At 36.6% G+C, this 72,089-nt stretch overlaps 2 protein-coding genes, 1 long non-coding RNA gene and 1 other non-coding gene across 4 annotated transcripts; all 4 read left to right on the top strand.

The window, feature by feature from the left end:
- Window positions 1-15,238: 15,238 nt before the first annotated feature.
- fam120c (family with sequence similarity 120 member C) lies at window positions 15,239-44,059 on the top strand. The gene is made up of 16 exons (XM_680985.9): window positions 15,239-16,537; window positions 21,643-21,889; window positions 21,973-22,055; window positions 22,222-22,350; window positions 23,508-23,610; window positions 24,187-24,260; window positions 24,365-24,651; window positions 25,183-25,429; window positions 26,018-26,189; window positions 29,686-29,935; window positions 30,051-30,165; window positions 35,997-36,206; window positions 36,509-36,737; window positions 36,825-36,957; window positions 38,694-38,757; window positions 38,847-44,059. The coding sequence occupies exons 1-16, from the start codon at window positions 16,019-16,021 to the stop codon at window positions 39,126-39,128; spliced, it is 3,144 nt and encodes a 1,047-aa protein (XP_686077.3). The 5' UTR covers window positions 15,239-16,018; the 3' UTR covers window positions 39,129-44,059.
- Window positions 44,060-45,849: 1,790 nt separating this feature from the next.
- On the top strand, window positions 45,850-48,753 carry LOC141380479 (uncharacterized). Its single transcript, XR_012398449.1, has 2 exons — window positions 45,850-45,908; window positions 48,484-48,753. It is a non-coding gene; the product is annotated as an uncharacterized lncRNA (long non-coding RNA).
- mirlet7g-1 (microRNA let7g-1) lies at window positions 48,497-48,592 on the top strand. The gene has a single exon (NR_029988.1). It is a non-coding gene; the product is annotated as a microRNA let7g-1 (primary transcript).
- A 934-nt stretch (window positions 48,754-49,687) lies between the features above and the next one.
- Window positions 49,688-59,062, top strand: hsd17b10 (hydroxysteroid (17-beta) dehydrogenase 10). The gene is given in 6 exon segments (NM_001006098.1): window positions 49,688-49,786; window positions 51,124-51,288; window positions 55,105-55,269; window positions 56,328-56,456; window positions 58,288-58,396; window positions 58,477-59,062. Coding segments are annotated over 6 exon segments (783 nt in total). The 5' UTR covers window positions 49,688-49,762; the 3' UTR covers window positions 58,668-59,062.
- Window positions 59,063-72,089: the final 13,027 nt, after the last annotated feature.

Below are 72,089 nucleotides of genomic sequence, written 5' to 3'. Positions count from 1 at the left end.
GACCTGAGAGGCCATAAAACGTGTTGATCCCATGTCTTTAAAATCTAAATAGAAGTTATGTGGCTTAGGTTAGTGCAAAAACATCTCCAGAATTAATTTTACAGGTCCATTACCAACCCTAGACATTGCCCTCAGATATGGTTGGTTTTGACCATATTTGGAAGGGTTTTGAATATTAATGAGCTGTACTCCCACAGCTCATGTTAATGCCTGACATTCAGACTCACACATTGTTTAAAGAATTTTTTTTTAACTAATGTCATGGAGAGGTTGAGTAATTTTAAGAATATAAAGGGCTGACAGGGGTGTATTCGAGTTGTATTGTGAGGTTTTGATGCATTTGAAAATACACGTAGGAATTATTATCAACCACATAAACAGATGAGCCTAGTAAAGTTTATTGAGGTTCTTTCACTGCAGAAAAGTCATAGTAAAGCCTGATGTATACTTGACACGTTCACTAGTTTACGCAGCGAATGTGACGTCATCGTGGAGTTTGCAGAGGTTTATGATTTCAGCTGGCAGAATGCACATATTTTTTTGAGACTCGAGCAAACAGTTTGTGCAGTGCCGCATTTCATTTGAATTGAATTGAGTTGAATATAAAACACTTTGAAGAGATTGTACAGACATCTTTATGATCCGTCCATGCATGATCATTGGGATAACCATATGACCAATAATTCTTGGCTAAAAAATTGCAACAGCCTTGGGAAAGTAGGAAAGTTTTTGTTAAAAAGTTTGGAAAAACTTGAAACCAAAAAAAATAGGCCATGGCACAGGTGGTTTTAATACACAATTAAAGATAATGTTCCACCATTCATAGGTTTTACACTGATGTATATATTAGAATTTTGAGATTTAAATAATTTAATTGTTACAAAAACCAATGAAGTAATAAAATTATTTCTTTGTAAACTGGAAAAGAATATTTGAACCTATCAGTTTACAATATACTGATGCCTGATTTTTCTAGACTTTTTTGATGATAACAGTCAAGAATGTTGGACCATTTTTGTAGAGGACACAGAGGAGTGGGCTAAATCTTTTTAAAAAGTCAGTATTTTTAGTAAGTGTACTTTTGGCTTTTATTCTTGCCATAATAAAAATATATATATATTTGTAAAGCAACCCATGTTCTGTTGTCATTGATATTTAACTTTATTAGGTAGAACTGTCCGAGATATAAACAAAAGCAAGTGATGTTTCAAAGTTTGATTTAAAAAATCTTGAATGGTTATAAAAATCTTTTTTAATCATTCAAATTAATAACAAAAAATAAAAAGTAAAATAAAATAAAAGTGATTTGTTTAAAAATTTAAAATCCGAAAACGTTCTTCGTACTTCTCTGTTTATGCATCTAACTTTACGGTGCCCCCCCCCGCTCCTCTCCCCTGTCGTTTTAAAGAATATCGCTACAGCAAACGTGTTTAGCATAAATGCTTCGTCCGTTTCATGAAGTGCGCGCAGTCAGCGGAGGTCCACGATGTGGCGCCAGGCGAAAGTATAAATCAGCCTTAGGAGCTGAATGACATGACACCATAAACAAACATGCATTAAGCTCTTATATTCAGCACATTTGTTGCCTTATTACAAACATACACTGCAAATTTTTAAACTATATATTTAAACAGACCTTATGCCTAATAAGTGATGAGCAGAGTGCTGAAAGAATTGTAGTCTATAGACGCATTTACTATTCTGATGAGCTACAAACACTTGAGATGTTTCGTGGTCATGCATGATTGAGAGAGAGGCTGCAAGTCAGAGCATAGCTCATTCATATTCATGACCATTCCAAATATGGTCAATATGGACCTTCTAATTCTGTTTCTGGATGTTTTTTAAACTTACCTAAGTCCTATACCTACTTTGTAGATACTTTTCTTCTAAAATGAGCATTTTTATAAGGCTCCTGAATGTTGGATCAGTAATATCACTTTTATAGCAAAGAATAATTGCCTTTTATGGTCTTTGAAGGGAAATAACTCATAACACAACATAAACAAAGGAGGCTGAGAAAAATGTTAATTTTTCAATGGAAATTTTACCTGATTGGTTTTTGCATCTGAACTCTTCAGTTTTACTTATTTAATTAATGCTGTATATGGCACCTTTAATAAAAAGACTGTAAATTAAATGTGAATACATGTACTGTGCATAAGTCTTAGGCCACCAGAGCTGCTGTTTTCACCATATGTGTGAAACAGAGCTTGCTGTGAGATTGGAACGCTCTCACTCGCCCTCTGAAGTTACCATGGAAATGAGCAGTGGCCCTTGTATGTTCCTGCTGGGGAATTGAGCACCTCCTGCTGCTGTTTCCATCATGGCTGGATGTGTTGCTCTCTGTGGCTGATGCTGATCTGGGACGACTGAAGGTCTGGAGGAGGGCAGCGGGTGTCTACACTAATTACTACAGTCTGCTAGAACCTGCTCGAGCAGCGTGATGGACAGACTGAGTGTATGAATGCATGTGTGGAAGAATGAGAGCGTGTTACGTGAGCTGCTGCTGGACGGCTCCATCACTGGCTCCACTGGGCTTCAACTGCCCTGCATTTCAGCAGCATTTAGGCCAAGATGTAGTCCATTTTTGATCACATTATGTAGCTGCTTCTATGCAAATATAAGGGTATAAAAGATGATAAAGCAAGCAGTAGAAAGTACAGGGTATAAAAATACTTATACAGGCTCATTGGAAATGTGTGCTTCAGCTTACAAACATTAGTCAATGCCTCCAACTCATGTGAATGGCGTTGTACTCGTTTATGATGCAGAGTGCTCAGATTCAAGTCGGATGAAACATATTTACACAAAAAATAAAAAAAAGCTATGTAAAATCAATGATGTGTATCTAAAACGTATGACAAAATGTATTCTATATAATGTATTTCAGATTCTCAACAATGTAGACAACACCCTCTAGTGGATTTATCATCTGAAAAGGGAGCAAGTACATTAGTGCAAGTTAGCAAAGATTTACCAACAGTACCAAAATCGGTATTACTATAGATGTTAAAGGGCCATGAAATCCCCCGTCTCAGCATGGTGTTTTCATACCTCTAGTTTGAAAAAAGTCAGGAAAGAGTCCAGCTTTGTTTAGGTGGGAGGGTCGAGTAGCAAAAGAGGGAAAGGGTTTGCATGAAAAGGGGAGTTTCATTACGTGCGCTATAGCGGCAACACAAACACTATGGAGTCTGATCAGTCTCAAAAATGATATATTTACAAAATATAATTCATACATGCACAGCACAATTCACATTTACAAAATCCAATTTAATTCAAAACACAATTAATAAATAAAACAAACAATTCATGAATTCACAAGTAAAAATCTGAAATATTTTCACCAAATTACTGATTTTGTGTACACTATGATTTGTGTATTTATTGTGTATTATATGTGTATTTTTGAATTTACGAATTTAATTTGTATATTTTTGAATTGTGTTTTGAATTTCAAATTGGATTTGTATATTTTTTAATTGTGTTTTGAATTTACAAATTGGATTTGTGTATTCACGAATAATTTCTTTGAATTTACAAATTGGAATTGTGTATTTATATATTGTTTTTTAATTTATGAATTGTATTTGTCTATTTATGAATCGTGTTTTGAATTTATGAATTTGATTTGTGCATTTTTGAATCATGTTTTGAATGTCTGAATCGAATTTGAGTATTTTTAATTGTGTTTTTAATTTACGAAATGGAATTGTCTATTTTTTTATCGTGTTTTGAGTTTACAAATTGAATTTGTGTATTTTTGAATTGTGTTTTTAAAATATGAATTGTGTTGTTGATGTATGAATTATACTTTGTGAATAGTTTTTGAGACCTCATCTCGCTCCATTAAAACACAGACACAGGGGAAATAGACAGTGATTCGGAGAGCAGCATTTACAGCACATCTGAAAGCTGTGTGGAATTTTTAGTTCTTAATATTTTAGTGAATTTACTGTAAACTGAGTTACTAAATCAATTTGAATAATGTATATCTTTAAGAACTGAAAGAGTGCTGACGATACTAACTAACTTTACCACCTGAATAAACATAAACAAAGAACACTGATCACACACACGTAACAAATTCGTAGAGAAAGGACAATAAACACCAACTTGAGCTACGTCTTTTTTTAATAGAAGACGAACTGCAAATCCGGATTTCACCTCTTCCAAATGTATAAAACATATTTTTATCGCTTGTTAGCAGACCACTGTAATCCACACACGTGGATCAAAACGCTAGCTGTGCACAAATTCCTGTAAAATGGAAAAAAACCTTCATTGCGCCACATTTAAAAACGCAACACTAACAACGCATGTCTCTGAACAATTCTTCTTCTTCTACGTGTTTAAATTATGGTTGGGAACACAAAGTGGCATCTCGCTGAACACTGTCACAGGTGAAAGGAGTCTTCAAAGCTATATCATGCATATTAAAGAAGTTGTATCTCCTTTACAATAGAGTGTGTTGATTAGTTCAAACCTAGTCTTTCTCAAGAATTAATGAAAGGTGTGCTCAATGATATTACTTTGTACCGGCCAGTATAGACATCCAATCCCTATGCTGGAATGTACATAATGACCTCATAGCCATGACATTAATTCAAATTTTCTTTTCAAACCAGAATGAATTTGCTTCAAACAACGCAAAAACAACCAATTTTCACTTCTTAGTGAAATATATGTGTCCTAATAGTGTTTTTAGCAACGTGGGAGATTTCAAGAGTTCACACTTAGCTGATGATTGATTATAAAGCTTGTTTGGCATGCTGTCCTGGGAGAGAGCCCTGAGCTCATTAGATCCTTGAGCCCGGGGCTCCCTCCCGAGAGTGGAGTTTGAGCTCAGGCAGATCTCGAGAACTCCCCTGCTATAGTAACTAATGAACAGACAGTGATTGCTCTTAAGAGATAACTATTAAATAGGAGCATGTCTATGGTACCGATTTGGATTAGTCAATTAACTTAGGTTGCATGTTTTTTGACGGAGGGAGGAAGCCGGAGAACACAGAGCACAGGGAGAACGTGTAAATTTCGCACAGAAACATTGGCTGGCTTGGTAAGGACTAGAAGCAGTGATGTTCTTGCTGTGAAGCAACAGTGCTAACCACTGGGCCACCGTGCCACACATCTAGGAAAGTGGGAGGAGTATGGGCGGAATTCTTTAAAATGAAGATGGCTGTCATATGGAACTTAGGGTATTTATGGTGCTTAGGAATCGTCTGATTGGTAAATCATAAACTGAATAATGCGGGGCCGGCTGCAAGCAATCGTAAGCAAGTGATCCTCTCGAAATTAGCTTATAAATAAACTTTACTTATTTAATTATCAACATAAAAAAAGTGTTTTGGTGTTTTGTGAGCTTTTAAAATCGATCCACCCACCCCTACCTGTGACAGTATACATCCATGATTAAAGAAAGGAGAAGTACAGAATATTTCTGAGGGGTTTCCTTTGGGAAAGTGTCGAAATTGCGTCGTCGACCACTCCAAAAGTGAAAGGCAGACTGTTTAAGAGAATCCTTTTTAGCTGGAATAAGTCTTATTTTTGAAAGCACAGACAGCAAAATGACTTTTGGCTCTTTTCTGTCTGATTCGTGAGCTGTTTTTCTCTGCATTGCTGGAGTAGAGGTGCTGAAGCTGTTTTTCTCATTGTAGCTCAGGGTGCTTTAGTACTCTATTGTATATTACTGGCAAAGCCACCCGTGACTCTCCATCCCTCCCTCCTGCCGCAAGCAAAGGCGGCCAATTATTTTATTTGCCAATAATTTAAATCATGTGAGAGGATCTGTGTGATCAACAAAATAACGTGATCAATAGGACCCTGCAAAAGACTTTGTTCTTCATTTTGGCATCGTTTTTTCCTTCCTTTTCTGACATTCAATCACTTTCCGTTTCATCGCTCTGTCACTAGCAATGGCAAAATGTCTTTTTTCCACTCAATTGCTCCCTCATCAAGAGAGCGCGCTTACATTGATTTAATAACCGCAGGGTGACATTAGTTCCTTTGAAGATGTGCTCTCCTTTGATGGATCATTTTAATCACCTGACCTTTTTATTTCTGCTTTGTACAATTATTGGGACTCCTGCAGGTCAAAAACAAGTGTTGCTGCTTGTCAAAGCTCACTAGTTCAGCCAAAAATCTGAATGATTTCTCTTTTTTGTATGTTTCATAAAAAAAAAAGTCAGATGAACCTAATAAATAAGTAAACCTTAAAAGAATGGCTAGCATTAATCTTAATCGTGGAGCAACGACTGCCAAAATTCTTGAACAGAGATCTTTTATAGGCATGTGTTTTGGGCAAGCGTCTTAGCCTCTTAACTTTCATATTTCCAATTCACTCCTGACAGATTTATTTTGTTTCCCATAATGCTCAAAAATCCTCCAGGATTTGTGATGCAAAATATCTCATTGATGAAGAACTGCTTTTCCAAAAAAAAAAAAAACTCATTTGTTTGTTCACCCAAACTATCCTTAAAGGAATAGTTCACACAGAAATAACAATTCTGTCATCCAAACCTTTATGACCTCTATATTTTGAAGACTGTTGGTAGCCAGAGAATAGGTTATATGCTGAAGCATGCTGATAGGACTTTTAATTTGCCAGTAACCTGGGTTAACCGCTTCCGGTGAACTGTATGCCAATGCAAAATCGGCGCATTTAAAAAAAATTTTCTTTAAAAAAAGGTATATCCGATATAAAGTGGGTCTCAGATAGTACAAGAAGCACTGCATTAAATTAGATTTTCCCCGCCATGTCTTTATAATATGAGCATTTATTTTACTCCAGTATTCAATGGAGCTTCTGCGCTAGCCTGCTGATTCTGACGGGTGCGTGCGAGTAAGCGTTTTTTTGTCTCGTTTTATGCTTGAGCAACTGAACGAATGCCAAAGTCTGTTTAACTGATTGTATTTTAAAAACATTACAACATTGATGCTGTATAAGATGGAAAAAAGCTCACAATAACAGATCCCCGGAAGTTTATCACTATGGGAACAACACTAGCTTGGCATATACCCTATTGATGGTACCCACTGGGTGAGTAAACAGGAAGTTACATTTTTGGATAAAACATCTCTTGAATTTATTCACTAATTAGAAACACCAGTCACAGGTCAAGCAAATATCATTGATCTTCTCCCTACACATCCGCACCTTCAAGGCAAACCTTGTTTTCTTGGTGTCTTGCTGATTTACAGTAGTAAATGCATCTGGATGTCCATTAATTCCAAAACACCATACAGTGGCCAAATCACCACCATTTTAGATGCTGATAAATGTCTTCCTTGATGCAGCTTTGACCACACTGAGAAGAGTTATGGACAGATTCTACCTGACATTCATTCAATACAAATGGCATGACAAAATTGGAGACTCCAATATTTTAGGGTGACTTAGAGGCTTTGATGCACTGAACGCAGGAGAAATGAGCAGGAATAAATATCCGAGGGACACTGACAAGCCAAGTAATGGCAAGTTGAATGGGTCAAAGTAGCTCTGAAACAACTAAGTTGTGAGTTGATCCTGGTCAGCAGTGGTGAGCATTTACCATCAGTGATCTGAAGAGGACAAACAACAAATTGGTGACAGGGTGTTGGGGTCACTGAAGCACAAGGGCAACAATGCTATCCTGCCAGATCAATAGGAGGTGTACTGAGCTGCGTGATAAATCAAAATGAAATACAAAGTGCTAACTGCAAATACACCACAAAATAGAGATGGGATATCAAACCTGAACTGCAGTTACTGATTCACAGAGTACCCACGGGGTTTCAAAAGCATGGAAAAAGTCTCAAATTTAATATTCTCAAATTAAGACCCTAATAGCCTTGAATCTGGTATACAAAGTCTTGGATTTCGTTACAAAGGTCTTGTTTTATTTATGTTTGCCTGGATTAAAGTTCATACCATAACAAAATTAACTGTGACTAATGTAGGCTAATAAAAAAAATTCATGCAGCGTAACGTTGAGTGCATCTCGCGCTCCACGTCATAGCAGAAAGTGCACAAGCATGCGCACCCGTTAATATGGTTACAAGGCAAGTGAAGTACAGAACAAGATAGCCTAGCCTAGTTTGTCAGCTAAAATGAGAAAGTGTTGGTTTAATCTTCTGTGGCCAAAGAATCCGAATTACGTTTAGGTCAAGCCTGTGGCAAGAAAATGACCGCGAGGTCTACTGCTGTTGGTGCCGGAATTTTTTTAAGCTAGAGACAATAGGTGTTACGACCCTGAACTCCCATATGAAGGGTGCTAAACACAATGCGTGGAGTACTGCTCGCCACCGCCAACCACCTATTGTGCAGTTCTGTGCACTGGAGACCTCTTCGTTTACTGAAGCTTTGGCTTTCAGTAATGAAGAAATTTTTTTTTCTACATTAGAAGAATTGCCACCAGGAACATCCTATCTGGCTCAACACCAACTCTATGGCAAACGCGTTAAGAAAAAGCCACAAGCAGAAGTTGACAGGACTTGAGAGTCTGGGCGAAAAAAATCGCAGCCAAGACAGCAGAGCTGCGAAGGCTATAGTGTTCAACACCAAGTTCAAATTTATTTGTCTAATAAAAAATCAAATGTGTGTTATGCTGTTGCGTATGTATTAAATATAATTGATAGTTTAAATAAAATGTTTTATTCAATTCAAGTAGTCACTTGTACATAAATATTTTCTAGGGTTCAAAATTTATACTGATTATACATTTTTCCCTCATACTTCTGTCGGGATGGGTACAAAATTGGCATTGAATTTCATTTGAAATGGTATTAAAAAGATCTTAAAAAACCAGCATGACTCATGAACACACTAGTATGAAGGAGTTATTTCAAACACTTGACTGAAGGTACGAGACATTTGATGTCAGCCATTAAATTAAGGCAACAGTATTAATTGTGGTATTTTCATGTACTTCAGATCTGCAGCAACACTGATACCTGATTCACATGGGATGTCAGTCTCAACACTTGACAGAGGTCGTGTCTGAAGCTTGGTGCTAAAGGAATCATCATAGCAGTGTCAGCCAATTAAATTAGACTGCAATTGGCTACTTTTATACCACAATTGGTATTGACTGACGCTTCCAATGGCGCTTGAAATGCTGCAGCAGTGCTGACAGATCCACAATTCAGTTCAGCAATGCTTGACGTCACCAATTCAAAGTGAATAGAAATCGTTGACGCTGATGTCCCATGGGCTTGAGAACTGACGCAAACACCTGTCGATTGATTATCTTTGAATTCATAATTGTACCAATTAAATTGTGCATAGTTTAAAGCTATGGCTCTGATTTGTGCAGTAAATGCACATGAATATTGCCGTGCTGTCATACAAAAATGTAATAATGGTTATGTAAGGAATATGTCTCTGCTGCATCATTATGACTCATCCAAAGTGATGATCCAAATGAGTGCGCACTTGAGTGTCACAACTTGTTCTACCAGTCACATTTTCTTTCATATCACATAAAGAGTTATGTTTCTGTATGAACAGCGAGATGAAAACAAGTTGGTAGAGTTGATGTTCTTGCCAATGTTTTTCTGGAAAAGTTTGTTACATACCTAGCCATGCAAACCAGGTACACATCTTCATGATTTTTATTTATTTTTCCTGGTGGAGGTACACTGCTTAAGATATATTAATTTGAACATGATACAGCCTTAATTCATAAAATGTTGCGCAGAAACTATTCTTATTTTGATCTAAGATCATTTTGCAAATTCAGATGTTACTTTTATAAATAGCAAATGACTTTGAAATTGTGTGCAGCTTACTGCTGTCAGATCTCCACCTTGCAGAGTACTTCTAATTAATATTATTACTATATAAAAGAGCACTCGTCATATCCAATCTGAAATCAAGGTCCTGCTGGTGGTAAAATTTGATTTCTCGTATCGTTAAAAAAAAATATATTATTTGATTATGATATCATTTGATTATGGTTGCTGGTCTGAAAAAAAAAACATGCGATTTAGCAATTCTTCATATTTACAGTTTACTACTGCTGCTTAAACGTGCGATTAATATACTGACACAAAAAAAAAATAATTTTGTACAAATATAACAGATGTTAATGACAAAAACAAAGCCTGTGTCTGATGTATCGGTTCATTTTCACACTAGCAGCAGATGTTTATTTACACTGCACATATCATCTCTAACAATTCACCTTTACTGTTTGTGATCAATTCATGTGCACCCTCAGATGTTCAAACAGCTGCAGAAATACCACTTTAAAAAACTAAGAAAAAGTACACTCGCCTGCTCAGACTTAACGTAACAGTAAGTACTTTTCCACATTAAAGAGTTATTATTATAGATTTGAACATTGGCATGGATGTAAGAGTACACACACTTTATAAATGAGGCCTTTTCCTTTAAATTCCCCAGATATCAATAGAACTACAGTAAGCATTAGTGGGATGTGCTGGACCAACAAGTTTGAAACTTCCACCTCAGTAAATCCACCTTGATCGATCTGTTGCTAACTTTATGAAGCCAGATACCACGGGAGACGTCCAGGGGTCCTGTAGAGGCCATGCCTCAGTGGGTTGGCACTGTTTTGGCAACACGCAGAGGACCGGGAGCATATAAGACAGGTAGTCATAATGTATCCATGACAAAAACACTAAGTACAATCTTTAAACTCACTCAGCTGCACAAAACCTCCTCCACTGAAATATAGATTTCCATTTCCTGCTCTTAAAAACAAAGTCATAACTTTTTAGATTTCTCATAAATAATTTAAACGTATTCAATTTTGAGGAAGATAAAGTGGAGTGTTTTAGTGCCACCTGCTGGAAAATGTTGGATAATCAAACCTTTTTTTTACTGACTGAAAAAACTTGACATGCAAACTTGAAAAAACTTGAAATATGAAAAGTAAAGATGAAAGATGAAAAACTTGAAGCATGAATTATGTTTAAAGGCATGGACAAATATTTGATAAGGCAGTACTTATAAATGTATCGAAAATGTTTCATGACTGATCATCTAACAAAAGGTAGAACATATCAATACATTTCTTTTTCATTTTCTTTTTTTGTGTGTGTGTGTGAAAAAAAATAAACACACACACACACACGCACACACATACACACACACACACGCATACATACATATATACACACACACGCACACACATATACATACATATACATATATATATATATATATATATATATATATATATATATATATATATATATATATATATATATATATATATATATATAWTTTTTTTTTTTTTTTTTTTTTTTTTTTCAGAATGTTGAAAGCATTCTAGCTTTGATTTCCACAGTATTTTTGTTCCTACTGGATGTCAATGTCTGTGGATGTCAATGTCTGCAAAAAACAAGTTCAGATGAGGGCTTTTAACATACAGTAACTTGAACATAACAGATAAATAACATCAGTTTCAGCAATTTTTAAAGGTAAATTCACACTGAATGTTAAAGAAAACAACTGAAAACATTATTAAAAAAATTATGCAACTATCTTGCATTCACTTATTCGCATTAAACACTATGGGCTCTATTTTGACGGTCCATGCGCAGAGCTCAAAACGCAGGGCGTAAACACTTTCAGGGTGTGTCAGAACGCATTTTTGCTAATTTAGAGACGGGAAAATCCGCTTTGCACCGGGGCGCATAGTCTAAAAGGGTTGAGTTTATTTTCTTAATGAGTTTTATGTGTGTTTTGAGAATAAACCAATTAGAGTCTCATCTCCCATTACCTTTAAGAGCCAGCTGCATCGCGCCATAAGCGCATTCGCTATTTACAGAGCATAAAGTAAGTGGAAAAAATTAGCATTTCACTAGCAAACAGTTAACAGTTTTTTTTAACAGAAAACTGTTAAACAGAGCATCTACTGCGTGAGAATGAGAGATAATGGATCTTATTTCACCTTCGCTCTTGGATAGGGAAACCTTCATGCACAGACATCAATTAGTCTATAAATAAATAATTGCGTTTGTTAAGTGGAAATATTCGTTTCTAAACTATTTTTAAATTCAGTTCTAATTTCCAGCAAACGAATAAAAGAACAATAATAACGAAGTGTGCTCAAAAACCTGATTTATATCCTAAAACACATGCTGTGCCCCATATGGTCTAAAACCTGACAGATGGGCAAATCTAAGCTTGTTTTTAATAAAACAAATATAAATATGGATATATTAAATAATACTGCTAATAATAATAACATTATACAAAAGCAAATTGTTATGAATGAACTGAAAAAGCCTCCCGAGATGAAAAAGACATAAGAGCAGTGGTTTTTCATATTTATGTAGGCTAGAAAATAATGTTTTGTAATATTTTAATCCTTTATATTTATATCCTATATCTATTCTTATAATATCCTATATATATCCTTAATATTTAAATTTTTTCGTATGTAAAGATATTTGCCTAACCCTCTCTTGTGCGTATTAAGCAGTGTGTAAGCGAGGCGCATCTCTGCGCCGGACTTTAGACCGGGTTTGTTTTGGTCTAATGAAAAATCTATTATAGTTTCTCAAAATAGCAACGCGCCAGCAGTGTGCCTCAGAATGCCTATGGGCGCACATATGAGCGCTAATGCATTTGCTATTTAAACAGCGTAGCGCAACGCCTCAAAACGACTCCTGCGCCAAGCTGAAACTACCAAAAGACTATTGCACTGCGCCTTGCGCCACACTGTGCCGGGTGTATGATAGGGCCCTAAGTATTGAGCATTTGGATTGTGCGGAGTGTGAAAAAGCTGAAGTGAAGTTGAGATCTGGTCTGATGTGTGTGATCCTCCTCTCTGGATCTTCTGTATATTGGATCGCCTTAGCAGTTCAGATATCATTCACTGACTTTCTAAATCCACTGTGTGCAGCTGCAGCAAATACAAACAAAGCAAATGACTAAAAAAGCTATGGGTATATAAAGACTGCATTTGGACAACAGTGATTGATTTAGTTCTTCTTGAGCCCGGCTTTTATTCTTCTAGCTGTTTCAATCATGTTGGCATATGCACAAAGCCTAGGAAAGACAAAAAAGAGAGCCCAGACATGAACGTTATGCATGATTCTGGTCCTGTAGCCAGGTTTTCTTGACCTCTCATGCACAGTATGATTCATGAAGGAAATGTGCATTTAATAGCTGGAATATCAGTAAAATGTTTGCTGAAAATAGTAAAACACACTCTTTGTGCCGAGGGTGCAGTGATATTTTGTTCTTTTAAACTTATGTTTTAGTTTTTGTTTAATTTATATTCATTTTACTGCATTATAATTGACATATTTGTTTCTATATTTGATATTTTTGCTTGAATTTCTTGTATTTTTACTTTTCAGTTTAATTATGGAAATAGTGGAGGTTGTTGTAGCTCCAGGTTCAAAGTTCATAAAATGTATTCCAAGCAAATGCTGAAGATATGCAAGTTGTTTTATTTATATTATAAACTAAAGAATAGTTCACATGTAGTCATTTCAACATCTGACCTGAGCTAATGAACTTTGATTCTGAAATGAAGTTATCAACTTTAGTTTTTGGGTGCTGGTGAGTTTACAGTGAATATAGGGAGAAACATGTGACAGTAAATTGTTGCAATAAAATATTAATTATGCATTTTATTAGTTTCTAATTAATTTCCAGTTTTCATTAAGCAAGTAGTTGGGCAATGGGGTCAACCTAAATTAGGTTTCGAAACAAATATCTGTTTTTATAATTTACACACTGCAAACTGAGTTGACACTTATCACGGGTGATTTAAAGCAGTCTGCTGCGGTGCACTTCTGTTTGATTTAGCGCTGGTGTTCCACAATCAGCTATTACAGCCAAGTTTGCCTTTGGCGCGCTCTAGTGTCGTTTATGTGTAGCTATAGTTTGAGCTGTTCAGCGATGACGTCAATTTGTAGGCCAATGCATTCGTCATGGGTTTGTCGATTCATAAGGTCTAAAATTACTTGAAAAGATTTTCTCATCTTTTGCTACACTGTTGACATGTAGTCATTGCTCTAACATTTGAAATTGATTCGTTAGCAGGTGGCAATGCAAAAAAAGTATTAATAGTAATATTAAATTTGTAATTTTATTAAAAAAAAAAAAAAAAAAAAATATATATATATATATATATATATATATATATATATATATATATATATATATATATATATATATATGTGTGTGTGTGTGTGTGTGTGTGTGTGTGTGTGTGTATATATATATATATATATATATATATATACTTTTTTTTTTATAAAATTACAAATTTAATATTACTTAATATTGCTTTAATAATAATAATAATAATATATATATATATATATATATATATATATATATATATATATATATATATATATATATATATATATATATATATATATATTCATTTGTAATAGTAGTAAATGCTAATTTCAAGTATAAAATTTATATATTTAACTTTATATATTTTATTAATTTTATATATCAACACAAGACTTTATATTAGGCTACATGATTAATGATTATTGTAAAGGTGACATCAGTTTAACTTCAATTGTATTGTAACCAAAAGCCTTCAATGTACACACACACACACACACACACACACACATATACATACATACATACATATATATATATATATATATATATATATATATATATATATATATATATATATATATATATATATATATATATATATATATATATATATAAAGACATATTAGTATTAGGTCTATGTAAAAAGGGAACTATCTATCTATCTATCTATCTATCTATCTATCTATCTATCTATCTATCTATCTATCTATCTATCTATCTATCTATCTATCTATCTATCTATCTATCTATCTATCTATCTATCTATCTATCTATCTATCATGCTGGATGCGTAAACCTAAATGTGCCGAAAAGTGTTCTTTAAATTTGACAGACAAAATTAATTTGTCAAATAATTCTTTCTCATTCTGCATAGCCCTTGTTATCACTCTTGCAGTCCACGTTCCTCACATGTTTATTGCCACAGTACTTGAGAATTTCAGATACAGTGATTTTTATCCAGTTTTTCCAACTGAGCCGATTTTCCCTATCTTCATTTGAATGAACCTTTCCTTTTGGATAAGGCACGCATCACGTCTCTCTCTTTGATGTTCTGGTCGTTGTAGTCTTTTACTCGAGACCACAGATACATTGTCACAGATACTGAACTACATCCCCCAGTGACGAGGCTCGTCGCTCCACCCACTTCCCTCGGCTCTCCTGCCCTCCCACTTTCTGTCGGTCCGCGGGGAAGTCGCAAGATGGCCGACGTCGCATGAAAGTATGTTCCTCTCCTCAACATGAAGTCGTGAGTGAGATAGAGAGCGAGGGAGCTTACGTCGGGCTTTTGTTTTTGTTTTATTTTAGTTGTTTTACTTTATTTTCCCCTTAGTTATTCATCTCATTCCGAATAGCGGCAGCCCCAGATTTGTCTCGACTAGTTGACGCGTCAATCACGCCGGGATCTTGGCTAACTGGCTAAGTGCGCGAGCTAGTTTGTTAGCCACAAACTGTAGCTCTTATAACTGTTAACCAGTACAGGACATACTGTATTCGCCATCGGCTAGAGTTAGTTTCAACTACTTAACGGGCACGTTTGATAGCAAGGGCGTAGTTGTTGCTCAGTTAGCAGCTAGAAGGGTTACAAATAGGATTATATTTTGATGTTACCAACACTGTCGACATCATAACTGTAGCGTGCGCGCCGTTATCCTCCATCGTTACGCTGTAGACCGTGCAACATCGGAATTGATCGAAACGGAGAGACTTTGGTGGGATTTTAGCACGTTGACACACTTAGGAATGGACACAAATTGCACTTACACGACCAAATGTAAAGAAATAGCCACGCGTATCTGAAATTTTACAGGGGGTCGGATGACAGTTGCATTCGTCGGATAATTACTGGACATTTCAGCTTTTTAGTTACCTAACTACAACCGGTCAGATCGAGATCTGAGCACATAACCTACAATTCAACTTGTTATCAAGGTTCATCCATCTCACGCGCTTAGACACACATTCAGTATGGGAGTTCAAGGGTTTCAGGAGTATTTGGAGAAGCGCTGCCCCGGGGCGGCAGTTCCAGTAGATCTCCTCAAGCTCGCCCGCACGGCAGGCCGACAGCCCCCACACCACCATCCACACCACCACCACCATCCCCATCATCCCAGCTCGCTGCCTCCGCCTCCCCCGCCAGCTCGCATTCTGGTTGACGCAGACTCCGGCCTTCAGCGACTCTACGGGGGCTACCAGACCGACTGGGTTTGTGGAGGCGAGTGGAATGCAATGCTCGGCTATCTGGCGGCCCTCTCCCAGGCCTGTTTGTACCAGGGCGGACTGGAGCTTGTGGTGGTTTTTAACGGCACGCTTGGGAAGGATCGCTGGCCGGAGTGGGCGCGGCGGGCGCAGGGGCAGCGGCAGACCGCACAGCTCATCGTCAACCACGTCGGAAGCAAGGCCACGCCCCCTCCGCGGGCCTGGTTCCTGCCCCCGGCCTGCCTGAGCCACTGTGTCCGCCTCGCCATGTTCCGATTCCGCGTGCGGGTGAGTGGCCTGATGCCCTCCTCGAGAGGAATTGTTATTAAACCAGTATGTGCTGCAAATGCTTTACCTGCTTTAACTAATTGTCTTATTGTAATGTAAATATGTGCCAAAGTTCATATGCCTTAGTTTAATATTTGATTAATAAAATGTTTAAAAACGATTGATGGTTTAAAATTATGATTCCAGTCCAATAAGTAGCTCTTAAAATCTGTTATTGAGCAGGTCTCCTCATCAGAACTGGTGTGATATTACATGACCAGTCGAATAATTAAATTTGCTATAATTTATTACAAGTTTTTTTTTATGAATTTCGAAGTTGTATTTTCAGCGTCAGGTATGTCAGGTGGCAATGCACATTTTTACATAAAAATGTGTACTATTTCCATTAGAGTGTTGATGCTTTTCTGTTTTCATTCAGTTTATGAAGGTGCTGTAAGCTGAATCATCAAATTTTAATGCTTACTGTGCAGTAATACTATATTTTGTTGATGAAACATACTTTTATTGTACATTTCAACACATTTACCATCAGCACAGAAGTTTCATCTATTGTGTTTAACATTTTTTTTCCTCAAACAAACATTCTTGAGTTTAAAATTTAAGTCGGAACATGCGGCAACTCCATTGTTCTCCTCCTGTAATTACAACATTGTCTGTTCTTGTGAATATGATCTATCTAACATGACTTGAATTAGTAACCCTCAGACTAATCATGGCTGGACAGTCATTAGCACAGTTTTAGCTCATTTGTAGTGTTGATTTGAAACTAAACTTTCAGACTCATTTTAAAATACAGTACATTTGTAATAATATAGCATTAATAACACCCGGGACATGAAATGTAAATAACTGTAACTAATTTCTGATAATTTCTGAAAATATTTTAAACTATATATTCATAATATTTTTAACTAGGGGTGTGTTTACACTTGTCAGGTTTGGTTTGACTCAAGCAGACTGATGTGATTGCTCTGCCAGAGTGGTTTGTCCGAAAGTTGTTAAAGGGCCATGAAACCCCCTCGTTTCAGCAGGGTGTTTTCACACCTCTACTTTGGAAAAAGTCAGAAAAGTGGGCGTGTCCAGCTCTGTTTAGGGGGGAGTGTCGGAGGAAGAAAAGAGGCTTGGTATGGGAGTGTCTATTTGGGCGCGCTGAATTTCAGAGTCAAAACACACAACCACAGCGGACAATGTGACTGTGTTTACATGGACATCTGTAGTCGAATTATTTGCCAAATTATTAAATGGTGGACTTTAACTGCAGTTTGGCTCTTTCATTCAGGGAATTCATTCATGTCCCTCCCGACAAACGAGATATTTGATTCGAGGATCTGCTCTAAGCGTGTATTTTTCATGCAATGTTTGATACCGCACGGCGAATGAGAGAAAAAAAAACTCAGCATTTCCCGGAAACTTAGATGCACACGGCAGGTAGCGTCAGAAAGCCGCGTGTGTTATTCCGGTCACAAAATCCTACACGAGGTTATAGTTTGGTTGTAACTGTTAGTGCTAACTTGTTTACACTGGTGCAATAGTTTGATACGAATAAAATACGAACTGAATAAACAGAGAGCACTGGTCGCTCACTTACCAAATCTGTAGAGACAGGACAATCCACAGCAACTAGAGCCGCGTCTTTATTTAAGGAGACTACAAGCGAATCCAGATCTCAGCGTTTGCAGATGAGAACAGCTCTCAGGTAAACAATGTTCCTCCTTAGACACGTAAGTTATTGTTGTCGCGCGTCGCGTACACTGTTAATCCACACGTGACTCAGAGCTCTCACAGAGAGAAAATGAAAACAAAACTTAACTGCAGCAAACAATAAAAGCAACACTTCACGCTTGTTTTGCCAATACAACGTGGCGTCTCTGCCGTCTACACTTTGACAGCAATAAATATTAATGAAGTTGCACAATAGAGCGCGCTGATTGGTTTGAACCAAGCCTTACTCATGCATTAATGCATCACACTGTAAGACGTAATAAGACTCACTCTGGCTCAGACGCCCAGTCTGCACGCTGGAATACACGCTATTATGTCATGGCCATGACGCAGCTTCAAAAATTCGTTTCAAACCGGAAGTACGAATTTGCTTGAAATAATGCAAAAACAACCAATTTACACTTTTTAGTGAAATATAGGTGTCCTAATAGTGTTTTTAGCAGTGTGGGACACATATACGACTGTCAACAGCTCAAAAAATGTGTTTTGGTGTTTCGTGACCCTTTAAGCACTAAACAAGCTTCCAAGGCAACTCTGGTGTGGTTCTACTATAATGTAAATGCAACATTGACCAAACACATCTAAAGTAGCAAAAAAACCCGACATTATTTCAGAAAATGGAACCTATAAAAAAGGTCAAGGAAGGTTGTTTTTCTTCTTTCTAGCTGCAAATTACAGATCAGTACAGGCATCAAAATGTGTCTCCTTTTAGCAGATTGCTTTGTTTGGGCAATGGATAAGTTCCTGGCTGTATTTTGACATTTTTTACTAGGGCTGGTGACATGAAAATGAAATTAAATGCGACTTGATGATCATACATTACATGCAATTGTCTTGCACATCTTGTCAGGGAAGTACAGTTGTGTTTAGTAGTAAATCTTTTTCCGAAGGCTGGAGTGTCTTAAAATTACATGGTTATGAAGTTCTCTCATAGCAGAACTTATTTCAAGCACTTGTCTGAAGTAATTAAAGGATTTTGTAGTAAAAATGTGTTGTTAAATGTGGCATTTACTACACACAGGCAAAGTTTACTGAGAATCAAGAAGTGATGCAAAGAGCTGTCATTATCACAGAAAAATAATGATTTCGTTGTTAGTTTCTATTTCGTTTTGACTTTCTTTTCAAATTCAGTTAGTTTTAATTAGTTTTTAGAGGGAGATTTACTAGTTTTCATCAGTTTCTTTATTATATGAAAATAGATTAGTTTAGTTTTTATTAGTTTCAATGTATTTTTTTTTTCTAAATAAGGATTATTTGTTTGCAAGATTCAAAATCAACAGAATATATGTTGTATAATAAAAACTCAGTCATATATTTTTTGAAACATGTATTCAGATGACACATGAACGCTGTCATCTACCACTACCATCTATCCATCCTCAATTTTCAAATACAACAGCCCACAAGATAGCAGCCTTAAGGCGGATTTATACTTCTGCGTCAAGCGCATTGACGCATAGCCCTACGTCGTGGCCGTCAGCGTTGCTGATGTGCACCTCTTAAAAAAATGTAACTACACGCCGCAACGACGAGTAATGCAAGCTCTGTGATTGGTTGACTTGGTAGCGCTGACGAGTCTGGGCAGGGCTGAATGTCGCGTGAGCCCGATGGAGTGATTGTTCACAAGTGTGGAATCCCATGAAGGAGCTCTGGATAGAAAGTTTTGTTTAGTGTTTACCTCATGGTTAAAGTTGTTGCCAGTCCGCCGGTTGCTGCCTCAAAATGAGCGAGTTTGAGCCACTTGTTCATTAAGGAAGCATTCAGGAAAAACAAAACACAAAGAAACTTGACACAGAGGAACATTTAACACCTCACTGCCAACTAGAGTTTCAGAAGTGTTAATGCAGGCTTTAAGTACAATATGTGTGCAAGGCTGCTCCTGAGGTTAGATACACAGTAGTTCAGATTTTTAATGCGGTTGTTAGGACTCAACATTATGTAGTCAGCAATAGTAATTTCATCCAGTTAAAACATCACCATGATCTAAAAAATGTCTTACTGTAAAGTTTTGCAACCCTACTAACGCATGATTCAGTTATTTAAATTCCATTACAAATTTTCTGTTATGAAATAAACTTATGATTTTCACCAGATCCTTTCATTTAAGCCCTCGGGTCACACGCTGCAGTTGTTCAAGTTTAGTTCACTCACAGCAGGCTGTCATGTACTGTTTGTGTTTGGTTCACTGAATCACGCATGCGCAGTATCATCGGTTAACCACTTCTCAAAATTGATCTATGCAACGGTACTGTTCTAATAACTGAATAAGAGTATATATTGGATTATATTTAGTCAGAGGGGGTATTAGGCTTGTTAAAAAGCAAGTAGTTTGTGAATAAGTGCTTAAAAAGATTTGTTTGCGATACAGAAATAAAACCCGTTATTGGGCACAAATGTGTTAAAGTAATAGTTTTAAAAGGCCATGAAACCCCCTTGTTTCAGCAGGGTTTTTTTCAAACCTCTATGCTGTTCTATCTAAAAACGTTGAAACGTTTTACTGACAAAATGAAAATGGCTTACATTTTAGATACAATTTTACACAAAACAAAGAGGGGAAAATAAACCTACAATAATGCTTTACTAAATAAATCACCTGCTTTAAATTGTCTGAATAACTGATTCATTATGAATAAATAAAAATTACATTTTAAAAAATTTAGAATTTTATGTATTTCATATTTACAAATAGAAAATGCTATATTTGAAGCATTAGTCATGCAATGTTTATATAGTTTGTATTGTACAAATTTTAAAAGCTGATTTATATTTTTGCGTCAAGAGATCAGTGTGACCCAAGGGGCCTGCCTTTTGCGTAGTTGTGCATTTATAGTTCTGCATGCTGTTTGTGTTGCTCTGCAACGATACTTTCGCTAGCTAGCAATAGGCTTTAATGTTCCTCTGTGTTAAGTGTCTTGCTAGGTATTTAGTTTTTTTTTTGAAACACTGCAAGTAGCTTCTTCACGGGACTCGACACTTGTAAACACTCCATCGGCTCGCGGCACCCTCATACTCATCACTGGTACCAAGCCGACCAATCACAGAGTCGTAGTTGCGATGTGTAGTTACATTATATTTTTTTTGAGCGGTGTGCATCAGCATCTGTGTCAGCCACAGCGAGGGCTATGCTACTGTGCGAAGGCTTTCTCTCCTCTAATTAAATTACAGCTTAATATCTAAGAGAGTTAAGAAGTACAAGTGATATCAGTGTATTGAAAATATGCAGAAAATAAGTATTGAAATTATTTTTAAAAATCTGTGTTATTTTCATATTAATCCAAGATTATTGTCAGCAAATGTAGTATTTTCAGTTCAGATCAGTTGTAGCTTGTTGCTTAGTAAGTCACAAGAACACGTGATCACCTTCCACCCTGCTTGTGTTGTAGGTGGTGCAGACCCTGGAGGACCATCATCAGGAGGTGCTATCCCTGTACAGAGACTATGGTTTTCAGGGTCTGATTGCACAGGACTCAGAGTTTGCGCTATGCAACGTTCCGGCCTATTTCAGCTCCCACGCTCTCAAGCTCTCCTGGAATGGCAAGAATCTGACCACTCACCAGTACCTGCTATCAGAGGCGGCTCGCCAGCTTGGCCTCAAGACACAGCACCTGCCCATTTTTGCTGCTCTTCTTGGTAAGCGAAGCTAACATGAACATGACTTTATCTTTAAAGAACATTATTTAGTTCTAAATGTGGCCCTTCAAAAAAACAAACAGGTAACCACATTCTGCCAGATGAAGACTTGGCTGCCTTTCATTGGAGTCTTCTAGGCCCAGAACACCCTCTTGCCTCCCTCAAGGTGCTAAAATGATTTGTCAGTTCACACACTTTATGATATTCTCTTTTTTTTGTAGTTGTAATGGATGAGATATTTAAGCATCCTTGTGCTTTACACTTATTAGCACAACCCATACTTTATTTGTTGCTCTTTGCTTCATTATTTGTTTGTTTTTTTTTCTGCTCAGGTAAGGGCTCATCAGTTAGTCCTCCCTCCATGTGAGGTTGTTATCAAGGCTGTTTCTGAGTATGTGGCATCCATCAAAGATCTTGGGAATTTAGATTCGGTGGCCAAGGATGTTTTCAAGCAGTCACAGGTGAAGCATGCCGTGTTTACACATTTATTTGCATGTGAGGGTGTGCGATATTTAGCATCTCTAAAAAATATTGTTATTTTAAGTGTTTAAACTGGATTTATCGAGTTGGCGACTCCAAAAGCATACCTTACATGTTGAAAACTGTTAGAAATCAGCTTGAGAGAGCCCCATCATTCGGGTTGTGAAAGCATTAAAAATCTCTTGATTTTTATTTTTTTTTTAAAGAAGATATCGGATGTAATATAAATCCATCCTCTGAATGCATTTTTTATAAGCTATAGTATAATAAAGTAATAACCTACTAACAGGTGTGCTGTTTTTCCAGATTATGAGTGCATGTTTGCTATCACAAAATTAGTATTGATTTTATACAACGGTTCAACAAACGAGAATTGCTTATTTTATTTGACACAATATTGCTTACCGCTGTTCTTGTTGAAAACAAAAATAGTTAGCCAGAGCAGAACATTTGTGCATCTCAGAGCAGCAATGTGTTTTTTTTAACTTAAAAAATCTGATTTTGAGCAAATTATTTTATCTTGATTTCGTTGTCTATTTGTACAAACCAAGTTTTCGATGCTTCAAAGCAGAGTCCTTTACAGGATGAAGCATTAGATGGGTGAAAGTTTGTGCATCTTATATTAGAAAAGTTTTATGTAAATAGTTTCTTTTGGCTTCTCAGTGGTTTATATTTCGCTCATTTTTAAATTTTAATGAATAATTCAAAGAAACAGAAGGAAACTTTTATCTCCAGATATTTTATCTTGCTTTTGCTAGAACAGATTGAACAATGTCAGAGCCGATTCATTTAAACTAAGTTTTTTTTGTGAAATGGAATGAGTGCAAATATTGAGGGTGATTTGAAGGATGTGATGAAAACACATCTGATGCATTATACAATTCAGGCCTAATTTAAAGTACTAGGTTTTTTTAGTGTCACTTTTATCCACAACAGGTCTAAATCAGCTGAGTTGCCAGCACAAAAACATTCTCAGCAAAATATTATCCTTTTAGAAGTAAATTTCTTAAGTAATTGAGAAAATGATTTGTCAATATTGCACACCCTTGTTTTCAAGTGCTGCTTATTAAATGCGTTTGTTTGATACTGTTGCTACATTTAAAGCTCATCATTTTCTCCACTTTTTTCTATCCACTAGTCACGCACCGAAGATAAAATTGAGAGGTTTAAGAAGGCAGTGGAGTATTTTTCAGCGGCCAGTAAACCAAGACCTCTCTCCATGGGACCTTCTCCTTACCTCTGTAGGTATAATGTGGTGTTTGGTGTCATTTTAAGAGAGTAAATACTTTTATTTTCCTAGAATGCGTTACATTGATCAAGGGCACAGTAAAACATTGATGGCAACATAAGTGTGTGTGTGTATATATGTATATATATATATATATATATATATATATATATATATATATATATATATATATATATATATATATATATATATATGTGTATGTGTATATATATATATATATATATATATATATATATATATATATATAATTTTTTTTTTATAAATTAACACTTTTTATTCATGACAGAATCCACATGTTAAACAGTTTTTGACTTAGTTTTTTCTTGAGCACCAATTTGTCTTATTAGAATCAAGAATCTGAAGTAATGTTGCTGAAACTGAATAGTTTCATGATTTAATTATATGGTAAAGGTATTAAAAACAGTTATTTTCAATTGTAATTGTATTAAAATATCTTAGTAGTTTTGTGACAAACAAGTGATAAAAAAAAGTGGTAGTTTGCAAGACAAACTCTGACACCAGTTTGTACTCAGTATTTATCTGTTGTTGTTACTTTGACTTATCTCAGTTCCAGGCTTTGGGCCTAGTCCATTTGCTGGACCTCCAGGCCATGTGGGGGCAGTACAGCCATTAAAAGCTCAGGTAATGTTTTTTTAAACTATAAAAGTTTGGTGATTTTTTTGTGTGTATTTTACAGAAACTAATGGCATCTAAATATCTTTTTGCTTGTTTTTGGGTCTCTGCAGTTTGGTCCACCCCAGGTGTCAGGTGTTAAGGTGCCTTATCCAGGTGGGCTCTATGGACCCGGTCCTGCCACTGGTCCAGCCCTTTTATGCCAGAACCCAACACAGCCACTGCAGGACTGTAACGATTCACTTGTTGGGAAAATGGGCTTTGCTGATTGGTCTGCTCCATATGATTCCTCTCAAGGTGGCAGCCGACAGCCCAATCACCACACTGCTGCTCCCACAGGCCCCTCCCCCTCGTCATCTTCGTCTTCAGATGGGGAGGAGCAAAATGACACCAGCGCTAAGTGAGTTCACCAGTTGCTAGTTGCTAAATACAACAGAAAAACAAACACAATAATGTGAATATTAAGCATAACGTTGTAAATTTAGTTTATGTTTTCATAGTTTCTTTCATTTGGATGTAACATTAATTTCAGCACCAATAAGCAGCTATTACCTGTAAATAAGTCAAATGAATAAAAATACAGACAAATGTGATGTTTTGTGGAGGTTGTGAATATTAATAATTAAATCTAAAATTCAAGAATTCTAACTTGTAAAAGAAATTATCGTAATGTAGAGTACTCCTTGAATGAAGATGCTTTTAAATGACGCTAAAGGAATCAAGGATGTATCATTTTTTTCATTCAATTCCTCTGGCCTCCCATCTATTTTTTGGGCCCTCCACTCACATCCTCCATGGGTGTCGAGCTAAGACTTGAAAAGAAGAAACGAGGATGCACAAATAAGAATTGAAAAGCCCCCAATATGTAGCGAGCCTCTTTTAATAATAAACTTGTGTTTAGAGCAGGTTGAATATTTCTTTTCTTCCATAGTCATTTGGCTGACAAGTCCACGAGATGGGAAGATCCCAGTGGACGGAGTGGCAGTGGCTCTGGGGATGGCCACCATGGCAACGGAAGTGGGCCGTCCATCCCATCATTGCTTTCCATGCCAACTCGGAGTCACATGGACATCACAACGCCACCCCTTCCCCAGGTCAGTGCAGAGGTGCTGAGAGTGGCCGAGCACAGACACAGAAGAGGACTCATGTATCCACAGATCTACCACATCCTGACCAAGGTACTGCAATCACATAGCATGTGCATAAACCATCAGCAATTTTCTTCACTAAATTATCTGACTGAATCTGCTGTGTTTATAAAATTGACATATGACTCATTTTTCCTTTACGTCAAATCTGACTAGAAATGGAAACTTTTTGTTTACCTCAAAGCAGCATCATTGCTTATGCTTTTATTATAAGCTGTTATACTTTATTACAAAAAAATACACAATGTTTTCATTAAAACAATGCTAAAATGATATAGTTTTATTATAGCATTAGTTTTCCATTTATGGTGGCAGATGTTTAAACAATCCTTGAAGTCTCACATAAAATAATGAAGTAATAAAGAATGAAGTAAAATAACTTATATCTTCATTACTGTGTGTACTCAATTATTTTTATTATTTCAACAAATTCCATTTAAAGTTTTAAACAGCAGGCAATAATTAGTTTACATTTATTGTGATTAATTCCCTGAAAACCCATTTAATATTCAGAAAGCATATATTGTAATAGCAGATATCAGAGTTCTAATACTGTTCCCTATGTCCCTTACGCTCCATTTCTTCTCCCTTTTCTGTTTCCTTTCTGTCACCTCTCAGGGGGAGATGAAGATGCCAGTGTGTATAGAGGATGAGTGCAACCCTGACCTGCCTCCTGCTTCTCTACTTTTCCGTTCTGCCCGCCAGTATGCCTACGGGGTGCTGTTCAGCCTGGCTGAGACCCAGCGGAGGCTGGAGAGACTGGCCATGCGCAAGCGTAGTCCAGTTGATGGTGAGGATGAGGGTGGGCATAGACGTAGGGTTGATAAGACAGTGCCACAGCTATTCAGCACACTAATGCAATTGTTTATTAAATATGTAGTCTAAACATTGCTTTATGTTTTTGGTTTATTAAAGAGTGCTAATTTATTATTATAAGTAATTGTAAAATATAACTGCACGCAGCAGCTTATGGGGTACTAGAGCTTAAATTCAGGGATAGTTCACCTATAAATAATATATTGGAATACATTCCAAAACTTTTAAGTAGCAAAAAAAGCATTTTTTTCACGTCTTTAGGTGTATTTTTCTAATATTTGACAAGTGGTTTGATTAACAGCAGTTATTCTAGAGTAGGCACGGGCAGGTATAAGATTCTGACGGTATGATAACCTTGGATAAAAATATCATTGTTTCACAGTGGTGTGATTACTACTCTAAAAATAAGTTCTTTTTAAATTTATGGGTAAAAACAAAGCTTGTTTCCTATTTTAACATACAATATTTTATTTTGAGAAACATTTAAAATACTTGAAGCAGTAGACATGTCAGGGTATATAGTTCAAATGAATCATTGACTTCTGCTATTTTCATTTGTTTGAAAAACAGATTGCTTCACGATTTAAAACGACTATCTTTTCTGCTTGAGATACTGTTCAAAAAAATGTAAATAAAAAAATCATACACACACCTTAGAAACGGTATAGCTGAACATTTTCAAAATCACGGTATACCTTGTAAATTGTTATCATCAAATTGAGTCAATCTAAGGCCATGTATACTTGCAAAATAAAAGAAAGTTTTGCAAACAAAAAATAAAGTATTGAGCAAAAAAATAAATAAATGCAAATCTCCAAAAATGACTCAGCAAAAATAAATTAAGAAATGAAACTTAAATTTTATAGCCCAGTAGGTCTGGGCCTGCAGTAAACACCCAAGTTCCCATTTTGTAAAGACAATACCATAAAAATGTTTTGGAAATATATTAGCGCTTGAACGACTACTGGTTTCTGCTAATCGATTTCTTTTCAAAACAATACTCGAGTTACTCGACTACCCGGGGTTCGAGCTACTAGTTAAAAAGACACAAAGAAATCCTTTTTAATACGTTTTAGTAATTCATAGCTGAATGCATTGATTTCATAGCCCTAACATGAATTGTCAAAACATTATATTACTTTGTTATAGAGTAATATAAAAAAAAGCTGCACGCAACATTGTCATTTAACATCTGTGTCATAAGCTTGCTGTATATGCGAAGCAAACTCATGTTCATCATGTAATACTTTAAGTTATTAAAGTAACTTTATTATTTTCTAGCCGTAATAAGAACTAAGTAAAACCTAATTGTTAAACCAGTTTGGAAAGATTAAAAATAGTTCTTGTCAACAATACAGCTGACCCTAAATTAATAAGTAATTTATAAATAAAAAGTTGAAATTGAAAATACTTAAATTAAATATTTATAATACAAAAAAAAGAAAAAAGCTAGGCTAATTATTGCATTTTAATTACAATTTTATTATTTAATGTAGGCTATAGAAAGTAAAAGTATGGCCACACCCGAAACCTAAAATGCGTCCTGAAAAATCATATTCATAATGCAGTATTCATAAAACTAATTAAAATATTAATAAAATTACTCTGAGCTATAGGCTAAATCTCATTCAATCATTTAATTTCTGCTATGTTTCAACAGTTACTAAAATAACAAAATGAATGAATATATATACTTCAACCGGCCTGAAGATTATGCAAACAATCATGTGCGCGCAAGTAATAGTCTGTTATACAACAAGTAGTCTGATTAAAAAGTTTCCAGCAGTGACAACAAGAATTAAAATTATTTTGGTTCAGAAAATAAATAGTTCAACAAGCGACAATAGTCTATACAGCCAAGCAGAAAATAAAAAATAAATAAAATATTTATAAATAAATTATTTCAATAAATGAAAAAAATATGTGTTAAAATAATAAATAAAATATGCGCAGACACAGTAAAATAACAAATGACTGCATGGTATTTTAACATGCAGACATAATGTATGAGAAAATGAATTTAATATTTAAAAGTGAAAAAAAAAACTGCAACGCAACTATGAATGAAAAGCCCATCTTGCACTTTAATCATTTTATATTTACCCTGTTTTCGACAGAAATAAGGGATAGAATCTTACTTCATCCGACTTTATACAGAACACATCATCCTCGCTCTCATCCTCTAGTCAGTTTTTGGTCAAGCTTATGGATCGCTGGTTTACATTTAGAAATACAAGCGCATCCACGTGAGAGGGATGCAAGTTGCTCTTTGTCTTGTTACAGTGTTGCCAGACAAAGTAAATTTCTTTCACTTCGTGTGCTGGTGGCAAGGATAGCAAGAAATGTTTTCACTAGCTTGGATAGTACACAGAGTAATTTAATTTTAACATCAGTTTCCTCTAGGATTTTTTTTCAGCTGTGGCGGTAGGCCTGTTTTTATACAGATCTAACAAACACTTATGGTGTTATTTCAATCTCTTTGCTTGCGCGCAAAATTATTAAGATAAAATCATAATATGCAGAGCAATAGACCTTTATCTATAAAGTATACTTATGAAAACTGTTGATCTAACTGAAAGCTTTGTCGTGTTTGCTGGGCTCACGCATCACGCACCTGTCAGTCAGTCAGTGAGCATGTAACCTTTAAGGGTTAACCAATGACGCACACAGTAAAGTTTGCGCTGTTATAATTTACCTACCTTTTAATACGTTTTGGTGCGATTATAACCAGCTATTAAAAACACGACTGAATGTTTTGAATAGGAAGCTGTAATGTTTTTTGGTGTGGCGCCCCGCCACGGAAGAATTAATGTAGCGGAAACCATGTTAACTACCATTCGAGAGGATTCCCTTTGGTGTTAATGTGGATAATGTAAATAATCTTGAATTTAATCCTCAGTTGTAGTTGGAGGCTTTAACCTTGAATCGTGATGCTTGTTGGATACGTTTGTTGTTTTGATGTCATTTATGGGAAATGCACGCTCGAGTAGTTGATTGCTCGACTAGTCAACTAGTCTATGCAAGCCCTAAAATATATATTGTTTTTTTATTTTTTTATTGCAAATACATTGCAAATAAACATTTATTTGTAGTTCTTTTTCTGTTTGCAAATTTAATTTGTATTTCTCAAAAATTTATTTTCCCTTTTTATAGATTTGCATTTATTTATTTTTATCTGTTTGTTCACTACTTTGAACACTTTTTGCTGCAAGTAAATATGGCCCTAGATTGACTCCATATCATCCCATGTCTATTCTGAAGGCAAAGTTGTACAGTATGAGAAGAGTCTTAGCATAATATGAATTAAAACTTGTTTCTTTGTATCTATACCAGGCATAAAATGTGGTAGTGTCACACTGCAAGTTATTATTTTTTTAAAATAATCATATCATTTCTTTCTGTGAGAAAGAAGATGCCAGAAAAAGATCAACATGACACTAAACATGTCTTATTTCTCTTTGACTCTGCAGTGCCCCCGGTTATTGTAAAGGAGTGGTGTGCCAGTAAAGCTAAATCTGCCCTGACCCCAGAGCTCGTCCCAGCCCTGTGTTTTCGTGAGTGGACATGTCCCAATCTAAGGCGGTTGTGGCTTGGCAGAGCATCTGAGGACCGAAGTCGCCGTACACGAGCCTTTCTAGCCTGTATGCGGTCTGACTGCCCTGCCCTGCTCAACCCAACCTGTGTGCCATCTCACCTGCTGCTCATGTGCTGCGTGCTCAGGTACCACTGCCATATGACCTCACTAGGGGGCTGTTTCTCATTAGACACTGACACTTACTTTGAATAAGTAGATCAGCATGGAATCTGAGTAACGTTGGCACGTGTGTGTTTACAGGTATATGATGCAGTGGCCGGGGGGTCGCATTCTTCAGCGCCATGAGCTTGATGCCTTTTTGGCTCAAGCTGTGTCCAACCAGCTCTATGAACCTGACCAACTTCAGGAACTCAAGGTACGTCTTGTCTTATTAACTGTTGTCACATAAAGGTTATAATAATGTTGTCACATTTAAAAATATTGGTGTGTATATATATATATATATATATATATATATATATATATATATATATATATATATATATTGTTTTCATATATAATTTTAATTTAATTCTTGCATTTAAATTAAGAATTTTGCAGGATTTACAAATATGTTCAACTTTTTGTTGATATTTGCATTGGATTCAGTGATTGCAGAATCGAAAAAAAACTAGGGGTCTGGCTTATGTTTTGTTGACAGCAGCTGGTTGTAACGATTTACTTATTACAATTTGGGAAGAAGGTTGAAGCATGTTGTGTTCTCAAATGCATCTCAAACATGATGTAAATCCACACACCAACTCATTTATAGCAAACCCAAGTTGTGTGGACACATGGAAAGCATGATCAAATGTTGAGCAGCGCACATGCATAGGAACACAGTACCATTCTTCACATAGTACATATTCACACAGTGCATATACAATTTATATTTAGCCAATTCGCCACCTTTGTGATCTTTTAATAACACTACTAAGCCACATTGTGATGTCATTTGTATAAGAATGTAAAATGTAAATAGATTATTTTTTAGGTTTAAAAAAAAATTATTTATTTGTGATAAGTTTCATAATATTATAATTTTATATTGGGATATTAATTAACTACATTGCACACATTATTACACTTCAAGCAGTTGTAATATAGGCAAACCATATATATTTAAAAAATATAAAGTATATATGAAGAGTTTAGATGCAAAAACCTCTAAATGCCATGTGAAATTTTCCTCTAAAATTAGCATTTTTATCAGGCTCCTGTGTGTATGTGCGTGCCCTCACCAGTGACTATATACAGCCATACAGCCACGTGGCAATGCTACAAGTGTGATATTGTGTTTATACAACAGTTTGATGGCATAATCGTTTATATAAAAATGAAAATCAAACACAGAGTCTCAAAAACTCTTTTGTAAGAGGAACTACTTTCTTCCACCATTTGCTCACATCTGCAGCTGAAATCAAAACAGCTGAAACCGTTGCTACTGTCCCAATGTCACTTTAGAGCAAGCATTTGAATGATTCTCTAGCATAATGTCTAAAGTGATGACAAAACGGATGATTTTGCTCACATTTTAAGATTATAAGGCTGAACGTCTACAGAGGTTTCCCAGTATTTCGCTGTTGCAGTCGAGACTCGGGATTTCACAATAATTAAACCCAAAAAGGCCAGAGCAAAGCAAACACTACCAGTTTCTGTGGTATAAATACACCAATACAAAAGAGATTGACTAAGAATGTCGCTTACCTGATTTATAAAGATTTATTCTGCTGTAGTTTGAAATTCATGCTAAGAAAATGTAAGAAAATTTGTCTCCCCTAAGGACTTATTATGCGGTTTCTGTTGCCACCTTGTGACGGAACATCTTTCTTTGTTTTGCTTAGACAGGCTAATAGCGGCCAGTGGACTGAATCCGGTGCTCTAAAATTATAAATATTTAAAATAGGCACTACCCTTATAAATAAAGTACATAGTTGCAATCTAAACTACTACATTCTCGACTAAAAAGCCTCAACAGTACATTATGTTGTCCAACAGATGCAGTACTAGTCAAACTGTAGAGCAGGACTTAAAAACTAAAAAAATAAATAAAATCCAATCGGTTCACTCCGAGAATATTGATATTTTTTCAGTTCTTTTCTTGCATTCCTTAAACAAAATATTCCGAAAATGGTTTTCTAGGGAAAAAAAACAGTTAAGAACATTATTTTACTATAGAGTATTGCAGGGCTCTAGAGTGACCTGATTTCTTAATGGTGCAACTAAAAATTCTATTTGAAGGGTAGGATTAAATGAATTTTCGATAAGTATCTTTAAAAAAATATTTATAATATGAACTTGCTTTTGGTTATATCTTTACCGGCTTTGCGCACTGGCTCACCGGCAGCAGTTGATTAACACGCTGCTTAAAGGCGCTACACACACAGCCCCACTCCTTGTTATCGAGCGTAGGCCCGGTGCTACATTTAGATATTGTATAATATGAAATAGCAATTAAATTAGGAAAATTGACAGATTAAAGCTAGGCCTATAGTCCAGAGATCTGGTCCCCACGTCAGGTCAGGTGTATAAAACGCCCGTATATAGTGTATAAAACGCACACACGGCGGCGCACTCAACTCACATGGGAGAAAACTGGACTAGCAGATGACATGAGGCGAGCAGCCTATTAAATACAACTTTCTTGAGCTCTAAAGGGAAAAAACGCAAAAGAATTTTGCCGTTAATTTGAGCAAAAACGCAACTGCCGGTAATCTTCAAATTAGTTTTTCAGTTATGTCGCCTAATAAAAAAGTTTATTACACTGGACAGTGCCATTATTATTTAAATGTATTATATCGATTATTATTAATATTAGTAAATTCGACAAAACGCAGAACCCTTTTGAATGTTTGCTTTCATTTTGACAAGCTAAAGCGCACTTTTACAGTTTTGTAAAAAAAACATCCCATTGTGCAGCAGCAGTCAATTTAGGACACTTAAAAATGCTTTTTGCGTTTAAAGATTAACGGCCTGCGAAGTCAAGTTTACATTGTTATAAATTAAATAGATATAGCTTAGTGCGTGGATTTGCCACGGATCCACCTCTCACATGGGCTGCAGGTAGACCCACCCTTAATATATGTTAAGGTTGTAACGATACGCGTATTCGTATTGAACCGTTCTGTACGAGACTTTCGGTACGTATTGCAAACCGAACGATTCAGACTAATATCTAAAAAGATAAAAGAGAATAAGTACCAAAAAGCCCGCAATGCTTGCCCCTCCTTCAAGCTCCTCTTATTGTCCCAAGGCGCTAGAACAGAATGTGAATGGATTGGTTAATAACAGCTGTCAATCACTTAGCTTCGATGACTGTTTGCTACAAGCCACGAAAATGTAAAGGTCTAGATGGAGAGAATGAAAACAACACTGACAGATTTAGTTTTAGAGACCAGCTGAAGTTACAAATAATGGCAGATCTGATTAGTGATCATGGGCTGAATGTCAATTCAGCATTTACACTTTTCGAAGAGTGGGTAAGACTTCCAGTGGTTAAAGTTCGCTATGAAAATGACTAAAGCCATTCACCATTAAGCCGGTGGGACAGAGTTTTCAGGTAACAGTGCTTGCCCTTGAATCTACACATGTTAAGCATGAGATGTTCTAACGTTATTTAATGCTTCATTTAATTGTCACGATGCTGTCAATCGTGCGACTGACACCGCGCTCACCATCGCTAAAAAATAGGGATGTAACGGTATCAGAATTTCACGGTACGGTAATACCTCGGTATTAATGTCATGGTACGGCATTTATTGAATCATTTACAGGAAAAAACAAAACTTATGAAAATACTCCAAAAAAGTGCCAAAAGTGTCAATGACATACAAATTAGTCATCTATCTGTAAGCTTTGAAACAGGAACTTCAATTTTAATAACAAAAAAATATTAAAACATGTAAAAAAAATTAAGTTTCAATTTAGTAGTGTTGAAAACTCATCACATTCAACATTTAATCACTCACTCACTTAGATAGAGATGGCTTTAAAGGAAAATTATCATATAAATATAATCTGGTAAAAGCTGGTATCTCTGGGTATTTACAATGTCCCCTGCAATAGAAAAAAACCCTCTCATTTGGGACTGAGGTTTCTGGGACAAGAGAGATATGACTTGGCCCAGGTTGACAGGAGTGGGTAACGTTGTGCATTGTCTTTCCCCCACTTGAGAGGACAAACCATGAGTGAGATAGAGATCTCATGTCTGCATCAATCTGAACAGTGTGCTGTGTTTCTGCAGTCCCCATGACTGATTATTAGTCGTATTCCCCAACTTGCAGGCACGTGCACACACAGTGCTCAACCTGTGCAGTGCACATGCCCTTTTTAGTCTTGGATAGAAAGTGCCCTTCCAAAATGATCAAAAGTGCCCCCGCGACGCGACATACCCTCCGTCCCCGCTTTACAGTACGCGCGCGACAACACAGCTGATTAGAACGCGCGCGACAACACAGCTGATAAGAACTCTCGCGACAACACCGCTATTCAGTACGCGCGCGACAACACAGCTGATAAGAACTCGCGCGACAACACCGCTATTCAGTACGCGCACGGCGACAACACCCGCTTTAGGGTTTTCCAGCGCTTTTTCATCCCCGCTTCTAGCAGCACACTCTATTTCCGCATTACTGGATCTGTAGCGACAACAGACCGCAAGGGATTATGGCCAAGCCTGGGCTGATGGGAATTGTAGTTTCCGGTACCTCCCGTTCGCTTCATTCGCCTGAGCAAATTTTCTCAGAAGACCTATAGTTTTACCAAGTCATGCGACTACGGTAATATCGAAAAAAATTAATATTGCGGTATGACGGTATTTACAATACCGTTACATCCCTACTAAAAAGCATTCATTCACTGAGATGAAACGAATATTGCAGCTCATGAAAAGACTGTTATTGCTATTAAGATGATGTATGCAAACTATAAGTTATAGTTTCACCTGTGCAATATCAGACACCCCCCATGAGAACAGCACAGTGATTTTTTTTATTTTTTTTTTTATTTAGTTGATCTCATTCACATCAAGCAGTGCGTGCAGGGCCGGTGAGCGCATACAGATTTTTGTTTGTTAGTTGTGATTAGTGTTAATAGATAATGGAATCTGTTAATATAAAATGTGTAGTAACGGTGCTTATAATTTTTGTGGGTGCGACTAAATTTTGTCAGCTGCGCCTACATTTTTGAACACTCATCTTTCTGAAAATAAAAAATTACAAAAAAATTTATTAAAACAGAGTTTCATATAAAAACTAAATAGTTCTTTTATTTTTATTTGTTTAAATACTACAATATTACATTTATTTTTTTATAAAAAGCTTTTTTGGTTTTGAGTGTAAAGGATTTGTTTGATTTGCTGCTAAGCAGAAACCCCAGAATATCTCTATCACTGTTTAAATTGAAATTGAAAAAAAAAAAAAAAACAAGATCATATCTTTATGATGTTAGTTTTAATACATTTAAAAAAGAAATCCTCTGGCTTTTTACTTTTTTTGCTGTATCGAAAACACACCGAACCATTATTATCGAACCGAACCATTATTTTTGTGTTTTGAACCGTTACACCCCTATATATATATGAACACACAGACACACACATCATAAAAATTATATATTTAGAATCGTTATTCAAGCAAATGATGCTTAAATAAAAGCACGTTTTATTTTGTGCTATTCCTGTCTTTTTATTTAAGCAGCATGATGTTGAATCATGTTTCTAAATATTTACTTTTTGTTTGGTGGATTTACTTAAAGCAGATGGATGGAGAGCTGTGGTTTGGGAGTAAAGCACATTTGCATGTGTTTGCATGTTCTTATATAACTGTACAGACCCAGATTACAGTTAAAGCAGTGGGAGGACGGATTGAATTGAACACTGCACAAAACATATCAAATGCACTCTTTATCTTTCTATCTTGCATTCTTCTTTAAATAAATAAATGTTTTATTGCAGGTTTTTTGCCTTTAGGCAAGGCTAAGTTATAAAGAGTGACTCAGTAATTCAGCATAACGTTTAATAACTGTATGTCACATAAAGCAATCGGTTCAAGGCAGAACATTTCTGTACAATGGATACTGTCTGGCTGTCAATAACCTGTTTTGAAAGATCTCTGTGAAATCACTAAATGACACACCGGTGTGACATTTACCAGGCTTACGCCAAACATGCCGCTTGATCGTATTTCTTTTCTATGACACTGGTACCAGGTGGAGAAGGTGGATAACCGTGGGGTGCAGCTGGCCTCTTTGTTCATGAGTGGAGTGGACACTGCCCTGTTTGTGAATGATGTTTGTGGACAGCCCCTGCCATGGGACCACTGCTGCCCTTGGGGATTTTTCGATGGGAAGTTGTTTCAGAGCAAACTAGCTAAAGCCACCAGAGACAGAGCCTCCTTACTTGATATGTGTGAAGGCCAGGTAAGTGTTTAAAGGAGCAGTTCACTTTCAGAAAGAACATTCTTTCATTATTTACTCAACCACCACTTGTTCTAAACCTGAGTTCTCTCACAAAAGAAGATATTTTGAAAAATGCTGGTATTGATGGTCACTATTAACTTCTATAATAGGAAAAATGCAATGGAAGTCAATGTTGACCATTAACCAGAAATGGTAGTCATTGGTGACCAATCATTCTGGAAATACTATTAATAATGTAATATTTACTGTAATATTTACGTGTTTTCGGAATTTTTTATATTTTTGAAACTCTGTCCCTAAAGGAGGAACTGGTTTCAAGGGTGGAGAAGATGCGTCAGGCCATTCTGGAAGGCATCAACCTGTCCCGGCCACCACCTCCACCTCCACCACTGCCACCCCCTGCATTCCTCCCACCTGCTATGGTGCCACCTTTCTACCCCATGCATCCTCTGTACCCTCCTCGCCCATTGGGCTCTATGCCTCCTCCTCCCCCTCACCATCACCACCAGCACCGACCCAGGGCCTTTCCAGGTTAGACAGTTCTGTTGTTTAGTACATTTAGTTCAGTTTCTTTACTGCACTTTCAGTGTTGCTTAGTGTTTTTGCTCTCTCCTTTAGGAATCCAGTCTATACCTCCCCAGGGCGGCAAACTGGAAATAGCTGGCATGGTTGTTGGTCAGTGGGCTGGAAACAAGCCAATTCGTGGCAAAGGGGGGTTCAACATGCAGGTGGTGTCAGTAGGAGGGAAAGGGTGAGTTTATTCAGTCTTAAAACACTTAAAACTTATTTTTGGAGGTATGGAATGCGCTTCACTACAAATGTTTTTGTTTTCCATTTGTCAATATTAACTCTTGATTGCACCACCTGCTGGTGGAGAATACCAGTAGTAGGTCGAAATCATGTTCAGCAAACTATTCAGGCTGACTGCACTGTATTTCCACTAAAATATTAGTGCTTTGACTTTCAGATGTAGTTTTCTCCCATAGAAAATTGTAGTAATATCAAACTCTGCAATGTGTCTAGTAAATATGTAGTTTAATATTTGCTAAATGTTACAATATAATATTTTCTCTGCAATGCAAAATATAATGAGCTAAATTTGAGCTGTTACAAAGATCATAAATACAGTGCATACCAGGTATTATTTAATTTATTTGGAAGAAATATGACTTAAATCAGTGTTTTCATTCAAAAAATTGACTAATCAAACATGGGTACATTTTAAAGATGGCTTTTGATGTCAAATTTCATAGGAAGTTTTGAATATTGAAATATTAAATCGATTATTTAAATGATTTATACCAGTGGTCCACAACCTTATTACCACAGCGGACCAGTCAATGCTTGGAAAACCCTTGGGGGGTTTGTAGGCTGTAGGTTGCTAGCCGACTGTCAACCGTTTTCTCAGAGGATGATAAGCTGACAAAACATTTCTGTCACTCTGATACAAGCTTCATTTATGGACAAATCTACAAAGTACTGCAGTGTTTGGGTGTTCAGTGTTTGTCTGGGATAATTAGTCTTACCGAAATGTGTATATTCCATAAAAACTAAAGCTGATTGTTCAGTTCTTGTCACATCACTCGTGGTGCGCTCGCCGGATTTATTCAACTGTGTGCATCTGGTCTGGTCTGTTTCCTCTATTAGAAACAACAAGCTTGTGCAAACTCTAGAAAAGACACGATATGCGAACGACCCCTAAAAGGCCACTATCATTTGCGATCTCCAAAAGTTGATTTTCTTCTAGCTGAACTCACTTTATTTGTTGACAAATCGTTTGCAGAACTATACCTTGGCAGATCCCTGGTCTTTCACTGGACCTTTTCTTCTTAACAAAGAAACTTTCCAAAGATGTCCGTTTGTCACTCATTTTGCTGTTTGTGGGTTAAATTTAGACACTCAAGTGACCAAGATGTAACCAAGAATACATTTTTTCAAAATAAAAGACTTATCAAAATAAAAGATCGTTCAGTCTCAGATAATAAATAAAATGGAAATAATTTATGTTTTCTTGTGCGGCCAGGTACCAATTGATCCAAGGACCGGTACCAGTCCACGGCCTGGTGATTGAGGACTACTGATTTATACTTTAAAATATAAGAAACAAAAACTGCCAATAGTTAATATCAAGCTACTGTAGCTAAATAATAGATTCAGATAGTTGAATGGTGGATTGATGGATTGATGATGTGATGTCTTTATGAATGGACCTTTGAATAACCGGCTTGCTCAATTTTTTTCTGCAATCGATTGATTATTCAACAAAACATGGCTGTGTTTGCTCAGAGATGTGTAGCTGTGACTGTATGGAGGCCGTCACACAACATTTTTTGAGTGTGAACTGTTGACTAAAGGCTTCAAAAGCAGATAATCCCAATTTGAAATGAAAGTATTGCGCATTGTTGGTGCATTTTGGCAGTTGTATTTTTCATGTAGTATTATGCAACCACTCTTATTTTTTTAACTTCTCATGTTTCCTTTTCTCAGTAGGGGTAAAGACTTGACAGTGAAAGGAAGGGGAGGGAAGAAAGTGATCACCAACAGAACACAGGTCAGCCTGATGCATGACTTTTCTTTGTAAGTACATTCTTAAGTGAAGATATAGATTTTTCTCTATTTTTCTCTCAATGTTTCTTGTAGACCCTATCCTCTTCACCTCCCTCATCCAGCCCCCCAAAGCTGATGGAGGACACTAAATCAGTGGGGCGGCCCGCGGAGGGAACGGGGCCTGCGTCACAGCAGCTGAATGGCAGCTCATCAGGAAGCGCCACTGGTCAAGCTCTTGACCTGCCACCACTGGCCCAGCCAATCCAGTGTGCCTTAGCCAGCAGAGACAACCAGTCAGGAGATGGGGTAGAGGTAGAGGCCCCTTGTTGCCTTGACGACTGCCCATCAGATGGTGCACTACAGAAAGAGGAATAATTACATCCCATAATGTAATAAGAATGAGAGAGTGAGAGGGAATGATCTAAGGTCGACTGCCTTTTTTTCCTTGCAAAATTGAATCTTTAGGGCACAGTAGCCACTTTGTGTTGTCATGGTATAATTTATGATGCTGCACATGCTGGAAGCGTCAGATGGACAGTGTCAGGAATGAGAGCCGGGTCTGGTTTCAAACTGAGCAAGTTTAAATCACAACCCTCGATTGCACATCGCCCTGAATCTTCGGATTCTGGACCTCATCCTTTCCACTGGGCCATCAGTGTTGTAGCATCGTGAAAAGCTCTCGAGCCTTCTTTATTTTCACACCGTTTTTCTTTTTAGACCTACGGTGACCTTATATGTATGATTGCCTAAAATGGCTACCAAAAGCCCCTTATTGCCCAAAGTATATTTACAAATGAACCTATTCGAAGCACTTACACACCGTGTCCGAGTTGCACAGCAGCACCTGTTCTAAAGTTTCCACCACCATTACACCTGGTTGTAAGACACAGGTGAGGATTCATGTCAACACTGCCCTGAATTCAGTAGACGGGTGGAAACCGATGGAGAACGTGGGTTGTATTTGTATGTCACAGTGTGCATTCACACACACATGGTAGTTCTTATTTTTCTTTGTTTTTAGATATCTTATCAGAGTGATTTGCATGTGGAGAAGTAAGTGGCTTCAGCACAGGGGCCACAGGTGGCCCAGAAGTCCAGGTTTGAGTAAAAGGAATGGAAAGAGTGGTACGGGTTACACTCAGCATTGCATAGCTAGCTCAACCCCTGTTGCTTTATCTCACATGTAGACAATCTATTTATTTTTGGCCCAAGCCCCAATTGAGTATTAGCAGTACGTAAGCTACTAAAATAGCTATCATGTTTATTTTTAAAGCACCTTAAGCCCAAAATGATACATATGCAAGTTTTCCCCTCCACGTGAGGAAGAAGAACCCCCCAAAATTGATTGTATTTTAACATAAAGCACTTACAATGTTATTTATGATAGTACTGCGCTACATAGAGACGATAATTGGGTTAATTGATTAACTTCCTTTTAATGAGCAGCAGACCGTCATTCCTTTAGACAGTTTAACTGTCCGGATGAACTTATTTACCTTGCGTGTTGTTTAACAGTATGACGTACAAATCAACACCAAATGAATGTGAGAACAAAGTGTGTGGTAATCTGCACTTTGTTTTAAAACCGTAAAAAACACACTGGGTTGTCCTCGAACTAGGATAAATTAAAAAACAATTGAAAATTAAATGAATCAAAGCCTCTGCCAGAGTTAGGGAGGAAGCAGTGTGTTCAGAAGGAACCGTGATACTGTTCGACATCCCAGCTGTTTGTATATAGACCCCAAATGTACATGATCCTGTTCCGCGATGACGTGATTTAGGGAAGTGATTTTATCAGTGGATCGAGAATGCACACAGTCCCTCAGACAAACCTGCCGTTTGACATCTCTCAGCTTCACGTTTCAGTTTGGGGTTTTTATCCTCTCGCTGTTCGCGTCTCCTCTGTGCCTTGTGCATGTGTACCATGTGGATGCTTTTTTTTTGTACATGTGCATTCTCCCGCCATCGCTAAAATCATTGCAGTTTTGTTACACTCAAAAGTAATTACTGAACAAACCTTAGGATCACCTTTTATTGTGACAAAGTCATTTAAAAAAGCTAAAAAAAAAAAAAGCAAAAAAACGGAGTCTGTGATTCTCCAGACTGTTTCGTGATCTGTCCGTCTCGTCTTGTTTTCGTGACAGTCCTATGAACTCATGCACTTCTGTATTCGAGATAGTTGAGGCGATTGGGCTTTAAAGTCGAACCCCAGCGAAAACACCTGGATGATTAAAGCCGCTCTTGCTCTTCTAATGACCATTTGGCATCAGATGGTTAGGATTAATTTTACTCACATGTTAATGTTTTAAGTCCATTTTAAAAACAAAATACATGTTTTGTACCAATGATTTGTTGGACGTAATGAATGAGAATTTAAATAGAACTAATACACTTAAGAGAGGATATCGCATTTAATTATCATAGTTTAAAAATCTGTACAATTGACAATGTCAAGATTACATCACAGCTTTCTATTGAAGTTAAGATGCACCTTATTTTGTTAAGAAGTTAATATTATATTTAGTGCCACTAAAAGTATATCGAAAGCTCTTTAAATCAGACACCCATTATAGTTGCGTGTCTATGTATATTCTGCAGATTCTCACTCTTGAGGAATCCAGACAGATCACCCCGTCAGAAATATCGCAATGACCTGAAGCATGCATTACGAATGCAGTTTGCTACGGACAAACAAAATGACAGTGATTTATCAGAATACGTGACAATACTGGACATACCGGACAGACTTTAAACCAAGAAGAATCTTGACCATAGCGTGACTGGTAGTATTGGTGAACTAATACACTACGCCGTCATGCGCGCTAGAGCATTTTAAACCTCAACCTTAGGTTGTCACATTTTATTACAAGTTAAGTACAGTAGTGCTAGTTTTTGAGAGAGGATCTCCAGCATGTTAGTGCATATGAACATGCATATACACACACACACGCACACACACAACCCATTAATGGAATTTTGGTTTATTCAGAATAACTAGATCCTTTTAATACATTCAGTCCTGTTTTATCTGTGATTAACAGCCGTTTCAGTTAGTTTTTTTTTTCTCAGTGTGTTTGTCATAGAGTATCAGTAACTCCTTCACATTTAGTTTTAAGTATAATCTAAGAATGGAACAGCGTAAACCGAAATATACAGACACCAAATAACGATATAATCTCTCTCTCTCACACATAAACACAGTACCTTTGTTATACCTGTAGAGAGACATCAGTTAGTATGAGGGAGATAAAAAAAAAAATGTTTGCATATTCTTCAGATATTAGTGTTGTCCAGAGTGTTCATTTCTCTTATAATTATTTGGATACTTAATTTGCTGTTTCAGATGCTTGGTTCCAAAGTTACCCTCTCCAAAGCTTCTCTGCTTTGCTCTGTTCTAGACTGCTGCTTGAAAATCTCATACATTTATGGAAAATCAAATGAGTAAAATATAGATTAAAGAATATCTATGGATGATATTTGTATGAACAAGAAGGATGCTCTGGAGGTCAGCGCACGTGCTCTAGATGCTTCTGGATCTCCAGATGTTGGATTTGAATTTTGAATTTTATTTTGCACAAGTATGGATTATCACACGTTTTCCCTTTCTTTCGTTTTCATTGGTTTATCAGTCACAATTCAAACCTTCTCCCTCAACTTTTGTCTCATTTTTTTTTTTTGTTGAAGAATTCTTGCCTTCGTTTTCCCTTCAGCGTCTCCCCTTACATGTTTATACTAACAGTGGGAGATTTTTATAGTTAGTCTGATAATCTGTGTGTAAGAAATCTTAGATGAGAGTTGGTAACATTTTCAACAGCGAACAGAGAAATTTACCATCTTTGGTTTCATTCAGTCGTGAAATTGTGTTTTTACTTACTACTTTAAAATTGTTATTACAACAGCTACTCCTTTGACCGTTGCTACATTTAGTATTACAATTTGCTTAGCGGAGATAACTAGATCTTTTTCAACTGTAATGATTGCAATTTTCCTCACCTATCTTGTATGGTATCGTTTCAAACCACTTCACCTTGATGATGTAATTGTCACAGAAATAACCCATTATATAGATCGTCTTTTTTGTTTCGTCAAATCACTTTGAGCAAATCTAATTTGCTTCCTTGCACACAAAGCCGACTAATATACATCTGTGCGACATATTAATTTTCAACCAAAGTAAATTTCTGGAAGCTTCCTTTCCAGTATATAGTCAACAGTCTTGATTTTCTCTTTCGGGATCCTGTATATATGATTCTACAGCTACGTGTTTTGAGTAATTGAGATATTAGAATACGTAAGGGGTCCGTAATCAGATGCTAAATGAAGAAAATGTGATGTTTACATCTTTTTGGTGAACCGTGGCTAAATCTTGTATCGTCCAGTTTCATTGCTAAAATGAAGATTTCCTATGTTTTTGTTTTTATCCTCTCAATTGGAGCCTTGGACGCAGCTCTTCATAGCGAATAACCCTAGAACCCTTCTTCAGCTCCCATGCACATGTATTGTCCCTCTGAGAAACGTAGCTTCAATGTAGTCATGGATAGGTTAAGTGTGAACACATACTGTAACCATGCGTGCGCAAACACACACACATACGCACACACGCCACAGCTATTTTGGTAAAGAGTTTTGCCTGTGCATTCCTGTAGATTTGTGTCTGGACCTCCGATCTGACTCTTGCTTTATAACTGTTCCCCCTGTATCCTGGCTCTTTAGCCCTTCACTCCACAGGACCACCAACGCTGTGGTCAGGTTTCAGTCCTAGTCTGATAACAGCAATGTGTTGTGTACAGTGGCCCGCTGACATCCTACATTTTCTGGAAATATGTACTAGCGTTTATATCTCACCCCCTTTGCTTTTCAAGCATGTTCCTATAAAAACCATGGTGTTCAGACAAATCCATTTGTAGGCAACACATTCTGTCGTCTGTTCTTGGAAAACTGATCCGCTCATCAACACAAACGCATTGATGCATGCATCAAGATCTCCAAAAGCTCCAAAAAAACTTGTGAAGTGAAGGGTAAAGTTCATTATTATTATTGCTGTTATGGTTATGATCGTTATTAACAATTTCTCATTTTAGTATAAAAGAAAGCACCTGATTGTTTTGGAAAGAAACTTTTTCTTTTTAATTTGTCTTGCTGTTGTGGTCTGATTTCACAATGGATTGGGGAGAAAAAGCCCATAAGGCTCAGAGAGAGAGAGAGAGAGAGAGAGAGAGAAAGAAAGAGAGATAAAGTTGGCAGTCATGTTTGTATGGTTGGGAAATGACTTACAGTGCTGAAATAAAATTTATTCTTTTAGTAAATTGGAGTTGGCATTTTTATTTTCTGCACTAAAAGATGGAAAATGCCATTGTTCAGCAATGTTTTTGTTTGTTAGCTTTTTTTAATTGGTATATGTTGTTTTGTGAAAAACATTTAACATCTAAGGAACCCCTCTACATGCCACTAAACATTGTTTAGAGTGGGGAAAACTTTCATTAGACTATTGAAATGTTCTTCAAATTGAGGCCAGGGAATTACAAACTGGAGAGATACATTTTGCATAAAGTGCATGTTTAAAAAAAAAAGTAAAGTTAAAACAATCTTAAAATGAACAGATATGGTATGAATTAAACAAAATGAATAAACTAGGGATGCTCCGACCAGGATTTTTGGAGCTGATGCAGACTGTCGGTTCCTAATCATGGTGATCAGCTGATAGAGCATTGATTCTAATGCGTCAAACTTAATAAAACTTGAAGCACATTTTCCCTCTCAGTATGATACTTAAGGATCTCTCCTTTCCTAAGAGAATAAAGGATGTTGCATATAATCTCTTAAACACATCTCTTATAACCATTTAGTGTGGACACGTCATGGTCAGAAGCAGCTTTACAGAAAATAATACATAAAACAAAAAAATGTGGTAAGAAAAATGACTAACAATGCAATTTGGAAACATTGCAAATGATGGAAGAAGAATTCAACATGCATTAATGAAGATAAAGTTTAGAGTGTATATTTGATGCATACGAAGTTAAAATGCATCTTCCTATGCTTGTAAACCAGTAAATGAGCGCTTGCCATCGGTTTGTGTGATCAGCCCGATTAGCAAGTACCGATCGAGTCCTACAATGTGATTATTGGCTGAAACCGATCTCCGGCCGATCTATCGGAGCAGACCTAGAATACATAGTTAATCATTACAAAATAATCCAAATGTCTAAATTGGTAGTAAAAACATTTACTAGATGCTACTATACAGTACAATAAAGAACACTTGGACAACCATTTATATTTATTTGTAATTTATTGTAATTTATGTAAACATAAAATGTTTTTTATTTTTATTATTATTATTATTTTAGGATTGGTTCTTCTTGAAGATAATCATATTTGGGATTTGTGGCATCTAAAAAAAAAAGGGAACCAAATTTGTTAATGATTAAATTTGTAGGTAGTTTCAGTGTATAGCAAAATACCATTTATAACACTCTAACATGGTGGCTCAGTGGTTAACAGTCACCTCATAGCAAGAAGGTCACTGGTTTGAGTCCTGACTGGGCCGGTTGGCATTTCTGTGTGGAGTTTGCATGTTCTGTTTTTTTTATTTTTTTTATGTGGGTTTCCTCCAGGTGCTTCCACAATCCAAAGACATGCACTATATAGGTGAATTGGTTAAACAAAATTGGCCTTATTGTTTGTGTGTGTGTAAATGTGTGTATGGGTGTTTTTAGTAGGAAGGGCATTTACCGTGTAAAGCATAGGTTGGAATAATTGGTGGGTTATTCCACTGTGGCGAGCCCTGATAAATAAGGGACTAAGCTGAAGGAAAATGAATGACACTCCAACATTAATCAATAGAAATTAGTCTAAGCTGAACTTGACGTAAAATTACCTATTTCAAATTCTGAAGTGAAACTTTGTTCTCAAAATGTCCTAAGAAAAACACTTTTAAAGTTTTCTCGTTTCGGATTTGACAACCACAAGGCTATTATTTTTAGACTTTGTGGTTGGTGATATCATCCAGCGGTGAAGTGAAATGAAGGCGGGTCGGATCACTCACGCAGTGGGCAGATCACCTCTGAGGCAGATCTGCGCGCCTGCAGACACTGTATCTCCATTCGGACTGCTCATGTAAGATGGCGGTATCGTGTACAGTCGCGGTCTCAGGTGAGCGAAAACCACGACCCTTCTCTTATACGACATTGCCGCGAACGCTAACTGCATTTGCCTTGGATCTTTTACCAATATAGAGTAATTTACTTTTAATATAATAACGTGGCTTATTTTTAAACGCGTTAATTGATTATCAATCCGGGTAAACCAACCGCCATTTTTGTATTTGATAAAATAAATATATTATGAAGCGTATATGATTATTATAATGCCATGAGAAAAGCAAAGGATTATAAATGATGTGTGCAGTTTTACATTTTCTCATGCTAAATCTTCCCTTTCAAGCAGCAGGTCAGTCTCGATACGATGGTGTCAGTGTGATTTATTAAGGTGCCATTTCTCCATTTACACTTGATAATCTTTCGCGTTTTTGCATGTCATGATAAAGTTAATCTAATAGCAAGACAGGCTACAGTTCGACAGAAAGACGTCAGATTAACAAGTAATATCAAGCCTCTTACAGCTGTTGATTCCGGAGACAGAAGTACTGAGTTGATAACCTATGGAGGGTTTACCATAATAACTAACCATGTGGACAGTCATCATCACCTCCCTCAGATTGTTTCGAGACAGAAATAAGTCTTGCTCTACAGAAATCTGCTCATGTAGTGATGATAGTATGCGAGGAGCATGGAAGCTTGATATTTTAGCTTGTCAAAAGCTGAAAACCAGTAGACCAGGACAAGTCTGGAAACCAGCATGTTTTATACCTACTATACCAGCCATCTTCCAGTCAGGATGGGTTTTAAACATTTAAATTTTGGCTACAGTACATTTCTCAATGTATTTTTGTACGTATACAGTTTTGCAAAGGAGCTATTGTATTATGGTATTGTAAGCCTCACTGTTGTTGTAGCATGCACAAAAAGAAGTCATTAACTAAAACTGTGGTGATTTATAAAATTCAACATTGTGTGGTGGTCTTTTATGAAGCTCCAGACTGCTGACAATACACACGTTTAGTAAAAATGTTCAGTTTCTGAAATGGATGAATCATTTCCCTTTACAGGACCTCAGTGTAAAATAAGGAGCGTGTTCATTTTCTTTTTTTTTTATTTGTCAAAGTGCGAGTAGCCGTTGATTTACATTTTTTAAATCACCAAGAACCACAGCTTTGGATAAAATTAATCTTCAAGGTTCAACTTATAAGACAAAGTCAAGCACATCTTGAATGACCCAAAAAGAGTAATTTAATAGTAAATATTATTTTTGTGAATGAACTTTTCATTTAATATCACTCAAGGACCCTAATAGATCTAGATACAGCTACACCTTTCTCGCTAGGGCACTGGCGGGTATAAGATTTTAACGCCATGATAACCCTGGATCAAAACATCACGGTTTCACAGTATTTTGATGACTGCTCTAAAATATGCTCTGTTTAAATGTATGGGTAAAAAAAACAACAACTTTTCCCTCCCTTAACATCAAATATTTTATTTTGAGAAACATTTGTAATATTTTGTAGCAGTAAACATGTCAGGCTAAATAATTCAAATGAATCTTTGACTTCTGCTGTCTTTAATAGTTTTAAAAACACAGATTTCTTTACAATTTTAAATGGTGTTTTTGGATATCTGTTCTGCTGGAGATACCCTTGTCCTAAAAAACTAAACAAAAAAGCGTAAATAAAAAATATCTCACACATACTGTATATATACAGTACATACGCTATAGCAGAAGATTCTGGCGGTTTTAAAACCTTAGTAAGAAGTTAGCACTGGGCACTCGTGGCTTTTAAATTTTTTTGTGTGTTAATCTAGCTAATAATATTATTCAGAAGGTCAATATTCAAACGTATTAAATAATTACTTTATTGCTTTATTTGACATTTGTATTATATACAAAACATTTCGGCTCAATGCGTAACAATCCTATCACTCCACCCTTTTATCCCACAGTCAATCACATTACGTCAATAGTTAGACGACCACTCAATTGTTAAAAACCCAATAGTTCAAAATCTCATTTTTGTTTTAATACACTATAATTAACCACACAAGAAATATTCCTTTACCTTTAATTTTCCAAACTGTGATATACCTTGAAAATGGTTATGATCCCATGCCTATTCTCGTATCATCTTTACTTCACTGTATAATGCAGGGTTGTAGTGATTCAGAGAACTCTGTGACATATACTTCTGCTGTAAGACATGTACTTTATCATAAATCACTATTTAATAAAAAGTGGTCATGTTTATTTCACCATCGCTTTCTAAGCTTTTCACTGATCCTAAAACGGCAATACATTTATTACATCAAACACTGCAAAGCAGCAGATCCTCATCCATCTCTTTGTTGTTGGTGGTATATCATGACTCATATTTCAAAAGATGAGATGCATTGCCAGAAACCTGCCCACACTCTGTGGCGTGGATGTTTGATCAAGGTTAATACTGGGTTAAAGGATGATGACGACAGCCTTTCACTGTGGGATTTATGAAAATCAAATTAGCAATTGCAAGGGTGGTTCATTATATTTTGAATAAAAATAGCACAAACAAGCAAACATGTTTATGGTGCTGCTGCTGCTGACACGTCTGTTTGCCTCTTGTCTCCTCTTGCAGGGTAGCAGGCATTGGGGGCTGTGGAATGAGGTAGTAGTTTGTATAGTTTGGGATCACACCAGATCTGGGAGATAACTATACAGCCTACTGTCTTTCTCACAGCTGCTCCTTCACATCAGACCCTCCAATGACGGACCTTGGCACAGACAGGGCTTTTGTGGAGAGCTGAATTTGTGCATCTTTGTACTGTGTGTTCTTTCTAAGAGTACAAATTGTAGAGACATTGTGAACTAAAGTTTAATAAATAAAACATTGATGTCAGAACTCGTATTCATGACTCGTCTTTAGTTGATGGATAAAAGGATTGTTCAACAAAACATGAAAATGTACTCACCCTCAAGTGGGCACAAATGATAATGTTTTAACTGATATTAGAAACAATTGACATCCTCAGTGGAAAAATATATATATTTCTGCTTTTATCTTCTTTTGGTTCAAAAGAAGAATGAAACCCAAACACTGTGACAAGTAAAGCGTGAGTAAATGATGGCAGAATTTTCGGGTTTGGGTAAACTCATTTATTAATTTTCTTTCGGCTTAGTCCCTTATTTACCAGGGGTCGCCACAGATGAATGAACCGCCAACTATTCCAGCTTATGTTTTACACAGCGGATGCCCTTCCAGCTGCAGGTTTGGTTGAACCATCTCTTTAAAAGGAGTTCAGATTTTGGTTTACACTAATACCTAATATGCTGTAATAAGTTACTAGATTTGATGGCCTAAATAAAATTAACCATATTTATTAAAATATTTTTTACTACCAACTAGTTTTTAAAAACATAATTGAAGTTAAATCATGGTAACTGCAAATTAACCGTAAATTAAGCCATATAAAACTGGTTATACATGTTTACTACACTTTTACCATAATGGTTAATTTTTGTGGTGGTTTGTCAGTCTGGACATTTGTGACACTGTTATCTCTTCATTTCAGTTTCACTGTTCATTTTTACTAGATTGATTTCGTTTTTAACATGCCTAAATTATATGGCTCATATGAATATGTATTGAATATGTAAAATAATATTAGTCTACAGGCTGCCGTTAACAAATTGGGATTAAATGTAGTTTATTACAGAGCCTTAGAGCCTTAAAAACAGATTTAGAATTCTGAATGGACTACAGCGCGAGACTTCCTGTGAAGCTGTCAATCAAATGAACGTCAGCCAATCGCTTTAAAAGGCGTTGTCACTCGGTATTTCTGATTGGCTGGAGACGCTCCTACGGCGCATAGTGACGCCACTGCTGGTACCCAAGCAGCTGCAGCGTGCGTGTGAAAATGGCGAACATCAGAAGTGTCAAGGTGAGAAAGCAAATGAATGAATTTATAGAAATGTACTGTACGCAAAGTACTATGAACTATACTTAACATTTTTTAAGTTGCCTTGCTGCCCTTATTATTATAACACCGTCATGTGTTTATATTTCGTATTTGTTTATGTTAATCTGAAGTTATAGCTGAAAAGCTAACAAGTTGAGTGGAGTGCACTTAAGAGTTAGAGTGATAGACAGGTAAACACCAGAACATTGAAGCTTATCTAGCCTTATTTTTATTAAATCCTAGCAGAGTCCTCATTCGTTGCTCAGATCTCGTTGTTTTGTGTCACACTTCAGTTGAAGTATGACTGCACTGTGTTTGGAGTATACAATGAAGCATCAATCTCTATGCAGGTTATGTAACTCTTGTCCTTGAGTTATACAGCACCATTAAGTTTCTGCTTTGCAAACTTATTTATATACGTAAAAAAGTCTTAAGCCACCGTTAGATTTGTTGTTTGAGGATTTGTATCCTTTACACAGAAGTCTTAAGCTGCCACAGCCAACTTTGTTTGGTTTTGCAAAGTTTTAATGACCAGCCATTTTAATATTCATAAATATGTCAAGTGCAGGAAATCAGTTTGCAACTGCAATTTCCAGAACACAATTTTTGTTTAGTAAAAGGCATTATTTAGTGTGATTTTCCTTGGCGCTAAATACAACGTGTAGCACTCGCTCAAGTTCATGTTTGGATTTAGGCGTCATATATTCATCTTCCAGGTTATACAATACTGTCTCTATAATATTCAGGTTTGGACTCCGTTTAGGCCAGTTCATGACTGTTAGTGGGTTGTTTCTCCAAATATGTTTTCATTATTTCTGTGGACAAAGAAAAAGAGATTGTTATATATGTTCAGTTTTTTTTCCCGGCTCAAAACGAGGCGAAGGTGTTATACAGATCATGATTTTTTTTACTATTTGGAACAAACATTTTTGCATAATTATTGTAATCTTATCAATTAAAACATCATCTTATTCAAAAAGACTTTAAATACATGACCAGTGCTTAAGCATCACACAAAGTCTTGTCGGTAGCTGTGAATGCCTGCCTGATTGGAGGTCAATTCATGTGTAAAAATGTTTAGTCTGGGAGTCTTTAACAAATTTGAGCACTAATTGGCATTTTAATATTGGAATACAACCAGAAGATTCATTTTCCAAATTGGTTGTATAGGAAATAAACCAACACGCTGCATAATTTAGGCTTAAAAGAATGTTTCCAAACATATAACATGACTTTAACATCTTTGGTTGGATGTTTACTGCAAAGAATAATATGTTTAAGTATTTGTTTGTATTTGAACTTGGTGTGTGATTTGATAGGGTATGGTGGGCTTGGTGACTGGAGGGGCCTCTGGTTTGGGTAGAGCTACAGTGGAGCGTCTCATCAAGCATGGGGCCAGTGCTGTGATCCTGGACCTGCCCAGTTCAGATGGACACAAGGTGGCCGCTGCTCTCGGGGACAGATGTGCATTTGCACCAACTGATGTGAGTGACACCTAATTATTGAAAACATGTTGATAGCGTAATAAGTCAGATTTTAAAACTCTTCATCTCGTCTCTGTGCTAAATGTTGGATTATATTTCACTGCTTTGATACAGAATTAATTTCATGAGTACATCTTTCAACTGCATCAATTGTTTTCCTGCTAAACAAAGCTACCAAAACTGTTTAAATAGATGCTTCTATCATACATTTAAAAAATTAAGGTAAAACAGTCAAGAAAATAGGTTTAGCTGAAAATCTTCATAGGATTTAGTTATTTAGTTCCACTATTGTCTATACCAGTGGTTCCCAACCTGGGGTCCGCGCCCCCCTAAGGGGGGCGCCAGAGTTCACAGGGGGGGCGCGGGAGAGGATAAGTATTGAGGTAGAAAAGGGCATAAAAATGCTCCACTATTATAAAGGGCTTTGCAATTAATCGAATATCCGATTTAAATTTCGGTTTCAAACGATTATAAAAAAGCATTAATCGAGATAAATGATTATTGCATCATATTTTGCCACGTTCCAGTTGTACACGCTCTTAAATGGCTCTTAAAAGCGCGAAAAAGCTTATGTGTGTGTGCAGCACGATCACGCAGTCAGAAGCATGCGGCCGGTCAGCATTCACTCTCATTCACACACTGAGACGAGCAGAGGAGCGCAGACATCTAAAGTCATCTTAACGTGAGCGCTTTAATGGTCAAATAGGTGTCAAAACGCGGTGTTTAATGATTATGTACATTAACCCTCATTTGTGTTATAATCAAACGAGTTGAGGATCAAAAGACGTGAAAGAGAAACCATTAAAGAGACAGTGCGCTATAATCCTTCTGCCGCCTGTTTTTATCATTATTAAACAAACACAACGAGAAAACCCTCGCTGCTCTTGACTGAAGGACTGCTGTAGCTAAAGTGTTTTTCTTACAGTGAACATGCTTAAAAAACAGTTTGTTTTATATTTTTATTCTATTGTATTTATTTCTCTTTCCTTTGCAGGGTGGAAAATAACTGTATGTATACAGTTGAAGTCAGAATTATTAGCCCTCTTGAATATTAGCAAACCTTTTCCTGCCCAATTTCTGTTTCATGGAAAGAATATTTTATTAACTTATTTCTGAACATAATAGTTTTGATATCTCATTTCTAATTACTGATTTCTTTTTGTCTTTGCTATAATGACAGCACATAATATTTTACTAGATATTTTTCAAATTACAAGCATTCAGATTAAAGTGCAGTTCAAAGGCTTAATTAGAGTAATAAGGCAAGTCATTATAACGGTAGTTTATTCTGCAGACAATCAAAAATATATATTGCTTAAGGGGGCTAATAATATTGACCTTAAATTGGTTTCAAAATATTAAACCTTTCTTTATTCTAGCTAAAATAAAACAAATAGAAGAAAAAATATTATAGGAAATACTGTTAAAATTCCTTGCTCTGTTAAACATAATTTGGGAAATATTTATTAAAAAAAAAAAATCTCAGGAGCGCTAATAATTTTGACTTTAACTGGCAATGGTTTTGAATAATCGTGATTACAATTATGACCAAAATAATCGTGATTATGATTTTTCCCAAAATCGAGCAGCCCTACTATTATATATGTATTTTTAAGTACCAAAAAAATAAATAAAAATCTAAACGCATGCTTAAAATTCCAACATAATTGTGAAAATAATTAAAATAAATAACTTTAAATAATTATTTAAATTTTGCTCACTCGTGCAATCTGCTTGTCAACGTGTCGTAAAGGCAAAATCAAAACAAAAATGGCAGACAAACGTAAATGCAGTGATTCTTCAGAGGCGAAGAAAAAGATTAGACAGTATGACAAAGCCTACCTAAATTTTGGTTTTGTTGAAGGCCAAGACAAGTTAAAACTGATTAATTAATATTTTCTATACATATTACTATATATTAATATTACACAAACACAAACACACACACACACACACACACACACACATATATATATATACATATATATATATATATATATATATATATATATATATATATATATATATATATATATATATATATATATATATATATATATATATATATATACACACACACACACACACACAGTACATATGTATGTGCGTGCGTGTGTATTTATATGGTGGGGGGGCTCCAATGTTTGTATATGTTCATGGGGGGGGCCCCAAAGAAAAAGGTTGGGAACCACTGGTCTATACCCAGTGATGGGAATAACAGCACTATAAATAAACAACATTACTAATGGTGATACTTTTTTTGTCATTAACGAATAATCAAATGAATTACCGTTTCTCCCATTTCAACGCCATTGCAGTTAATGACTATAAAATGTAATTGAGAACACAGAAGCGGTTTTCATGCAAGCAGCATCTCTTAGCCATGGGACATCTCTTTCTCTGGGGTGTGTGTGTGTTCAAGGCTGGGGTGAGACACATAACCAACCAGTGATGATGATCGGTGTGTCTGTGAATGTGGTGTAACTGAGGACATAAGGATTGGCTTAGAGTACACCTCCATCGTTTGCTAATCAGACGTAGAGTAGTGAGGGTGTTCACACACAAGCACAGGCGCACACACCAACGACCAGGAGTCAGAACAATGGAAAATTCAACAAATTCAAAGATAGCGTTTGCAAACTGGAAATATAAGCACAACTTTTCCCTTTTTTTAATATTTATAATAATATGTTAAATTTGATGGTTATCTCTCACATTTTCCCACAACAACTTTAAAATCCACTTGTTAAGTGGGACGTCACGCGAAGCGGCTTCTAGGTCCAAGTGCTCTATCAAACTGTATGAGGAGACAAAGCAATGTAATTCTTTTGAAAATCACGATCGCAATATATATGTCCATGCCTAATATATGATGGCCAGAAAGGGATTAATTTGTTTATAAATTGTTAAAATGTTGGTATTTGTGATGCAGCAAGCCCAGAGATTGTTGTGTACACTATGACTTTATATAAAATTTATTTTAATGTGTGATTTGAATAAAAAGTGATCATAAAGAATATTTTCTTAATTCAAATGAGTGGCGGCTGGGACACGGAATCAGTATTTCATACGTCACCACCACGTCACTACTTAACAAGCAGATAGTGTAGGCTAGAGTATTATCAATGTTTTATATTGATATTTATTACTAAATAATCTTTTACTAAAATGTTTATTACTAAAAGTAACACAATAGTTACTTTCCCTGGTAATTAGTTACTTTTATAATTATGTAACTCACTTACTTACTCAGTTTCTATTTGTGAGATGTAATTAGTAAATATAATTACTCTTCTAAAGGAATGTGTCCAACACTGTCTATACCAGGCTGTTCGGTCCTGGAAGGCCACTTACCTGCAGATTAGTTTCTTTCTTCTGTTAAGAAGAAAAGAAAGAGATATTAAAAAAAGAGATATTAAAGAATGATGAAAAAAAAGCCATCCTTGACTTCCATAATATTTTATGTTCCTGCGATGGAAATTAACTTAAGGGCTGCTCCCTCCATCAACCCCCCCCCCTCAATATTCTTCAGAATATCATGTTTTGTGCTCAAAAGAAGAAAGAAGTTCATAAAAGTTTAGAATAACTCAAAGGTGAGGAAGTTTTCGGTTTTGGAAGTTTTTGATTGTTTATTTTTTTAAAGTTGGTTAGGAAAGCTGTGTGAAAAATTCTGAAAAAGTGACCTGAAAAATGGATTTCAGTGAGTCAAAAGTAAAATAATAAAACAACACTTTTTTATGTTTTCCATTTTCTCTTTTGTTTTTATTTTAGATGACTATGAGTTGTTTGCTCTTCTGATTTGTGCTACTTTTTCAGGTCACATCAGAGTCAGATGTGAGATCGGCTCTTGATTTGGCGAAGGAGAAATATGGTAAAGTGGACTTGGCAGTGAACTGTGCTGGAATAGCTGTGGCTGTTAAAACATACAACTTTAAAAAGGACCTTCCTCACAGTCTAGAGGACTTCACACGTGTCATTACTGTAAGTCTCAATGCAATAACCTCACTGTTTTTACAGTACTGTAAGCTGAAGCTCTTATGCCACTTTCATATATTCATAAAGGGGTGCACAATATTTAACAACATCAACAGCAACAACATTTAATGCAACAACACTTTTATTCCTCTTGCATTTTGTGATGTACAGGGTGTAATTGTCACTTATTAAGCAAAAATCAAAGTCCTGATCGTGCATAGGTAACATTTTCAATATATATATATTTTTTTGCAATTAAACATTTGCAGAATTAAAACAAAAAAAGAAGCAAAACATTTGTTAATCCTAGTGTTCCTGAATTAATCTGTTGATTATAAGATCAATTCATAAAGACAGTGAATTGTTTCATTTATATATATATATATATTATTATTATTTTTTTTTTTTACGAAAAATTGCAGTTTCATGTAAATTTTTTAAATAAATGATTAAATAAAATAATTGATTATGACAGAACTGCTAGCACCTACTGCTGATTTTGGCATTATTTATTTATCAAAAACAAAACAAAGCCAGTCAATGTCTGTCCGATTAAATGTAATAAAGCAATTTTGAAAGACTTTTCAAATTTAACTCAATAAATTAAATTATACTTATTAAAAAACACACCAATAGAACAAAATCACATTTAATTGACAGTAACATTTTATCTACATTGCAAGAGATCGTTTTATCAGTGTTGCCATGACAGCACAATAGCACTATTGCAAGCAGCATGAACATGTATACGAAATAAAACTGTACTCACAACATATTTTAAGCGACTTTGTTTTTCTGGTGAGCATGTGTGGTTCATGCATTGATAAGTGTACCTGAGCGAAAAATCCACAGAGCTGAATATTGAGCTGTTTTGAACATTGAACTCTAAATGGTGTAGATAATTTTCAGTGGGTGAAAATTCGATGTTCCCCTAGCTATCCTAAGGTAATTGTTTTGTTTTTGATACAGTGAGGTTGAATTTCCCTAAAGTGTTAGTACTTGAAGTAAAGGAGGAAATCTGAACATAAACAATGATATTTTGTTTTGATTCTTAACTATGAAAGGTGAACATCGCTGGGACATTTAATGTAATCAGACTGGCTGTAGGCGAGATGGGAAAGAATGAGCCTGATGCTGATGGACACCGAGGCTGCATCGTCAACACAGCCAGTGTGGCTGCTTATGATGGCCAGGTAACTCACACATAAGCTAACATTCACAGGTCATTTTCTTGACTGCCAAATCAGCATATTTGCACTCCTTGAGCTTTTAAACATAAGCACTTCAAATATTCAACTATGGGAGACTTTAAGCTTTGCAAAGCTTTATAACAATTAAAAATATTTTGAAGCATTCTGTGCAAATACAGCAAAAACTCAAGCCAAACATGCATTAAAGAAGTTAACCTAAAAATTACAATAATGCCATTTACTCAAAACTTATAAAGATAATATATTGAAAAATGCTGGTACCCACTGACTAGCATAGTAATTTGTGTACTTCCTTTTGCTACTATGGGTACCAGCAAACATTATTCAAATTATCTCCTCTTTTGTTCAACAAAGAAAAGAGTCCCATAAAGGCTACATGAGGGAGAGTAAATTAGATTTTTGGGTAAATCATCCTTTTAAAATGGGCCTATTTAAACATTGTAAATGGTTCATTTAAAGTTTAAACTATCAAATACAAACAGCTTATCATTAAATATCATAAAAAGTATATGTATTTTTAAACATTTTTAGGGCTTATATTGCTTGTTCTATTGTGGTCTTATTCACTATTAGTCTTTTAAATTCCAAATGTATCTTAGAACTGATCCGAGTTCAGGTAAAAATTACTGAACCCGTCTCTGTAGTAATAACTCAATTTGCTACTATATTCCCAATATTATATTTGACAAATTAAGGTGGCTTACACTTTCTTTTAAAATGTAATTTCATCCCTTCTAAATTGCCAGTTTCCCTCTCTAACTTTCACAAACAAGCTTTACTTTCTTGGAAATTATTAATTACGTGCACAATTTTCACCACACAAAGACATTTTTTGGAATAACACTAATGTCTTAATTCGTGGGAAATATCTTTTTATTGATATGTGGTTTGAAAGAGGAATTGTTTTTGTTTTGCACAAAAAAATAGTGGCAATATTCTGGAATATGAAGAATTTATGACATTGTATAATTTGTATAATTTCCGTATAATTTGCCAGCCAAATCCTTTATCTGTGTTATAAAGAGTTTGTCACAAAGTTATGTGGATTTATTTTAAATTTTTCTTTACTTTAATGAGAGGAAAACACTTATGCCTAACACCATATGCCTATTACCAAATTGCGAATTAGTTTGATATATTTTATTTTTTGTACTTTCTGCAATATTCACTTATTCTATAGTTGCACTTACGTTAAACATCTTTGGAATAGCATTATTTTTTATTCATCGTCCTTATTTAAACATGATTTAAATTTGTCTGTAAAATATATATTTCTGTGTTTCTCAGGTAATGATGATGCTCTTGATCTTATTGTAAATTTTTTTTTTGTGTTTTTTTGTTTTATACATAAAAATAAGTTCCTAAAAACAATACCTATATTTAATACTGTCCTTGCTGAAATTTCGTACAATATTGATTCGCTTAAGCTTATTAGTAATAATAAAAATAATACGATTTTTTAAAGCTTATGATAATATTGAGGCTTTATAAAGTTTTTTTTTCTTCCTTTCCTATTTCTTTGTTGTTGTATCTTTTCTTTAATGCAGTGATGTTTTTATTCTTGTATTAAAAAAAAAAAAAAAAACACTGAAAGTTGTTTAGTTCACCACTTGGGGGCGACCCGAGTCAATCATCATGTGAATGTTTTGGTATTTACCTGGACGCCCCAGTTGAGAATCATAACATTTTCAAAACAAATTGAAACGCTACTGAAACTACAATTGAATGTGCTCTAAACCGCTGAAACATTTGTAAATGCTTAGAAGCTTCATTAAGCAGTTTTCACTACAGCTTCTGTAATGTGTGTTTTAAGGTGGGTCAAGCTGCATACTCCGCCTCTAAGGGAGGCATTGTAGGAATGACTCTTCCTATCGCTCGAGACCTCGCTCCGATGGGCATTCGCGTGGTCACTATTGCCCCAGGTCAGTGACACTGAGATGAAGATTGCTCAAACTTTGTCTTCATTAACTTAGTGTTTTGTGACCTTGTTTTATCCCCACAGGCCTGTTCGCTACACCACTGCTAGCAGGTTTACCAGAGAAAGTGCAGAGTTTCCTAGCCAGACAGGTGCCCTTCCCGTCACGTCTGGGAGATCCAGCTGAGTTTGCACACCTTGTGACTTCAATAGCAGAAAACCCTATGATTAACGGTGAGGTGATCCGCCTGGATGGAGCCATTCGCATGCAGCCTTGAAGGGAAAAACTTAGAAACTCCAGGTGAAATACTCAGAACAGAACAGAACATTGGCTGAAGAATGTGTATTAATTATTTTCAGGATACTTTCAATCTGATTGAAAATGCTACTTTGAATATGTGAGTGTTTTTTTTTTTTTTTTTAACCACTGGAAATCTTGTAGATGGATGTATTCTTTGGTTGATGTGGTGTATAGTGACTGCACTGCTCTGCCATTGACTCTATGATCTGAACTATAGTAAATGCATTTCTACAAGCATCACTTTGCCATAAAAGCTAAATGTATCTGTCCACATATCGTTTCCTGTAAAATAAACTGTAAATCATTATATGGGTTGTAATGAATGAATCTAAGAAAAGCACAACTTAAAATAAACAAACAAGCTGAATGGTTTTGGGTTTTGCACCATATAGACTTTGTTAATATTATTATTCAGATAATCATGTCTACATTTATTCACCAATACTTCATAAATGCACTACTGACACTTCAAATTAAAAAGTTAGAGTAGACTGAATAACGACCAATAGAGGGCAGAATTGAGCTTGTTTTGATTGAATCAGCACAGAAGTCTCATGTGACCTTTTCATATTGTCCCTCTCTATGACCAAAAGGGTAACAGGTTTTAATATCAAAGCATTATTAAATATTTTAAATGCTATTTTTCGTTAGACATGTTTAAAATACATTTTTAAATTCCCTAAATAACATTCTTAAATGTTTTTGATGGTTGTGAATGTTTGCATTGGTTTTATTATTTTTATTATATTTTTTAAAAAGACGTGCCTATTATATATTACATGCACATTGCGATCACCATACAAAAAAAAAAAACCCTGGAAAGTATTGGCAGCTGTGCACAAGTCATACTAAATCCTTTACGGAACAGACTGAGCATAATTAAAGTAAACCCAGATTGATGTTGGTAAATCTCCTTACACACACACACACACACACACACACAGCTGATTGATTTCTGTTCACAGGGTGGCAGTTTCACTATGATCTCTGTTTCATTTATTGAAGTCCACCCTAAAGCTACACTGCGCTCATTAATGTCTTTACACTTTAGAAGGGTTTATGCAGTCATCATACGAGCATTATGATTCCTGTTTCCTGACAAATTTTAATAGCACTTACCTTCATATTATAATCAGGTCTTGTTTTTGTGTTTTTTTTATAGCCAATCCGAAGATGTATATTTATTTATATTGTACCTATATTCCTATAAAGCTGCTCTTGATACAATGTGTGCTATAGAAATAAAGCAATACATCTTGAAAATTGACATTGAGAATCTCACAATTATGAGTTCACAACTTCAATTACAAATTACGATTATCTTTTTGTACCATAGTAGAACTTCCATATGTTGCCACAGTTAAATTGTCCCCACTACATGATGTAGTGAACTCATTTTAATCTTATTGTAAACTTTAACCCTTTCTTCTTATGTTAATACACTTTATTTACTATTTACTTTATACACAGTCTGATTAGCAGACCAAATCTGCTAATCTCACAAGATAAAAGGGATAGTTCACTTAAAAATGTACTCACCCTCCACTTCTTTTAAACCTGTTTAAGTTTGTTGAGCACAAAGGAAGAGATGCAGAAGAATGTTTCGAGGAAAAAAACATCCATTGAACTAGGGCTGCATGATTCTGGCAAAAAATGTGAATCACGATTTTTTTTTTTTTGCTTAAAATCAAGATCACGAATCTCATGTTTAAGACATGTGCTTGTCATCTTTTAGTGACAATATTATTAGACCATTTGTTTTCACAGGTAAAATTAGAATTTTGTCATTATCAGACTCCTTCTTGCATTATATTTAACATTATATATAGACTAGGGTTGTTATACTGACACTGCAAACTTTATTTTTATGCACAACACTGTTTTCGCTATGTAAGAAAAAGCATATCAAAAGCTTGTCATAATCATAACTCTAAAATGCAATATGATCATTTAAATGTTGTGCGCACTGGTTTCACTTTCATTCCCGAGTGCGGCTCATGGCTGCCATCACTGTGTGGGAAAAAAACACCTACATGCAAATCAAACCTTCCGCACGGCCCTCAAACAATCGCTCTGTGCAACAAACGGAACATTATTTACAACTTTATTACCTGTTATCCACAGCCTATGCAGCTTCTGTTCACTAAAGTAGGCGTCATAGACGGGCACGCGCGCATTCTTGGCAATGTTGCCAGATTGGGCAGTTTTTAACTTTATTTTTGCGGGTAAAAACATGACATAGGCAGGTAGTGTAAAATTGGGCGGTTTTATAACAGCGTGCCCGTCAGCCGGGTCTTCACTTATAAAGCTGTTATGATACCCCAAAGAGGTGCCATAGCCCCAGTTCTCCACGAATAAAAGCTTACATCAGTTGTGATCTCCCAACGAGACTACAAATTGTTGGGCTGTGCTTTTTATTTTTCAGCTGGTTTTAGGCTGGAAACAGTCAGCTACATCTGGCAACACTGGTTCTTAAAAGTAAACAAACAGCTCATGTGTGATTTTGCAAACGCGAAACATCATAACATGAAGACAGACTTTACATTTTTGGGTGAATTATACCTTATAAATACAGCATGTTACACTTTTAACACCATTTGAGAATGTTGCTGTGAAGATTTGTGCAACTTCCTTTGCTTCTCTCCTGACCTTGACAATATAATTGGCTGAATTGTAGAAAAAGCTGAATTAAGATTGTGTGTAGGGTCGAATCGAGATCGTGATCTTTTTTTGATTAATCGTGCAGCCCTACATTGAGCTCCATTTGATGGAAGCGATGTTTCCATCCACCTATTTTTATGCACATTTTGGATTATAGCATAAAATGCTTAATGGAAAAGCCAAATGCGCATACATTATGAAAATGAGCATATATAATTATGCACACAACTGAATAGGATAAACTTTTTATCCAATAAAAAAGTGCATAAATTTTACAAAAACACATTTACTTGTAATCTGGAGTTAATAACACCAAACTACTTTGACAACAGAGTTTGGCCAAGGCATGTTAGAATAACCAAAATATTTCAGATGTCAGTTCGCTGGTTGTCCAATTGCACATGTTTTTATCATCACATGATCTGTTGAAGATGCACATGCTGGAACGTATTGAGAAAACGTGTGCAGGCTTTGCTCACAGAGCAGCCTCACGCTTCCAAAAGCCATCTCGCGTTCATTGTGTTCTGTAGCGCCGGTTATTTATTATTGTTCTAAAAAGGCCCACATTGGCTTCTCCTACTGCAGAGAATTCCATTTTTCTTTTTTAGATATTTGCCTTTTTTTTCATTTACATTACTTGAAGACGTTTTATGCAATATTCTAGTTTTGCATATAGATTTAATTGTGAGTAGGGCCCAATCAAATTTCTTCATCTAAACCCTAACCGTTCCCTTATACCCCTCCTTTTTGTGTGTTCATGTAGGGTGTCAATTTGCTTTTGATTGGAAGTGTAAGAGTAGCGGGAAGTGCCAATTCTAAAAAAATAAAAATAATAATAAATAGATGTTTCTGTTAAGAACTGGTGACTAAACGGTTCATCTAGGAACTCAAAAAGTTTTTTTCTATGGCTGCAACACTCTCTGAACCCTTATTTTAAACAGTACATGTAATATGCACAACACAAGCAGCAGAGATTTCTCAATAAGCTTCACCAAACCTCATGAATACAACGGACTGTTAGAATTGTATGTTAAAGCAGATACTGGATCAAGCATCTGACTGAGGCAAGATTATATTTTTGCAGTCTCCAGCACGATGAAAAACTGCATCAGGTTCAGTACATAGTGGACTTTGCAACAGCCATACTACAGTGATGTTACGGTAGGTGTAGACCAGGGCTGCCCAGACTTGGTCCTGGAGGGCCGGTGTCCAGCAGAATTTAGTTCCGACCACAGTTAGACACACCTGAACAAACTAATCTAGATCTTTCTACCTATACCAGAAACTTCCAGGCAGGTGTGTTGAAGGAATTTGGAGCTAAACTATGCAGGACACCAGCACTGAGTTTGGGCACCCCAGCTATAGACGTTAATATCTGTGCAGGTTGGGTAACTGTGAGGGCTGGGTTTAGGATTGGGGTTGGTGTAGACCTTAATAACTATAAGGTTTGTGTTTTTGGGGTAGGTGTAGACGTTAACATCTGTTATGGTTGGGTTTAGGATCGGGGTAGGTGTAGATGTTAATATCTGTAAGGGGTTGGGTTTAGGATTGGGGTTGGTGTAGACGTTAATATCTGGATGGTTGGGTTTGGGATTGGGGTAAGTGTAGACCTTAATAACTGTGAGGGTTGGGTTTTTGGGGTTGGTGTAGACGTTAACATCTGTTATGGTTGGCTTTAGGATCGGGGTAGGTGTAGATGTTAATATCTGTGAGGGTTGGGTTTAGGATTGGGGTAGGTGTAGACCTTAACTGTGAGGGGTTGGGTTTAGGATTGGGGTAGGTGTAGACGTTAATATCTGGATGGTTGGGTTTGGGATTGGGGTAGGTGTAGACCTTAATAACTGTGAGGGTTGGGTTTTTGGGGTTGGTGTAGACGTTAACATCTGTGATGGTTGGGATTGGGGTTGGTGTAGACCTTAATAACTGTAAGGGTTGGGGTTGATGTAGATGTTAACCTCTGTGATGGTTGGATTTAGGATCGTGGTAGGTGTAGACGTTAATATCTATGATTGTTGGATTTGGGATTGCGGTAGGTGTAGACCTTAATAACTGTGAGTGTTGCGTTTAGGATTGGGGTAGTTGTAGACCTTAATAACTGAAGGTTGGGTTTAGGATCGGGGTAGGTGTAGATGTTAATAACTGTGAGGGTTGGGTTTAGGAAGGGGTAGGTGTAGACGTTAACACCCCATTCACACTGGTCTTCAGCGTCAACTCTTGACTGAAGGCGTGTCTGAAGTTGGGGCTAAAGCGATCATCATCGCAGCGTCAGCCAATGAAATTTAGTCAGCAATAGGCCACTGTCTTGCAGGTGTATTTGCATACAGCGATCTGATTGGCTGACGCTTCCATCGGCGCTTGAAAAGTTGAGATAGTCCCAACTTCAGCAGCGAGCAACACCTCTGAAGCGGCGCCAACGGATCCACAATGCAGTTCGGCAACGGCTGACATCCCCCTTTCAAAGTGAATGGGAAGCGTTGACGCTGACGCCTCATTTGAATGGGGTGTAATATCTGTGATAGTTTGGTTTAGGATCGGAGTAGGAGTATATGTTAATAACTGTGAGGGTTGGGTTTAGGATTGGGGCAGGTGTAGACCGTAAAAACTGTGAGAGTTGGGTTTAGGAGTGGGGTAGGTGTAGACCTTAATATCTCTGACAGTAAGGTTTAGGATCAGGGTAGGTGAAGATGTTAATAACTGTGAGGGTTGGGTTTAGGATTGGAATAGGTGTAGACCTTAACACAATAATTAATAATGATTAATTTAATAATATAAATTTCTCCAGTCCATCATGCTACAGGCTGCAGCAAGGACACACTCGACTGTGTATTTGAGCTTTTTGAGCATCACAGTGTCGTCTTTCGTGTGTTGACCAGCGTTTACTCCATGTCATGCATCTATCAGCGTTGGACAGTTTTGATGGACACTCGCTGTCAACACATACATCTCTGCACTGTCAGGAAAATTACTTTCACTGTTAACAATGGAGCTCAGAGGACAAACATCACAGGCCACGTGAAGACAAGGTTAAAGACAGTGTTTGCTACACACAAAACTATTAAAAGGTTTTGGTTTAAGATTGCCCTAGATCTCTGAAGAGCAAACGAACACACTGATTCATCAATAATTAATGTGTGCGGGACTATTTATTCCCCCAGATGGTATAAATAAGAGAGTTTGGGTGTTACAGGATCAGAAGTGTGCTTTCTGCTAGACCTCTAGAGGGCAGAATGAACAAACCTGATCAGAGCGCATTGACAGCTTGTACAGGCGTCATTTGAATAACAAGCTGTCCCTGCAAATCCCTCTAGATGTAGAAAAGACATTTTTTTATGCTGATTTTATCAGTGTAGATCCTCATCTAGCCGACTGGGTGGCTTCTCAAAGAAACTAAAACAAACAAACAAAAAATCAGGGTTATAGTTTGCAGACGCAAAAAGGAATAAGAGAATGAAAGTGAGCTGGTTGTCATTTATCTGGGTCAGTCTGTCTGACCGCTTTTCTTCAGCACAAAATAAACATGCTAAAATATAAATGCCTAGCACTTCAGACATATCAGTGAGATTTCAGTCTTTGTGTTATTAGTGTGCGCAAATCTGTCAGGGGTTTACAAAATAAAAGAAACAAGTGTTTTCAGACCAAAAGTGTTTGCAAAACTGTAATTTTACTGTTTCAATTGTAATTTATTCCTTCATAATTTAGTATTTAGTATTGAGAATACTAAACAAAATTCTGAGTTGAAATTTACATTTTAAAGTTAGCAAAAACAAAATTATTTAAAAATGGTATTGAAAAAGGAATGAAAATAAGGCACGCTGTATGCAATGCGTTTACACTCACCAGCCACTTTTGAAGGAACACCTGTCCAACTGCTCGTTAATGCAAATTTCTAATCAGCCAATCACATGGCAGCAACTTAATGCATTTAGGCATGTAGACCTGGTCAAGACAACCTGCTGCAGTTCTAACCAAAGATCAGAATGGAGAAGAAAAGTGATTTCAGTGACTTTGAACGTGGCATGGTTGTTGGTGCCAAATGGGCATTTCTGAGTATTTCAGGAACTGCTGACCGAATGGGATTTTCACGCACAACCATGACTAAGGTTTACAGGGTTGAATGTCCCGAAAAAGAGAAAATATCCAGTGAGCGGCAGTTCTGTGGGTGCAAATGCCTTGTTGATGCCTGAGGTCAGAGGAGTTTGGCCAGACTGGTTCCAGCTGATAGAAAGTTAATAGCAACTCAAATAACCACTTTTTACAACCGAAATACGCAACAGGACATCTCTTAATGCACAACACATCGAACCTTGTGGCAGATGGGCTACAGCAGCAGAAGACCACAATGGGTGTCACTACTGTCAGCTAAGAACAGGAAACTGAGGCTACAATTCACACAGATTCACCAAAATTGGACAATAGAAGATTGGAAAAACGTTGCCTGGTTTGATGAGTTTCGATTTCTGCTGGAATATTCAGATGGTAGAGTCAGAATTTGGCATCAACAACAAGAAAGCATGGATCCATCTTGTTTTGTAGCAGCGGTTTAGGCTGGTGGTGGTGGTGTGGGGGATATTTTCTTGGCAATTTTTGGGCCCACTCGTATCAACTGAGCTTCGTGTCAACGACACAGCCTAACTGTATGATGCTATCATGTCAATATGGACCAAAATCTCTGAGGAATATTTTCAGTACCTTGTTGAATCTATGCCCTGAAGGATTAGGGCAGTTCCAGGCAAAAGGGGGTCCAACCAGTACTAGTGAAGTATAGCTAACAAAATGTCCACAGAGTGTATATGAATGGTTCTTCAGTTCTATTTTATTTTTCAGGTGATTTGCGTGTATTGAGGGTTAAAATAATTGTTCATAAAAGTAATTATATTAATTACTGTGTTGATTTTAAGAAGTATTGGTTGAGCACCAACTTCTGAAATATTACATGACTCTGAAGACTGAAGTAATGATCCTGAAATGTCAGGTTTACAACAAATGACTTTTCAAATTACTTAAAAATAGGAAAACTTAAACATTTCACTATATTTTTGTAAATACTGTAATGAACTGCTGTCATAAACAAAGAGTTTATATACAGCAGCAAGAAAAAGAAGTTCTCGAGTATTCAAAAGTGCAGATGATGAATAACATTTGATTTAAAAAACCCAGAAAGCACAAAAACAGAAGCGGCTTTTTAAGAATTGGGTGTTTGTAATTAAACGGCGTAACGACGTCCCAAAGAGACCCTCAATCCCTGAGCTCCAGAGAAAACTTAGGACAACAGGATCCCTCCTTCCACCTCCCAAAGCAAGAAAAACAAACAAACTCGAAGGAAAAGCGCTGGTGAATCTTCAAGGGCCGCCTGCACCCACTAAAGCACGATTCGCAGTCATTAAATCTGCAGCGTCCCAATGATCTCAGATGTCTGGATGCTTTTGAAAATGAGCATTATCACTCAATCCCACATTTACAATACCTTTCACACCCGACAATGGCGTAACCCAGCCTGACACTGCTCATTTACGCCTTATCCTTCATGAAAACAAATAGGTTTGTCTGAAACATTGGATATGCTGCCTTTCTGGGACCTATTAGAGGCATTGTGCGGGTTTTATCTGTCGAGCCCAGGCTACAGTCGCAGTCTTTGTGTGGAGGGACGGTAATCCTGGATCTGTGTGTGTATTTGTGCCCACTTGAGGTTTGCGAGAAAGACGAGGGAATCCACTAACACGGCCGATGCAGGAAAAAACAAATCAACACAGCAGGCCTCCGAATAGCCGTCACACAACACATATTCCCACCACATGCAGACTTTACAAGCGTGAGCTCAAATAGAGCTATTATTCACGTCTGTTCAGACGCACACCAGTTCTGCAGGGCTTCTTGTAAACCTGGATGTCAGTTCGAATGCTTGCTGGACATTAATTCTATGCTTTGTTTGTACTGCATGCTGTCAAATGCTTGGTTCTTCTGATTGGCAGCAATTATTTTCAGATAAATGCACAGCTAAAGTGGTTCCATCCAGGTCTTGACTGCATTACAATTCTATATCAGTGTCCGCTGAATGATTTCAGTTACTGCGCAGTCTACAATGGCCGAAAATCAAATCAATCAATACAAAAGGCTTTGGGCAAGATGAGCACGAAAATAGTCCCAAACACAAGAGGCGTTTGAGGAGAAAATCCTTTGGAATGTCTTATAAAACATCTAATCAGTGTCTTTAGGTGTGGTAACCGCAGTATACATGGAATAATTGACTCTTGACCATTGAATTATTGGGGGAAAATGCACACATCAGAAGGGGGTGAGACGGGGAGAAATCATCACCTCGGCTGTTGAATGCTTTATTTTGATAGGCTGATGAGCATTCTTAGGAGTGCATTTAGTTTTATGTAAGGCACTGCTGTAGTAGTTCCATGTAGATTTTGAACACATTAGGGTCTGTTCACTCTAAGCTACTTTAAATTTAATGATAAATATATTTTGTCCACATTGACAAACTGATAAAACTGTTTATTTTTCGTTTTTTTTCTCTGATAATATTAGTTTGATGGCTTGTGTGAAATACAGCATGAAGCATAATACAAAAAAGCCCCTCCAACCATTACATGAAGGATCAAAGGAGAATTAATTTATTCATTAATTTTCTTTTCGGCTTTCAGTCCATTTATTTATCAGGGATTGCCACAGCAAAATGAACCGCCAACTTATACAGCAGTGGGGCAGTGGGTAGCACGTTCGCCTCACAGCAAGAAGGTTGCTGGTTCAAGCCTCAGCTTGGTCAGTTACCGTTTCTGTGTGGTGTTTTGCATGTCCCGTGGGTTTCCTCAGGGTGCTCTGGTTTCCGACACAAGTCCAAAGACATGTGCTTTGTCCGTAGTGTATGTGTGTGAATGAGAGTCTATGGATGTTTCCCAGTGATAGGTTGCGGCTGGAAGGGCATCCGCTGCGTAAAACGTGCTGGATAAGTTGTCGGTTCATTCCGCTGGGGCAACCTCGGATTAATAAAGGGACTAAGCCAAAATGAATGAATGTTTTATGCTTTATATTGGCTTTATGAATATGTTAAATCCACAATTCCTGATGTAATACAGCTACAGAAGACATCTGTTGTTATTTATTATACACTCACAGGCCACTTTATTAGGTATGCCTGTCCAAATATATGCAGAAGAGCATCACTGAACGCACAACACATCGAACCTTAAGGCGGATGGGCTACAGCAGCAGAAGACCACTCCGAGTGCCACTCTTGTCAGCTAAGGACAGGAAACTGGGGCTACAGGAAACTGGGGCTACAATTTACACAGGCTTACCCAAAATTCGACAACAGAAGATTGAAAAAATGTTGCCTGGTCTGATGAGTCTCGAGATCTGAAGCGACATTCGGATTGTAGGGTCAGAATTTGGCATGAACAACATGACAGCATGGATGCATCCTTGTATCAACGATTCAAGCTGGTAATAGTGGTGTAATGGTGTGGGGCATTTTTTTTGCACACTTTGGGCCCAGTAGTAACACTTTAGGATCGTGTCAACGCCACAGCCTACCTGAATATTGTTGCTGATAATGTCCATCCCATTTGTTTACAATGTACCTAGAGTATCTTCTGGTGGCTATTTCCAGCAGGATAATGCGCCATGTTATGAGCGAATCATCTCACACTGGTTTCTTAAACATGACAATGAGTTCACTGTACTCAAATGGCCTCCACAGTCACCTGGGGCCTCATGTATTAACGCCGTATGCACAAAAACTTTGCATAGGCAAGATTTCACGTTTGGATTTACTAACAATGAAATAAATAGACGTGAGAATGTGCGTTGGTCCACGCCAACTTCATGCCTGGCGTACGTTCATTTCTTGTTTGTGTTTGTTATATTTCCATTGGCGACTCCTTGAGGCATTTGTGTTAAATTGCACACTACAAAGTATCTTTGAGCCGTGTAATGGCAGCTGTATGGGACAGGTTCATCCGCATGTCTAGCAGACATGCAGTTGACCAGCCAAACATTAAAGCGCAATTTGCAGTGGTCGCCGGTTTTCCCAATGTAATCGGAGCGATTTACTGCACGCACATTGCTTTAAAGGAGAACGTCTTCATCAGACACTGGATTCGAACCGAGTTCATGCTCGAACGTGTCAAAACATGTTGTTATGCATTTTACGAGCTACGCCACTCACGCTGTTGATGACACTACATAATTTTACAGCTTTTCATCGTACTGTTTCTTTTTTAATTCACTCAGTGCGTTGTTCAGACCCAACTGTGTTAACAGCATCAGCTAAACTCTCCCGCTCTATTTTTTTCTTTTGTTATTAATTCAGGAGGACAAACTTGCAAATAACACAGTTTTTCTCCGATCTACTTCTAAAAGCTGCACCTCCAATTTACATTCTGTTCAAAGTTTCTCTTTTGGCTTGCTTTTGCCTTTGCTTTTTCGTTGAGTTTTGTCAAAGTATAGTAATTAGCATATTCATACGGGGGAGGAGGCAGGGAGGGCTTTTGCGCTCCTACACGTGCGCTCAGTTTCACGTTCATTCAGATGTACAAAGAGAATATGCGTGTGATTTGGCGTACGCAGTGTTTCATACATCTGAATTTTTTACAATGCTTTAGTATGATTTCAATGCAAGTCTTCATACATGAGGCCCCAGATCTCAATCCAATAGAGCACCTTTGGGATGTGGTGGAACGGGAGAGTCGCATCATGGATGTGCAGCCAACAAATCTATTAATCTATTAAATTTTACAAGCCACCTCGAGTTAAACAGTTGTGTTTACAATTTTAAAATCCATTCAGCTGATCTCTGTGTCTGACGAGAGCACTTTTAGCTTAGCATAGATAACTGAATTGGATTAGACCATTAGCAGCTCACTCAAAAAAATAATACATTTTGGTAAATTTCCTATTGAAAACCTGACTGCTGTGTAGTTATATTGTGTTCTAAGACCAACAGAAAATAAAAAGTTGCTATTCTCTAGGTCGCTCCAATGATTTATACTAAGCTAAGCTAATAGTGCTTCCACCAGATCTGGAGGTCTGTTTTTTTTGTTTAAACTCTCAACAATGCTGGGTTGTTTTAACCTGGTCAAAAATGAACATACATTTGGTTAATTTCTAAGTTTGTAATGAAATTTTACCACCCAACTATTGGGTTTCACCATATTTGACCCAATATGAGTTAAACCAACCAATATTTTTTATTTTTTACTATTATTATTTTTTAAATGAATGGTTTTTGACGGTTTTTGCCTTTTTGTGATTTTATGCTGCTTAACATTAAGCAATGCTCCAGTCATTCAGAGCAAAACAGCATATACAAAACTTATAAGTAAATAAGCAAATGAAGAGTTCAGATGCAAAAACCTTCAAGTGCCTTTTAAAATGTCTTGATTCAGTAAGTTCACTTTAATGGCAAATAATAGGTTATTTTCATTGCTTTTATAAACTTAAATGTAAGAAGCTAAAAAATGCTCATTCTAGAAGAAAACTTCAGATGGCGCTTTAATTAGATGCTTTTGTAAATGTGTGTTTGGTAGAATCACACTTTAATAACTCGGTTTGGCTATTGTTCATTATTCCTTCAATTCATCTGTCCAGCAACGGGATATAATCATTTCATCTTTACAGAGTTCAGCATTAAGAGTCAGTTGTGTTTCTGGTCAGCTAGTGAGTATATGGTTTTTCCGGATGGCCTCTTAGAGCCTGTAATCACAGTTTAGAGAGCGTGATGAAGATCCAACACACAGCGACTTCTGACCTCCTCCGGCACTTCATTGTAGCATGACCATAAAGCTGATAGAGGTTATCCAGTTTAATCAGAACACAGTAACAGGCTCTGATGAGGGTCAGACACTGACATCCACACAATACTGCTGACCGAAAGCTCCACACCTCCCAAACGTGGCAGGATCACCGTGACATGGTCGTGGTTGGCATTTCTCTTTACAAGCTACTTTCAGACATGCCAATGTGTAGGAAATCATATAGAGACAGTGTTGACAGGTCACTGCAATTACTAAAGTCATTTTCAAAAAAAGTATTTAATTTCTCATTTGGAGGATCTTATGTGATCTGGTTGAGGCTCAAATCTTGATTAAAGGCAAAGTGAAATCAAAATTCATCATTTGACTTGGAATATTGCAGAGATTATTATGTTTATTGGAAATTTATATATATATATATATATATATATATATATATATATATATATATATATATATATATATATATATATATATATGTATATATATATATATATATATATATATATATATATATATATATATATATATATATATATATATATATATATATATATTGTTACAAATTTTTTAAAAATAAAAAAGCTGAAAAATCACATGTAAAAGTATTCACAGTATTTGCCGTGAAGCTCTAAATTGAGCTCAGGTACATTCTGTTTTCACTGATCATTCTTGAGATGTTTCACCAGGTTAATTGGAGTTCACCTTTAGTCAATTCAGTTGATTGGACATGATTTGAAAAGGCATCACCTGTCTATATAAGGTCCCAGGGTTGACAGTACATGATAAAGCACAGACCAAGCATGAAGACAAAGGAATTGTCTGTAGACCTCTGAGACATGATTTTCTTGAGGCACAAGGCTGGGGAAGGTTGCAGAAAAAAAATCTGCTGCTCTGAAAGTTCCAACAAGCACAATGGCCTCCATCATCCGTAAGTGGAAGATGTTTGGAACCACCAGTACTCTTTCTAGAGCTGGCCG

This window comes from Danio rerio, chromosome 23, assembly GCF_049306965.1.
Source record: "Danio rerio strain Tuebingen ecotype United States chromosome 23, GRCz12tu, whole genome shotgun sequence".
In the NCBI taxonomy this organism is placed as follows: domain Eukaryota; kingdom Metazoa; phylum Chordata; class Actinopteri; order Cypriniformes; family Danionidae; genus Danio; species Danio rerio.
This window is presented reverse-complemented; position numbering and strand designations above follow the sequence as displayed.

Bases quoted from the DNA above. Each gene is read 5' to 3' on its own strand.
- fam120c (XM_680985.9), top strand. From the start codon at position 16,019: ATGGGAGTTCAAGGGTTTCAGGAGTATTTGGAGAAGCGCTGCCCCGGG. The intron at 21,890-21,972 runs GTAAGCGAAGCT...AAAAACAAACAG, and splicing joins CATTTTTGCTGCTCTTCTTG to GTAACCACATTCTGCCAGAT. The intron at 29,936-30,050 runs GTACCACTGCCA...GTGTGTTTACAG, and splicing joins CTCATGTGCTGCGTGCTCAG to GTATATGATGCAGTGGCCGG.